The 72,089-nt window shown below is 34.4% G+C and overlaps 3 protein-coding genes and 1 long non-coding RNA gene across 4 annotated transcripts; 3 read left to right on the plus strand and 1 right to left on the minus strand.

Annotated features, from left to right (window-relative positions):
* Positions 1-13,748: 13,748 nt before the first annotated feature.
* On the plus strand, positions 13,749-21,622 carry LOC108489338 (ATP-dependent RNA helicase DEAH11, chloroplastic-like). Its single transcript, XM_017793811.2, has 3 exons — positions 13,749-14,984; positions 16,387-19,528; positions 20,156-21,622. The coding sequence occupies exons 1-3, from the start codon at positions 14,058-14,060 to the stop codon at positions 21,367-21,369; spliced, it is 5,283 nt and encodes a 1,760-aa protein (XP_017649300.1). The 5' UTR covers positions 13,749-14,057; the 3' UTR covers positions 21,370-21,622.
* A 16,190-nt stretch (positions 21,623-37,812) lies between these two features.
* LOC108488574 (probable glucan 1,3-beta-glucosidase A) lies at positions 37,813-40,943 on the plus strand. Its single transcript, XM_017792862.2, has 10 exons — positions 37,813-38,408; positions 38,503-38,618; positions 38,715-38,834; positions 38,944-39,129; positions 39,221-39,379; positions 39,472-39,641; positions 39,729-39,881; positions 39,969-40,321; positions 40,436-40,615; positions 40,705-40,943. The coding sequence occupies exons 1-10, from the start codon at positions 38,333-38,335 to the stop codon at positions 40,788-40,790; spliced, it is 1,599 nt and encodes a 532-aa protein (XP_017648351.1). The 5' UTR covers positions 37,813-38,332; the 3' UTR covers positions 40,791-40,943.
* Positions 40,944-54,859: 13,916 nt separating this feature from the next.
* LOC128282593 (uncharacterized) lies at positions 54,860-55,565 on the plus strand. The gene is made up of 2 exons (XR_008272918.1): positions 54,860-54,999; positions 55,175-55,565. It is a non-coding gene; the product is annotated as an uncharacterized LOC128282593 (long non-coding RNA).
* Positions 55,566-57,072: 1,507 nt separating this feature from the next.
* Positions 57,073-58,114, minus strand: LOC108488306 (protein MIZU-KUSSEI 1-like). Its single transcript, XM_017792590.2, has one exon. It carries the CDS (start codon positions 57,961-57,963, stop codon positions 57,268-57,270), a length of 696 nt encoding a protein of 231 aa, XP_017648079.1. The 5' UTR covers positions 57,964-58,114; the 3' UTR covers positions 57,073-57,267.
* Positions 58,115-72,089: the final 13,975 nt, after the last annotated feature.

Raw genomic sequence — 72,089 nt, forward strand, 5'->3', positions numbered from 1 at the left:
TATTTTATCATCCTAACTCGATTTGAAATTTTCTCAAATTGAATCAAGTAAGGTGGAATTTGAATCGAATTGAATTGAATATATTTGTTCGAGTTAAATTAAAAAAAATGACTTTGGTGTTTTCTTATTTTTATGTAATATTTTTTGAAAATATTTTTCTTTAAAGTTTTTAAACATGATCATACAAAGAAAAATTGAAGTAAACTAGTGAACAAATAGAAAAAATTAATGAAGATGAATGGAGGATTTTGATTTTTGAGGGTAAAAAGGAGAAATAAAAGATTTTTGGGGGGATTTTGATTTTTAAGGGTAAAGGGGGAGGGAAAGTAAATATTTTTAGGGGTAAAGGGGGAATAAAAAATTTGGGGGATTTTGATTTTGGGGTAAAAAGAGGGAGGGAAAGTAAAACATTTTGAAGAGAAAAAGGGGTAAAGTGTTAGTGGGGTAGACCAAGGGGGTTGGGGTGGGGGTAGTTAGGTATTCAGTTTATTCAAGTTTTTCAAATTCAAAAATTCAACTCGACTCGAATTTGAAATTTGAAAAAAAAATTGATTTGACTCAAATAATTCAAAATTCAAAGTTTTTTTGAGTCAATTTGAATTTTGCTCACCCTAACTGAGCTCTCCCTAATATCATACCATTACTAAACCAACTCAATAAGTGTTAATCCAATGACCTTTTCATAAATGTGTTACCCTTAAAGAATAACCTTAATCTCTTTACGATAAATCTACTCTTCCAATATGATCCTATTTCCTCTCATGGTAACCATTACACCTTCCTTCATGAAAAGTCAATTACTATCAAATAGTAATCAAGTCATTCATCATAAAGACGAACGACCCATGACCACGTTTACTTTTCATCTATCGTATAATGCCAATGAAAGGATACCATTTACCCATGTCTTGGGCTATGAATTCCACTATTGTGAATGCTGCTACATACTGCAAAAGTCATATATCCAACGCACCAGCTTTTGGTTCATTATCTATTCAAACTTAGTTTTTACTTACGTCAAAGTGTACGAGCCACACATACATAGTCTATTGTCCATTCAAGATTAAGGTATGTCACACTATGAACATTAGAAGTGAATAAATTCATAAGTTTATTCAAGATCTATTCTACTTGGGTTCTATTCAATGTACTATCAATCTAGTCAGTCACATCTATGCCTATCTTCCAAGAGTCATTTGCTCTGATGCTCAAGATAAAACATCTCTTAAATTGGACTAGATAGATGACATATTAGTCTTTCAATCGGTTTGCTCATTTCTAGTTAAACTAAGGATATGTTTAGGTTCGTCTACTAATATAAGTGGTCTTTTCGTGTTATGATTCGATCACATAATATCGCTTAATATTAGTTAAATATTAGACAACCAATGAGCTAATATCTGCTTCTATTTTCCTTTACATACAAAAATCACGTGAGGATAATATATAAAAGGTATTAATGTAATTCATGAATAATTTTATTAACAATTTGTTCGAAAAAATACAAGTGTACAAATGAGTATACTACACTTAGGGCACAAAATCCAATAGAAAGATGTATGAAAGCATTTAGGTGTTTGCTTAAAAGCATAAAAATCGTACCAAAGTATTACGTTGCCAAAACAGGGGCAATGTCGTGACCATGAATTCCCAACATCGCGACATAGGTCAATAGTGAGTGGGGTTATGGCATTAAGATGCTAAAGGTGGCAACATAACTCAATGAGTTGACGATGTTGTGACGTGGAAAGTATGATGTTGCAGCATCAGCCCAAAATTTTGAAAACTTCACAATTTGGTCCTAATTCAACCTCGAGTTAGCAAAATGGCTTTTGTAAGCTCGTGTGTGACCCAGAATAAATTATGTAGCATAGTATAAATGTAAATTACACTTAGTTGCATGTGTAAATGGTTTTATGGTATATATATATATTTGTCTGAAGTTGCTCCGGTAATGAATGTGGCAACCTGTAGCTCGAACCCGACGATCGGGTCAAGTAAAGGGTGTTACAACTTTCCTATCATTGATCAAACTTTTCAAAAAGCTCAAAAAGCTACAAATTTCATTTACAATCATGCTTTAGTGCTTACTTTTTTATGAGAAAATAATACTCAAATGGTAGAGATTTGTGTCATCTTGTTGTTACACAATTTTCCATTCACTTCCTAAGTATCAATGTTTGATAAAATATAAGAAAGAGTTTAGGCGAATGGTTCCGATGGCCAGATAAATTGTAACAACCCGATTTAGGGTCTAGTCAGAACAGTGGTCTCAGGACCACAAATCTGAAGTTAGAAAATTTATTTTATTACAATTATGAGGTTGTAACATGATTATAATAGTGCATGAAAAATTTGGTGAGCCAATTTTAACGTTTGTGAGCCCGATTGCTAAAAAGGACTAAATCGCATAAAATTTAAAAGTTGCTTTTAGTACCCAAATGTGTTAAATAGCTAGAGAACTAAAATTATGGGATTTTAAAGAGTAATTGGACCCCTAGAAGCAAGGTGGCCGGCCATAGGAAGCAAAATTGGTCAAATAGTCAAAGTTTATGTGAATGATGTCATGAGTTGGTGATAAAATAATGCCTAAAAAGCTTATCTATTATTTTCTTCTTCTCCATGTCTTCTCCCCACCAAAAATATCAGCAAAAGAGGGGTTTTTGAAGCTTTGAAATTTCAGCAACATATTACCTCAACAAGTAAGTGATTCCCATGTCTCTAGTTAATAATTTTTGCACTTTTGAGACACTTGAAGCATAAGCATTCAAATGAGGGGTCTATTTTGCAAAGTGATTGAGAGTTTAGGGCTTTTCCATGAAATGATTTGTGATGTTTGCTAAGTTTTTATGGAAGAATATCAGTCCTAGTTGTGACATAAACAACTTTTGTGAAAGGTATTAGCATGAAAACACCAAAAGGGACTATTTTATGTAAGTTGCAAAATAGGTGATATGAGTGTGAAATAGTGATATTTTGGGATTGCTATAGCAGTAAAAAGAGTTTAACTAGGATTTAAATATAAAGAAATTCGATAAAAATCGATTTTCGAGCATAGGGGTAAAATGGTCATTTTGTTAAAGTTTAGGGGCAAAATGGTCATTTTTCCAAAGAAGTGAATTTATGATTGCCTAATTGTAATTAGTGACTAAATGAGTGCATTTTGTTATTATAGATCAAGATTTACCAAAACTGAACTTAGACCAGGGCAAAGCCAAGCAATCCGACTAAACAGACTAGTCAAGCATAATTTGTAAATCAAGGTAATTTGTATGTAAATAATACGACTACATTGTTAATGTATGTATTCGAATTGTCATTGAATTGATATAGTATGAATTGCTAGATTTTGAACTAAGATTGTATATTAATGATTGAGATAGTGGAATGGTCTAGTTGAGACCCTAGGAAACAAACCGGATATTCATGCCATAACGTTCAAATTTCTTATGTGCCAGTGTAAGACATGTCTGGGACATGCATCGGCCACATTATGAGTGCCAGTATAAGACCATGTCTGGGACATGGCATCGGCACAGAGATGAGTGCCAGTGTAAGACAAGTCTGGGACATGCATCGGCCTTGACGATGATAGCCAGTGTAATACGTGTCTGGGACACACATCGGCTAAGAGTTGTGCTAGTGTAAGACATGTCTGGAACATGCATCAGCACTATATATGAGAGCTAGTATAAGACCACGTATGGGACATGGCATCGGCCTCGATGATGATAGCTAGTGTAAGACGATGTCTGGGACATGGCATCAGCCTCGATGATGATAGCTAGTGTAAGACGATGTCTGGGACATGGCACCAGCAACTTATCCCATGTTCGAGGCTTATAGAATATCTGGTAGTTTTCTGAAAGGTTTAACTTTAAAGGTTATGAAAGTGACTTAACAAGGAAAGTATAATAATGTTCTAAGTGATATAGGTACCTATTTGGTATGCATGAGTAATGAGTTCAAATTAGAAAATGTGATTTTAGTAGACGGTAATGAGTAAGTCAAGTTTATGCTTACCTTTGAGCTATGAGTATGATGACTAATGGTAAAATTGTTGTTGTATATTTATTTATATGCAACTTACTAAGCTTTATGCTTACTCTCTTTTCTTTCCCTTTTTCTTTCAGTGCCGCTTAATTAGCTCAAGGATTCTTTGAAGTCGGAGATATCGATCACACTATCAATCGAAGCACTTTGTATAGTACAAATATTCTTTTGAGTATGGCATGTATAGGGCTAGACTAGGATGTTAATTTAAATGAGAAATTGGTTATGTATTTTGGCCTAAGTCAAAGCCCTTCATTTTGTATCAAGCCTAGAATAATGGCTATTTTTCATTTTCATAAATGCATATAATGTTCTTTCTATGGATGAATTGGTGTCTATTATGGAGAAATTTGTGTATTGAAATGATCTTGTGTAGGTTGGGTAAATTGGGTGACAAAATGGCTTGGAAACAGCCTCTTTTTTGTCCACATAGGCATGACACACGGGCGTGTGTCTAGGCCATGTGTGACACACGGCTCACTCCCATAGGCGTGTGTTTTGGTCGTGCTTCCCCTGCACTTAAACTTTTTAGTCAGTGTTGTACACGGGTAGGTCACACGGGCGTGTGCCATGGTCATGTTCTTAAGTCAGATTTTCACACGGGCTGAGAGCACGGGTGTGTCCCAAGCCACATAGGCATGTGTGGCCACATGGTCTTTACCCACACGGGTGTATGGAGCCTTAAAGCACAAAGTTTTCCATGTTCTTCTTAAGTTCTCGGTTTGGTCCCGAACCATCTTGAATGTACGTTTTGGGCCTTGTAAGCCCATTTAAGGGACATATTGCTTATGAAACGAAAATTTTTAACTTGATCAAGATTTTTATGACTTGATTTCCTAAGATTGATTAAGTTTAAGTTAGGTAGCACCTCGAACCCTATTCCGTCGTTGGATACGGGCGAGGGGTGTTACATAAATCACCTAAAAGCACGATTAGTTGCCCAAGGATTTGCACAAGTTCTCGATCTCAATTATGAGGAAACTTTCTTTCCAGTTACTAATATCGTCTCGATTCAACTCCTAATATCTCTAGATGCGTTGAATCACTGGATTATTCATCAGCTTGATATCAAGAATTCTTTTCTTTATGGTGATTTGATATAGAGCAACCACCTGATTTTGTTGCTTAGAGGGAGTCTAGGTTAGTCTGTCGATTGAGAAAATTTCTTTATGGTCTAAAAAAGTTTGTCTACTAACAGAAGTTGTCTTTCCGTATTATGATTTAACCACATAATATTGCTTAGTATTAGTTAAATATTAGACTACCAGTGAGCTAATATTTGCTTCCATTTTGCTTTGCATGCAAAAGCCATTGGGGATAATATGCAAAGGGTATTAATGTTATCCATGAATAATTTTATTAAACCAATCTATTTGAAAAAAATTACAAGTATACATAGATGAAAATACTATACTTAGGGCACCAGATCCAATATTAAGTGTGTTTAGGAAATCTCTAGTAACTTCAAATTTACAAGACTCACATTCTAAATAAGAGAGCTTAGAAAAACCAGTAACCATTCTTTTGAGTTTATAGAGACTAGGATGGCCTAAGTGATAGTGAAGAAGATCAACAAAGTTATTGGAATACAAAACGATTGGAGCAACACAAGAGAGGTAATATAATCCATGTAACTCACGCCCTTCATCAATCATCTTCCCATACTTCGATCCTACTCAAGCACATAATGGGAATAAAAAATGGCTTTATAATTTAATTGGTAAGAAAGTTTACTATTGAAGATTAAATTGTATGGACATTCTGGAGCATATAATACTGGTTTTAATGGAATGGATAGAAGAGGATAGATTTCTCCAACTCCTTTAATAACAATTTGAGTACCATTGGCTAATGTGACTGTAGAAGAAGTAAGCAGGGAAGAAAGGGTAGAGAAAATGTGTTTATTACTAGACATGTGATCTAAAGCACCTGAGTCAAATATCCAAGGGCCATTCGAGGAAGACTTTGTAAGGCAAGCAAAGGAATTATTGGGTTGTGCAACCGAAGCTTTGAAGGAAGAAGAATATTATGGTTTCAATGTTTAGTACTATAGGTACTCATCATAATTGACTCCCATCAAATTAACAGACTTGGCTCTCTATGTAGATGGTAAAGGGAGTAAACCATTTCCTTAAGACTGATTAATGTGAGCAAAAGGTCGATAATTTTGATTTTGATAAGAAGGTCGTCCTTGGAGAACCCAACAAGTATCGCGTATGTGAGCTCCTTTGTCACAATGCGTATAATGAATTTTAGAAATTTTCCCTCTTCCATTTCGATTATCTTTTAATGGATTTGAATTTTGGATGGCAAGCACATATGGCTTAGTCTCGATTTTGTTAGAGGTGCGAAAGAGGTGAGTAAACACATCATCAAGTGTAACACCCTAAACCTGGCCTAGATGTTATGGCCGAATCCGGAGATGTCACAAAGAATGGGTTTTCTGAAAATGGAGTTGTCTCGTCAAATCATTAACATTTCATATTTTACATGCATTTATTCTTTACTGAAAACACCAATTAGTTACTTCACTTGCCAAAAACTTATTACAGCGGAAGCCTTAAAACTATTATAGTTTGAAAATGCAGTCAAGTTTTTAAAAAAACCTTGTTTGCGTAAAATCGTCATTTTTTTTATAGAAAAACATTTTGTTGAAGTATGCAAATTATCGAGTAGCGAAACCAAAACCCACAGTTAAAAGTCCATACAGTCCAGAAAGTCCTATGAATTATAAAATTTAAGTTGAAAACCAAATCTTAAATAAAACCATAAATAAGCAAGTTTTAACAGTTTACGGACGAGTGGTCACCGCTGAGTCTCTGTCGCACCGATCCACCTAAGTCTGTGGATTACCTGGACAAAACAGACAAACAAATGTAAGTTTTCGTAAACTCAGTGTGTAACCTAGCAGAATTAAGCATGCAAACATACAGAAAACTCATAAACAATCAAATACGGATTCGGGCTCATGCCCATTTCAGATACAGTTATCAGAATCAGATATACAGATTAGAATATACAGAATCCTACCCCCATCCTCTACACACCAACTCTATCTATCCCAACACACCATGTGGGGTTAAAAATACTCATCCATCCCTACACACCATATCGTGCCAATACGACACAAGTCAGATAATGTGAAGCCAAGCTGTCAGAGTATAGGCGATGATCGCCATATAAAACACTTCCTTTTCACATACAAATCCCATCTCCAATAACAGATACAGAAATTATATTCAGATATAACAGATTAAACATGCTCAACATTCTTATATACAAATAACAGACATACATATAGCAATTTTGTCAGGCATACATTTAGTATCCTACCCAGATCAGTCTATCAGAATATCATAGCATACAAAATATGGTTTAATTAGCCCTTACCGACCCTACAGTAGGCCCACAGTCAATCGGAGCGACCCGTCCGACCCTAGGGAAAATTTCAAAAATATGGCCCACATGCCCGTATAGGCCCACACGCCCAAATTGGCCTCACCCGTGTCGCCCACATGGCCTGGCCCAAAACCCACACGCCCTTGTGGCATGTCTATGTGGCCCATACGCCCAACTTGGCCTAGCCCATGTGGCTCACACGGCTACACTCACACCACCAAAAGGTCGTGTCTTGCACATGGCCATGCCTTCGTCAACCACACGGTCGTGTCTTGCACACGGCCAACCACATAGGTGACCACACGCCCGTATGGTGTCGACAGAACAGTTTTTTGACTTCTTTCGAAACTCATTTTTTCGCATTTCGGGTACACACCTGGTACGTTTTCACAGTAAAAGCAACACCGAGCCTTCCAAAACTTAAGAAATAGTAATCCAATTACCACTTAGTAACCAATTTATAAGACAACACAAAATTCCAAAATAACGCACGTTATCGCTAATAAGAACAGATACTAACACGGTTTAGATCGCCTGAATGAATCTTACAGTTCAACGCTCTCTCCCACACCAAAATAATCGTAGAAAAGAATCAGATTACACGATTACACCAGCGCCATCACAAAAGGAACATCCACCTTATAGAAAACGAAACCTAACAGACGCAACCCTTCTTACCTTAACCAAGCGAGGAGCAACGAGGTTCCAAAAGCAACGACAAAAGTTAAAGAGTGATGAAAGAATTGAAAAACAAAAAGGAACAGAATTGAAGAGAAGGGAAAATGAATGTTAAAAAAAGATAGAGAGATTTTAGGGAAAGAAAATAAAAATAAAATAAAATAAACAGATATGACCACAAGTCCCTAAATTTTCTCCACTAACTCACTAACTCAATCTCCTCAGACTTTCAGTTCCACCGAAACTTTATCACATAACTAAGCAAAAATATCATCCTCGCTCATGCAGGGATTCGAACATAGGACCTCTAACACACCAACTCCCTTACCACTCAAACCAGTAGGTCATTATGATATAGATTAATAGATAATTTAATATAAACCCACTTAACAAGGGTAAGGCTAGAATTAGAAAAATAACAAAAAACTGCCAAGGTGAGAATTGAACCCAAGACCTCACACATATACCCAGAACACTTAACCACTAAAGTAGATATACAGTTGTGTCAAATATTTACAGAAATAGGGATAACCTAAAAGAAATTTCAACCTTAAAATTTACCTGATCAAAATAGATGAGGATACTGCTGAGGCATCGAGTCCTCAAGTTCCCATGTGGCCTCCTCAATACCATGATTCCACCACAAAACCTTCACTAAATGAATAGACTTCCTCCTCAGAACCTTAATATCACGATCTAGGATCTAAATCGGTTCCTCCTCAAAAGTTAAATCTAGCCTAACCTCGATCTCCTCAACAGAGACAACGTGAGATTGGTCAGACTAATATCACCTCAACATCAAGACGTAAAACACATCGTGGATACAGTCCAACTCTAGAGGTAGCTCCATCTGATAAGCAATCGGTCCCACACGCTTCAGAATTTGATACGGCCTAATGAACCTAAGGCTCAACTTGCCCTTGCGACCGAATCTCAAAACTTTCTTTCACGGAGAAACCTTAAGAAACAGGAAGTCCCCCACAGAGTACTCAATATCTCTCTTCTTCAGATCCGCATAAGACTTCTGTCTACTAGAAACCGCCTTTAGACGATCCCAAATCAGTTTAACCTTATCTTCAGTTTTAGAAACCAAGTCAGGACCTAAAACACGACGCTCACCCAACTCAGTCCAACATAGTGGAGTACGAGACTTACGACTATACAAAGTCTCGTAAGATGCCATTTGAATGCGAGCCTAGAAACTATTATTGTAGGCGAACTCAGCTAGCGGCAGATAATCTCCCAACTACCTCGAAAATCAATAACACAATTCCGAAGCATATCTTCCAGTATCTGAACCACCATCTCAGATTGACCATCAGTCTGAGGATGGAACGCAGTACTGAAGTCCAATCTCAAACCCAGTGCCTCGTGCAATTTCTTCTAGAATCGAGAAGTGAAGCAAGGATCTCTATCAGAAATAATCAAAATTGGAACCCCATGCATTCTAACTATCTTGGAGATATAGAGCTTAATTAACTTCTGCAGAGAATAATCTGTCTGAACCAGAATAAAATGAACAGACTTGGTTAATCGATCTACGATGACCCAAACATAATCCTTCTTAATGGGTGTCAAGGGCAACCCACTAACAAAGTCCATCGTCACTCGTTTCCAGTTCCATAAAGGAATCTTAACGGACTGTAGCAAACCCGAAGGCAACTGATGCTCAGCTTTAACTTGCTGACACGTCAGACAACGAGCAACGAAATCTGTAACCTCACGCTTCAAACCCAGCCACCAGTACAACTCATTAAGTTCACGATATATCTTATTACCACCGGGATGCATAGCATAAGGGCTACTATGTGTCTCCCTTAGAATCGACTGTCTCAAATCAGAATCATTCGGCACACAGAACTGACCTCGAAAGCATAGAACACCATCATTATTAAGCACAAAATCCGAAGTACTACCACTCTCAATCTGACGAAATCACAAACCCAGAAACTCATCCCCTGACTATTTATCTTGAATCTGATCAATCCATGTTAGCTTAACTTGCAACTCGGCTAATAGACTCCTATCATCAAACAAACTGAGACGAGCGAACATCGTTCTACGACTTAGAGCATCAGCCACCTCTTTAGCCTTACCAAGATGATACTCTATCATGTAGTCATCATCTTTGAGTAGCTCAATCCATCAACGCTGCCTAAGATTCAATTCCTTCTGAGTAAGAAGGTACTTGAGGCTCTTGTGATCAGTGTAGATAATACACCTCTCACCATACAAATAGTGCCTCTAGATTTTCAACGCAAAAACCATAACAACTAACTCGAGATCATGCGTCGGATAATTCCTTTCATGTGCCTTAAGCTAAAGGGATGCATAAGCCACAACTTTTCTATCTTGCATCAATACACATCCCAAATTGACGTGCGATGCATCATTGTACACCACAAACTCTTTTCCAGATTTAGGCTGCATCATTCTCGAAGCCCAATTGCTGCGCATCAGTCCAGACAAAAAGAACACCCTTGCGCAACAGCTTAGTCAAAGGAGCTGCAATCAGAGAGAATCCCTTGACAAACCGCCGATAATAACCTGCCAGACCCAGAAAACTAAGGATTTCATATACATTCCTAGGTTGTTTCCAATCAAGCACAGCCTCAATCTTCTTAGGATCAACTCGAATCCCCTCAGTAGAAACCACGTGCCCTAGAAAAGTTACCTCAACTTAGCGTAGAGCTATTTTTCACGGAGAATCTGGAGCACTACTCTAAGATGCTCATCATGTTCATTCTCCGTCTTAGAGTACACCAGTATATCGTCGATGAAGACCACGACAAACTGATCAAAATATGGCTGAAAGACTCAGTTTATTAGATCCATGAAGGCAGCCGGAGCCAAAAGGCATAACTAAAAACTCTTAATGCCCATAACGAGTCGTAAATGCAGTCTTATGAACATCCACCTCCTTAACTCTCAATGATGATACCCAGAACGAAGATCAATATTCGTGCCAATATTGTGTCAATACGACACAAGTCAGATAATGTGCAGCCAAGCTGCCAGAGTATAGGCAATGATTGCCACACAGAACACTTCTTTCTCATTTACAAATTCCATCCCCAATAACAGATGCAAAAATCAGATTCAGATATAACAGATTAAACATGTTCAATATGCTTATATACAGATAATAGACATACATATAGTAGTTCAGTCAAGCATACATTTAGCATCCTACTCAGATCAGTCTATCAGAATATAATAGCATACAAAATAAGGTTTAATTAGCCCTTACCGACCCTATAGTCGATTGGAGCAACCCATGCGACCCTAGGGAAAATTTCAGAAATATGGCCCACATGTCTGTGTGGGCCCACACGCCCAAATTGGCCTCACCCGTATGGCCCACACGACCTGGCCCAAAACCCATACGCCTGTATGGGCCCACACGCCCAACTTGGCCTAGCCTGTGTGGCCCACGCGGCCACACTCACACCACCACACAATCGTGTCTTACACATGGCATACATTTATCGACCACATGGTCGTGTCTCGTACACGGCCAACCACACGGGTGACCACACGCCCGTGTGGCTTCAACAGAACAGTTTTTCAACTTTTGCCGAAACTCATTATTCTGCGTTTTGGTACACACCTGGTACATTTTCGCAGTAAAAGCAACCCCTAGCCCTCTGAAACTTAAGAAACAGTAATCCAATAACCACTTAGTACCCAATTTACGAGACAACACAAAATCTTGAAATAAGGTATGAAACTTACTAGTGACAAGAACAAATACTAACACGGTTTAGATCGCCTGAACAAATCTTACCACGTCCTCTCCTACACCAAAATAATCACAGAAAATAATTAGATCACATGATTACACCAATGCCTTCAAAAAGAAAACACCCACATTATAGGAAAACGAAACCCAACAGACGTAACCTTTCTTACCTTAACCGAGTGAGGAGCACCGAGGTTCCAAAAGAAATGACAAGAGTTAAAGAATGATGATAGAATTGAAAAACAAAAGGGAATAGAATTGTAGAGAACGAAAAATGAACGTCATGAAAAAGATGAAGAGATTTTGGAGAAAAAAATAAAAATAAAATAAAATAAGCAGATATGACCACAAGTCCCCAGATTTTCTTCCACTACCCCACTAACTTAACCTTCTCAGACTTTCAGTTCCACCAAAACTCTATCACATAACTGAGCAAAAATATCATCCTCGTTCGCACAAGGATTCAAACACAGGACCTCCAACACACCAACTCCCTTACCACTCGAACCAGCAAACTTATTTTGATATGGATTAACAAACAATGTAATATAAACCCACTTAACAAGGGTAAGGCTAGAATTAGAAAAATAACAAAAATTTCCAAGGTGAAAATTGAACTCAAGACCTCTCACACAAACCCAGAACACTTAACCACTGAAATAGATACATAGTTGTGTCAAATATTTACATAAACAGGGATAAATTAATCAGGGCGTTACATTAAGTGTAGGAATCACTAGAGTGGAAATAATTTGATCCCGAACTTGAGCCAAATAAGCTCTAAGTTCAATAAAGGCTAACACTATAAAAAACTTGTCCCATTATTATACTGATCAGAAACTTTTCAGAGATAAGCATGAGACAATTAAATTCATTTTTCGAGGTCTCCACTTGTCCCAAATAACTAACCATATCCTGTTGATTTTGCTATAGATGAACCAGATCTGTCTCCACTTTGTATATACGTTGAACACCATTAGTATATAACCTTTTAGCCTTATTCCACACTTTATAATAGGTTTATACGACTAAAATAAAGTGAACAATTTCAACTCGAGAGAATGCCATAATAAACTGCATAATTGTACATCAATCTTAATCCACGCCTCTTTATCTTTCTCATCAATATTTTAGGCCTCTATCTCTAGATGATCTTTATACCCTTGGTCTATAAACCATAATTCAACCAATGTGACCCAAGAAATATAATTATCATTTCCTTGAAGTTTGATAGTAGTAATGGCTAGAATTGAAGAAAAGATTGATTTCATAGAACTTGAAGGATCTATAGTAGAAAACGAAGAGAGAAAAATCAAACATTAACGAAAATGAGCAATGATAGCACCAGTGAAGTTGGCCAAGGCCGGGTGACACTCCAAAAAGACTCGCAGCAACAAATGGTAGTTGGATGAGGCCCTACACACTCTTACATGTCGGCGTGTGGGAGAGAAGCAAAAAAGGTGTAGTGGCATGTATGGCTCACACGTGTAGATTCTAGTGATAGGGTCTTGATTGAAGGGTTGGCTAAGACTAGGTATTTTAATGGTAGCAGCGATGAGATTTAAGTGATTTTAATACTATGTTAATTTGAGAAAGAAAGAGAAAACAAGAAAAGAAAATAAGAGAGTAACTACTATTGTGAAAGTAAAAAAAAAAGAGAAAAAATCATATTGTATTTTTCATCATTTACCCTCAAACCTAGAAAAATATATATATAAATGAAATTATACAAGAAAAATAATCTCTTAATTTCCTAAATTTCAACTTATTATAATTCTTAATAATATCTAAAATTTTTATCAATTTTAGTAATATATTTATTACATATATTTTCCATAACATATGACACGAATCTAATATAGTATTAATACATCGAAATTAACTCGTAAAATAATACTTCCTTGACCAATACGACTACTATGTTTAACAGGAATCCTAACTCCCTCAAATTTCATTTTCTAGAAATTGAAATGTCTTAAACCCTAATTTTTAAATATATAGAGAGAGAGAAATTTAAAAAGAACACTGCTTTTTCTATTTTCCTCTTCTTTTTTTTGTCTTCTACATGCTTGCTCGCTCACTCAGTGACTCACTTTCTTCTTCTCTGCTTCAACTTCCATAAAAACTGAAATAATAAAATAAAAACAGCTGAAATTTCTAGATTTTGTTCTGTTTTCTCTATGCCATGAAGAACTTCTCTTCATCCTCCAACCACCGTCACCCGCCGCCGCCGGGTGGCCATAAACCGTACCCCCACCGCCAGCACCAACAATCTAGCTACCAAAACAATTTCCGTTGTGTACCCAATTTTCAGGCTGTCAACAAAAAATACTACCGCCGCCGTTTTCCGCCGCCAGCATCCACCACCGATGGTTCCGTCAACTCCAACGCCCTTCACTGCCCAAACTTCATAATTCAACTCGTCCATGACTTCTCCTCCTCTCCTTCCAAACCGGACGACCTCCAAACTCTTATTTCCCAACTCGACCCATCCCCCCAAAACTCTCACATTTACACCACTGGTAAAATCGCCGCTTCCCTAATTTTCCAAGAATGGAGCAAAACCCTCTCTTCAATTATCCATTTATGGCGTTCCCGCCTTGATGGGTCCATCCATTATACTCCCAAGCTTATTTCCAACGTCATCGTGCCTTCTGACACGGTGGAGCTCAATCAAAACCTTAAAACCCTTTTCTCGAGCCATATAACGGGATTGATGGAAGGGGCACTGGTTAGGAAGTGGCAGGAAAAAATCAATGAAAAATCCGATGAGATCGCTGACTTGGTTGGACAAATGGGTAAGAGGAAATATTCGCTGGGAATGTTTTATGAGTTGGATGACAAGAAGAAAGCTTTAAAGGCGGAAAGGTCTACGATTTCGAAGCGGTTGAAGGAGTTTAAGGGAGGGATGAGCAGCTTGTTGAGGTGCTTGGAAACTTGGGAAATTGGGAATGAGGAAGGGGATGAAGGTGTGAAGGTTTACAGGGTTGAAGGAGAGCTTGATTGGAAGCTAATCCATCAACTGATTTTGAGGGAATGTAGAAGGTTGGAAGATGGTTTGCCTATTTATGCTTATAGGCAAGAAATTCTTACTAGAATACATGGTCAACAGGTAATCATTTATTTCTCCTCCATTTTTCTGTTTTGGTAGATAGGTTTGGATTATCATCATATATATTGTAAAACCTTAGTGATGCAATTTAAGAATGTGAAAGCTGGTTTGGAGATAAAAAGTCCATCATCATATATGCACGAGATGTGTTCTTTCAAAGGATTATCACCTTATAATTTGACAGTGTAATTAGAGTTCAAAGACTTGAAAAAGCATGTGAAACTCAACAAACGATTATTTTCTTAACATTGTCTGTATATTATTTTGTGTTCATTTATGTCATGTGTTAATTAATTGAAAATAGAGAAGGTTATACCTAAAGATGTTAACTTATGATTCAGCGTTGACTTCCATATTTATAGTTAGATGAACATGTAACACTATAAATTCTCTTCTGGACTTTTAAGATTTCTGCTACCGTATTGGATAATATCCTTGTGTTTAGTGAAATTAGTGAGGAATTCAATACTAATTAGATGACATATAGGATAGTCTATGGACAGTTGCACGAGCAGGCAGTTCAAGTGCTGGGATTAGGATTTGAGATGGTATTTAGAGCTAGGAAGTGGATACAAAAATATTGAGATATCATAAAGGTTGAAAACACTGGGTAAGAGCCACTAATGAGCCAGTAGGAATCAGCAGCTAAATTGGCAGTGAGGCTTAACAAATTCATGGTGTCATCAATCTCTCACGTGCACACACACACAAAAAGAGTCATTTAACTTCCCATGCGGTAGTAGAAAATAACTGCAAGATTTTTAGGATATTCTCTTTGCTCATTTGTATTCATTTTTTCCCTATCTTTCTTGGTGCTTAATTCTAATTATAATGTAGTTTAAGTGCAACAAAGTGTAAAACCTTTGTAAGTAAGTTTATATTCTTGCCATGTGAAATTCAACATAGGGTTATTTTCTTTACATTGACTGTATATTTTGACCATTCTCTGGAACTTTTAAATTTCTGCTACTGTTTGGATTCTAAACTTGTATTTGATGAAATTATTTAGGAACTCAATACTAATTACATGACACATAGGGTAGTTTCCAGAGAATTGCATGAGCTTCGGTTCAATTGCTGGAATTAGGATTTCGGATGGTATTTGGAGATGGAAAATGGATGCAAAATATTTAAATACTAAGAAGGTTGAAAACTTATCATAGGATGAAATGAGCAAGTAGGAAGCAGCCGCTAAAATTGCGGCCACATTTAAAAAATCCTAGGTGTTATAAAAAAAAGATTCATTTATCTCCCCATGCAATATGAGATAATAACTGCCAGATTTTTAGGATATTCTCATTAGATTTCTATTTATTTTGTTCCTATGTTTTTTTGTTGTTTATATCTTATTATAATGTAGATATTTTCCTTTGATTTTCTCGAACAACTATTCAATGCCCAGGTAATGGTGTTGATTGGAGAGACTGGTTCAGGAAAGAGCACCCAGCTGGTTCAGTTTCTTTCTGATTCAGGAATTGCTGCAAATGAGTCAATTGTATGTACTCAGCCACGAAAGATTGCTGCCATCTCATTAGCAAAAAGAGTTAGAGAAGAAAGCATTGGGTGCTACAGTGATAACTCAGTCATTTGTTATCCAACATTTTCATCCTCTCAGCAGTTTGATTCAAAGGTGATATATATGACTGACCACTGTTTACTGCAGCATTATATGAAGGATAAGAATTTGTCCGGCATTTCTTGCATCATCGTTGATGAGGCCCATGAAAGAAGTTTGAACACTGATCTTCTTTTGGCATTGGTTAAAGATTTACTTGGCCGAAGATTTGATTTAAGGCTTGTAATAATGTCTGCAACAGCTAATGCCAATCAACTGTCAGACTACTTTTTTGGGTGTGGAATCTTTCATTTGGAGGGTAGAAACTTTCCTGTTGATATTAAGTATGTTCCTTGTGCAACTGAGGGAACTTCTGGTTCTGGTATGGTTGCGACATACGTTTCTGATGTCTTGAGGATGGCTGCTGAGATTCACAAAACAGAGAAAGAAGGGAATATTCTCGCCTTTTTGACTTCCCAGATGGAAGTAGAATGGGCTTGCGATCATTTTGAAGCTCCAAATGCCATTGTTTTACCATTGCATGGAAAGCTATCCTTTGAAGAGCAGTGTCATGTTTTCCAGAACTACCCTGGGAAGAGAAAAATTGTTTTTGCAACAAATATTGCAGAGACATCACTTACAATTCCTGGGGTCAAGTATGTGATTGATTCTGGTATGGTCAAGGAGAGTAAATTTGAACCCGGCACTGGGATGAATGTTCTAGAAGTGTGCTGGATCAGCCAGAGTTCTGCTAATCAACGGGCTGGTCGTGCTGGGAGGACTGAACCAGGAAGATGCTACAGACTATACACAGAAAATGATTTTGAGTTGATGACTTCTAATCAGGAGCCTGAGATTCGTAGAGTTCATCTTGGTATTGCAGTTTTGAGGATCCTTGCTTTGGGAATCAAGAATATTCAGACTTTTGATTTTGTTGATGCACCTAGTTCTAAAGCCATTGATTCAGCAACTAGGAATCTTATTCAGTTGGGAGCCATTGTGGAAAAGAATGGTGTTTTTGAATTAACTGATGAAGGACAGTACTTGGTAAAATTGGGGATTGAGCCTCGTCTTGGTAAATTGATTATCAGTTGCTTTCATTGTGGCCTGCGTAGGGAAGGCCTTGTTCTTGCTGCTGTTATGGCAAATGCCAGTAGCATATTTTGCAGGGTGGGAAATGATGATGATAAAGTCAAAGCTGATTGTCTTAAGGTGCAATTTTGCCACCAAAATGGTGATCTCTTTACTCTGCTCTCTGTGTACAAGGAATGGGAAGCTCTCCCTTTTGACAGGAAAAATAAATGGTGCTGGGAAAACAGCATAAATGCTAAATCAATGCGCAGATGCCAAGATACCGTAACTGAATTAGAAATTTGCCTAAAAAAGGAACTTGCTGTTATTATTCCAAGTTACTTAATATGGGATCCTCATAAGTCTACTGAGCGTGATAAAACATTAAAGGCGATTATACTTTCCTCCCTGGCTGAAAATGTAGCCATGTATTGTGGACATGATCAACTTGGTTATGAAGTGGCATTAACCGGACAATATGTTCAGCTGCATCCTTCATGTTCGTTGCTGATATTTGGTCAGAAGCCAAGTTGGGTTGTTTTCAGTGAACTCTTATCTGTAACTAAGCAGTATTTGGTCTGTGTAACCACTTTCGATTATGAATCTTTGGCCACTCTGGACCCACCTCCCTTGTTTGATGCCTCTCAGATGGAAAGCCGGAAGTTGCAAGTGAAGGCATTGACTGGATTTGGTAGTACTCTATTAAAAAAATTCTGTGGGAAATCCAATCATAATATTCGATCTCTTTCATCACGGATTAAGACTATTTGTAAGGATGAACGGATTGGAGTTGAAGTTAATGTTGACCAGAATGAGATTTTGCTGTTTGCCTCATCAGTGGACATGCAGAAGGTTCTGGATTTTGTAACTGATGTGCTGGAATGTGAAAAGAAATGGTTGCACAATGAATGTATGGAGAAACCTTTGTTTCATGGGCGGAGTGCCTCACCATCTATGGCACTTTTTGGAGCAGGAGCTGAGATTAAGCATCTTGAAGTTGATAAAAGATATTTGGCTGTGGACGTTTTCCATTCCAATCTTAATGCCATCGATGATAAGGAGCTGTTGATGTTCTTCGAGAAACATTCGAATGGTGGTATTTGTTCTGCCCATAAATCCCAAGCCAATGGACAGGAAATTGACGACAAGGAAAAATGGGGCAAGATAATATTCCTGACTCCTGATGCAGCCAGAAAAGCTTCTGAGCTGGATGGGGTTGACTTTTCCGGCTCTGCATTGAAGGTTCTTCCTTCACAGACATCCTTTGGGGGTGATCATAAGATGTTCTCTTTCCCTCCTGTCAAAGCAAAACTTTCGTGGCCTCGTAGGCTCAGTAAAGGGATTGGAATAGTTAAATGTGACCGGCTTGATGTTCAGAACATTTTGTATGATTTCTCAAGTCGTCTGGTAATAGCAGGAAAATATGTTAATTGTGAAGTTAGCAGGAAATGTGATGATTCTGTTCTTATATATGGAATTGATAAAGAGCTTTCTGAAGCTGAAGTTAGGGATATACTGCATTCAGCAACAGAACGGGAAATCCATGATTTTTTTCTCGTGAGAGGAGATGCTGTCGAAAATCCAACATGTGGTGCTTGTGAAGAGGCACTCTGGAGGGAAATATCCCCCTTTATGCCTAAAGGAAATCCTTATACAAACTGTTGTTGGGTTCAGGTTTTTGAGCCTGAACCAAAGGAGACTTTCATGAAAGCATTGATCACATTTGATGGAAGATTACATTTGGAGGCTGCAAAAGCTTTAGAACAGCTAGAGGGTAAAGTTTTACCTGGATGTCTTTCATGGCAGAAGATAAGATGCCAGCAACTGTTTCATAGTTCTATATCCTGCTCCTCCTTTGTCTATGCCGTTATAAAGAAGCAGCTCGATTCTTTGCTAGCGAGCTTCAGACATGTAAAAGGTACTTGAACTAGCATAGCACTATTCTTAGTTTTCTGTTTCCATTGCTACATCCTTTGTGCATGTTCATACAGTCTTGCATGCTTTGTTACTCCAACTCCCCATTTTTAAGTATCTGTGTCCGAAACTCTTTTTAATATGTAGATATAACCTCCAAGGATCCTCCAAATACATGCAGAAAATGTAAAGATCTGGCCATACTCACATCTCTAGCACTTGTGCCCGAGTCTGGGTTAACATAGTATGAATGCCTCTGCTTGTAAATGAATTGCTTGTTTTGCATCTAATTTCCTATTATATCAGTTGTTTTTCCTTCCATTTCTTTCCAGTTATATCAATTGTGCTTTGGGTTATTTTCAAACCTGTAACACTTGATTGACATCACCTTTTAGGATAGGATGTTAATGCAGTTATGCTGGTTCTAAACTATTTTAAACTGCACTTAGTTTTGCACCAGCTGGGTAATAGAAAAAACTGATTACGAGGATAACTTTAGCATGTAAAATATAAAAAAAATATCCTCAAAAAAATGATGATAAAGTTATTTCTCCAAGCTGTTTTATTGATATTGAAAATGGTTACGGAATTTAGATGTTTTCTTCTGAAATTGCCAATACATCATTTACAGGTGCAGATTGCTTCCTGGAGACAAATGAAAATGGTTCCTGTCGGGTGAGAATATCTGCCAATGCCACCAAAACCGTGGCAGAGTTGCGACGGCCGTTGGAAGAGCTAATGAATGGTAGGACCGTGAAACATGCCAGCCTCACTCCTTCCATACTGCAGCACCTCATCTCTAGAGATGGCATCAATCTAATGAGATCTTTGCAACGAGAGACAAGAACTTACATACTTTTTAACCGGCATAGTTTGAATATAAGAATCTTTGGCTCGCGAGATGATGCTGCAGTAGCCCAGCAAAAATTGATGCAATCCCTTTTGTCCTACCACGAAAGCAAGCAGCTTGAGGTCCGACTTCGTGGTCGGGGCCTGCCTCCTGATATGATGAAGGAAGTGGTTAAGAAATTTGGGCCAGACCTTCATGGGCTCAAAGAGAAGATACCTGGGGCTGAATTTACACTTAACACCCGACATCATATTATTTCGATTTGCGGTAACAAAGAGATGAAGCAAAAGGTAGAAGAAATCGTGCTCCAGATTGCAGAGGCAGGCAGAGATTTAGCTGTGAGATCTGATAGTGAAGTCAGCTGCCCCATTTGCTTATGTGAAGTAGAAGATGGCTACCGGCTCGAAGGATGTTCACATTTCTTTTGTCGTTCATGTTTGCTGAAGCAATGCGAGTCCGCCATTAAAAACTTGGATAGTTTTCCATTATGCTGTGCTCAGCAAGGTTGTAAAGCTCCCATTTTGCTTACTGATTTAAAGTCTCTGTTGTCAACTGAGAAGTTAGAGGAACTCTTTAGAGCTTCATTGGGTGCATTTGTTGTGTCCAGTGGGGGTGCCTATCGGTTTTGCCCTTCTCCTGATTGCCCCTCTGTTTATCGTGTTGCTGGTCCTGAGACTTTCGGCGAGCCATTTGTCTGTGGAGCATGTTATGCCGAGACCTGTACTAGGTGTCATCTGGAATATCATCCGTATCTGTCATGTGAGAAGTACCGAGAGTTCAAGGAAGATCCCGATTTGTCTTTGAAAGAGTGGTGCAAAGGAAAAGAGCAGGTGAAAACTTGCCCTGTATGTGGATATACAATCGAGAAGATCGATGGGTGTAACCATGTCGAATGTAAGTGCGGGAGGCATGTTTGCTGGGTTTGTTTAGAGTTCTTTAGTAGCAGTGATGATTGTTATGGCCATTTGAGAGCTGTTCACATGGCCATCATCTAGTTTTATATTATTTCTTACATTTTGACAATAATTCATGCAAGTAGAGCGTCATGAATGTGTGTGTGTATATATATAGGGTTTTATGCATATGCATCTTTGAATTTCTTAACAGGTCCGAGGTGGTCGCTGATATCAGCTCTTGTGAATGATTTTAAACAACATCTCTGGTTAGAGATGCTATTTAAACATTGCATTGTACAGTTCTTAAACAGATGGAAAAGCTATCGAATAGAAATTATCTGGTTATCCAGAATTTATGCTCATTTTTTTCTGATGACTGATGGAGCTAGGAACTGTTTCGGTCACATTCTTTTACGCCTTCAAATCAATGGAACCGACCAAACGTTCCTATTAAACTTGTGGTCTTTTTTCACTTGAAGGAAATGCTAATTTAGGGTTTATTTGTTTCATTAAAAATAATTTTTGAAAAATGATTTCTAAAAATAAATTGGTTTTTGAAAAAAAACTATTATTTTGTTATGTTTGGTTAATTTTGTATACAATATTTTTATTGTTTTGTAAAATTTTTAAAATCATTTTTAAAAATTACTCTCACTAAAACAAACACACTATTAAATTGAAAAGTCTTTTTTTTTGTATTAAATTGAAAAGAGGCTTTTTTCATTTTTAATCTAGAAAACTAAGCTTGGTCTTAATTAGACCAATAAACATTAATTCAAAAATGCTCTGTTTTAATAGAACTCATACATAGTATAGCATGTATTAGTTTTAATAGATATTTAACAGTTAATTGTTGTGAGAATAACCACACAATTTCAAAGAATCACAAGGCCTTAACAATTGACATGCACTGATAAATGGCATGGCATTATACACCAGAGCCTGTACAAAAATGAACTATACCAAACACACTAATTTATACTATTAATTGCCTTGCTAAGTATACAAATAATAGAATTAGTGCCACAAAATAGATTTGACATTGAAAACAAACACTATAGTCCTAGACCAATTCAGTCATGAAAAACTCAAACCCCAAAAGAACAAGCAAATTTCGAATACAATAACCATGCTAAGAACATACAGTCTCGATCAATGACAACTTTTGCAAGTCTATTTGCTTCACTGAACACATTGATGAAGCCTAAAAATCTTTCATCTGCTAAGCAAGAGGTAAGAGCAAATCAACAATTACCACCAAGAAAAAATCTTCATAAAAAGTAAGCAGAGATCAAGGCCAACATCCAACAAGAAACACAATACTAACACATTGAACAAGTGCATATGCTTCTTTCATTTCCTTATTCCATTAATAGAATCCTGATGGACTAAATTTTTTCCAATTTTGTAAACAGGAGAATCCAACTCAAGATATATATAGATAATACATGCAACAATATAAACCTGTAAAAACTTGACAGCAAAATATTAAAAAGGCCTCTCATGAAGCTGCTTACAACACATTTCCATGCATGCTATGTCCCTGCTCCTTTTATTGCCCATCCATGGATGATTCAAAATGCACTGTCCGATGAAAAAAAAAAAAACAAAAAAATATTTGCCAACTCATGTCCATCAATTATGTCACTATTATTGGATAATTTTTTTTCTTCTTTTCTACATTTCAAGCAAGTAGAAACAAAGCTTCTTTTTTGTGTTCGGAGCTAGGGATTACGTTAAGAGAATCCTCTTAGTGCATATTAGCTGGCTTTTGGCACGCGGGAGTCCTCTTGGTTCCTTGCTGTTTCTTCTTGATTTTGGGGGGTGGCTTGATTTTCTTCATTTTCTTGTTGATTTTGTGTTATGTCTCTTCACAAGCTTTGGATTGGAGGAAACTTTTTTATTCGTCTTCTGAGCAAAGCTTGGAGTTTTTTCCACCAAAAGTCCATGGTGGTTCTATTACTGTCAAACCTCCGACTAAGGTGTTTGATGAAGGGATTCGAAGGTGGTAGCACTCGTTAGTGGCTCAATTTCTTGGGCGGCCTCCCAATTTTGGTTCTTTACAGAAGTTGGTTGATATGCTTTGGAGTAAACAAAGGGCTGTTGAAGTCAAGACGGTAGGTGAAAATTTGTTTATTTTTCAATTTTCTTCTTCAATTGCTCGAGATTGGATTCTAGATCACAGCTTTGTAACAACGTCTTGCTTATGTGAAGGTGTGTGTTGAAATTTCTGTTGATTTTGAACTCCCTCATTTTATTAATGTTGAATTGTGTGATTGTTCATTTGTTTCTATTGGAGTTAAAGTACTATGGTTGCTGATGCGTTGTTTACCGTGTCGATCTTTCATTCATTTTGGTAAGCACTATTTTAAGAAGAATGAGGTGAAAGTTTGGAAGGCTAAGCAAGATGGTGCAGGCACAGGTCAAATTTCTATTCCTGAAAAATCTAGTGCAGTTCGAAACAAGAGTGCTTCTAATGGTGGTCCAGCTTTGACTTCAACTTCTGAAGTCTTCTCTAAGGATAAAGCCATGGTTTTGGATCTTTCCCCTACTTTTAAACTGAAGTATGTGTGTCTTACAAGGTCTAGTAATAAATTTGAGGTTTTAAGTGTTGAGCTTGAGAATTCTAATGATACCGTTGCTAGTGATATTGATGCTGAGCAAGATGTTGTTGATGATGATAATGAAACTGAACAGCTTGAGTTTTCTCCTTGGAAGCCTAAGTTGGCCTTGTTGGCAGTAGCTCCTCTTGTGAGATCTTTGATGGCTACAAAGCAAGAGAACATTGACAAATGTAAGAAGAAGATAAATAATCCTTCTGCTAAAGGGCGAGAAAAAGGAGGTGGTAAGGGAGGTTCACATTGTCCTTGTGTTCCATGATTATTCTCTTTTGGAATATTAAGGGGTTTAATAATCTGCTAAAGTAAAAACTTGTAGTTGGTAGGTTAGTTAGATTGAAGATTGATGTTTTTTAGAAACTATAGTTAAGTGTAATAATGCTTCGATTATTTTAGAGAAGTATTTTTAGGCGTGAACTTTGTTTGCAATTATGATCATGCTGTTAATGGTAGAATTTGACTTATTTGGAAGAGTGTTTGTATTATGGATATGTTGTATGTCTTTGGTCAATGTATTACATATAGTGTGCAAGTGCAACATTAGAAAGTCTTCTTTTCAACTGTTTATGTTTGTAATGATGGTATTTCTCGTCGAAAGCTATGTTCTCACTTGTGTTCTATGAGTGACCAAGTTGGTGATACTCTATTGTTGTTGGGTGGTGACTTTAATGTCACGCTTTCGCCTGAGGAGAGTTCTTCTTTTGATAGTTCTCAGTATTTTACTGTTGATATAAAGGATTTCCAAACTTTGGTGAGGGAGATTGAAGTCTTTAATCATACTTATTTTGGTCCTAATTTCACTTAGTCTAATCATCAATTGGATAGGTTGATTGCGAAGAAGCTTAATAGAGTTCTTGTTAATGTAGCTTGGTTACAATTTCTGCCTCATTCATGGGTTGAGATTGTTGCTCCTGGTTGCTCGTATCATTGTCCTTCTATTGTCTAGTTGGAGCGGCCTGTGCAATCTTTGCCAAAGCCTTGTCGATTCTTTAATTTTTGGGCTAAGCATGATAGGTTTTTACAGCTTGTTGCTGAATCTTGGCAACTTATTGTGGTAGGTGATCCTATGTTAAAGTTATTTACCAAGCTTAAGAGACTTAAGTCTACTTAAAGAAGCTCAACACTGAAGCTTTTGGTAATATTTATGCTCGAGTTAAGGCTAAGGCTAAGGAGCTGGAGAGCTTGCAGCTTGCTTTGTTGCAGGATTATCTAGTTAGAAATGGCCATATTGATCAGACGAGAGCTAATATTTTGGTTTTGCAAGAGGCCGAAGCATATTTTTATCAAAAAAAGCTTGGGTGCAGTGGATTAGGGAGGGGGATCAAAGCACTAAATTTTTTCATAGTACTGTTGCAGTTAAGAGGAATAAGCACACTGTTACTTCTCTTTTTGATGCAGCTGGTAATCGATTGGAATCTTTTGATCAAATTTTTCAGAGATTTTGGGGTTTTATCAAAATCTTCTTAATGCAGTTGATTTCAATTTTGTTGAGTGCCTAAATTCTTTGCTTCAAGAGTTACTGCCTAAACTGCCTAACGATGCTCATTATGTGTTGACTAGCCCTATTACTAATGAAAAGATAAAGGCAGCTATTTTTGGGCAAGGGAATGAGAAAGCCCCTATTTCTGATAGTTTTACAACTTTCTTCTTCAAATCTGCATGAGCTATAGTGAGGCCTGATTTTCTCGAGGCTGTTCAGTATTTATTTGCATCCTCCACTCTCTTGACTGTCTTTAATGCTACTTCAATTTCTTTGGTTCTCAAGTGTGATAATCTTAGCTATGTAAAGGATTTTTGGCCTATTTCTTGTTGCAGTGCAATTTATAAGTGCATAACCAAGGTTTTGGTTAATAGAATAACTCTTTTTCTGCCTACTTTGATTTCTAATAGTCAGGGTGTCTTTGTTAGAAGGCGTAGTATCACTGATAATGCCATGTTGGCTTATAAGCTAATGCGAGGGTATGGTAGAAGACATATTTCTCCTAGATATGCCTTGAAAGTTGATCTTCAAAAGGCGTTTGATTCTTTGCACTGGGGCTTTTTACTTTCAGTACTTAGAGCTCAATGGTTCTGTAACACCCCTCACCCATATTCGACGTCGGGATAGGGCTCGAGGCATTACCGGGATTTCACGTTCATAAACATATTAAATCAAGTCACTAAGTTGCGCTCTAATTTAAAACTTTTCAAATATGTATATCATTTCCCTTAAACAGGCTTTCGAGACCTAAGACATGCCTAGAGGCGGTGCGGGACAAAACCGAGAACGTTTGATAAACTTTGGGCACCTTGGAAAATTTCTTTTAACTTGAAGTGTCACACGCCCGTGTGACTTGGGACATGCCCGTGCAATCACCCCGTGTCTAAGACTTGAGCATTCTATTAAATTCACACGGCCAAGACACATGCCCGTGTGTCTAGCCCGTGTTTATTTAACAGACTTACCATTTTAGATGCAGGGGACACATGACCATGCCACACACCCACGGGTATGGCCCGTGTGTCACACACGGTCCAGGCACACACCCGTGTACCCAACCGTGTAGACCCTATCAGGCTATTTTCCAAGCCTATGGTCACCCCCTTTTTAACACTTATACTTAATGAATAATAAAAAAAAAGTAAAACATAATTATGCTCGCATAAATTATCTTTGCAAAAACTCATTGCATGGAAACCTCATATCATTGGTTTCGTACATGCTAGGTTATTTCCCATCTTGTATTTATGTGTTGTCATACCACTTTAATACATTCAAGATTGGCTCGTTCTTATGACTCATTGCCAATTGGAGTTCAACCATCACACATGATTACAAACTTGCATGGAAATTTTGTAGGTCATAGCCTACTTCAAAATAAGTCGATCTCTATGGCCATAAACAAAAAAATAGATTTATCTTTACAAGCCTTCATTTGGCAAATCAAATGACACCTATAACAAAATACTCAAAAGACCTATACATGCCATTGAACAATTTAGAAATGTCTTTATACCAAAGCTGGTCTATTTGATAGTATGCTGACTCTCCAACAGTCTTCTAATCTTTACAAGTCCTCGAGCTTTGTGAGAGACAGGAAAAAAAGAGGGGTAAGCATTTTCATGCTTAGTAAGCTCGAATAACCAGAAAGTAAACTTACCAAGTAATTAGCATGCAATCAAATTGGGTAATAAATTCAATGAGCATAGGATGGCTTCCCTATCACTTACACTCAATCAACGAGTTAGTCACATAACAATGCACTATGAAAGGTATCTTAGATAAGCTCATCACTCAACATCTCATTTGTATATATAAGTCACATTAATCTCGTTGAGTTTCTAGGAAATCTCGATGGAATATCCATTTACTGTCAATTCGTACAATGATCGTTTCAGATATGCACTCCCGCGAACCTCACATCTTATGGCGGGATAACCAGTCCAGGCTAAATCACCCATTTTATGAACTCATAAAGTGGTGTCGGGATTACCAGTCCAGGCTAAATCCCTTATAATGAAAAAAAGCTTTATTGAGCTCGAATCTGAATTACCAGTCCAGGCTAAATTCAGATCCTCTTCGGATTACCCGTCCGGGCTAAATCCATAATGCACACATATTCTTTGGAAGGCTCGACCATTCAAAGAAACACCCATCCGAGCTAGATCCTTTCATAAATGAGATCAACAGATAACCCGTCCGGGCTAAATCCTTACTGCAACACATGCAGGACCTCATTACACATGTCAATCATGGTTTATCCATCGAATTCCTTTTTTTAACCTTAACTGAGACATTTATCACAATTCATACTTAAACATACATTTCATAGAATTTCGTGCTATTAATAAATGCAATCATCATGCATTCATAATTCATATAATTAGGCACATTGAGTGTTTACTTTAAGTTATCTGAACTTACCGGTATTTGTTTCGGTGTCGTGTTTCGGTAATTCCGAAACCTTTCGTTTTCCTCAATCGACCTCCGAAATTTGTTCCTCGGGGTCTATAACAATAGAAATAGATCATTAACACTCCACATTATACATTTCAAGTCTAAATTCCACCCTCGGTCCGAATGACCGTTTTACCCCTAACCTTTCACATTTTTTTATGATTTAGTCCCTAGGCTCGTATAATGAAATGCATGCAATTTCTACCTTACTCAAGCCTAGCCGAACACATTTCCCTCTTATGGTAGCCCACATTTTCCATTATTTTCACATTTCTACCACACATTTTACAACTTTTGCAAAAAGGTCCCTTTAGGGGTTTTTCATGAAAATCACCTAGGAAAAGTTGTTTAACACATCTCAAACTTTCATATTCCTCCATAAAACATCAAAATACAAGTAACTCATGCATGGGTAAATTTTTAAACATGAACCCTAGCACGAAATATGGGTAGAAATAGAGAGAGTAAGCTACCGGGATCTCAAAATTACAAAGAACATTAAAAACGGGGCTTGGGAGCACTTACTAATGAGCTTGAAAAGCTTGGAAACCCTAGCTATGGTGGCTTAGGAATTTCAGCTAGAAAAGGGAGAAGAATAGCTGATTTTTGCCCACTTTTTCCCATTTTATTTCATTAATATGCCAAATAACCAAAATACCCTTAAGTCATTTCTTTGAAATTTCATCCATGCAAGCCTATTTTTGTCCAAAAATTTAAAAATTGGGAAAATTGCTCCCCAAGACCTTCTATTTTATAATCTAAAGCAATTTCATGCAAATTGCTTCTAGAATCCAAGTTTTGCAATTTATTCAACTTAGTCCCTAATTTTTCCAATTGGGCACTTACTCAAAGAATTCATTCATGAAACTTTAACACATGCATATTCTCATATTCTAAGCCTTGTAATAATCATAAAATAAATATTTTTATGTCGAATTTGTGGTCCTAAAACTACTATTCTGACTAGGCCCTATTTTGGGATGTTACAAGTTCCTTAAAAAGTTCTTGAAGTGGATTGAAGTTTGTTTAACTACTCATCGATTCTCTATCTCCATTAATGAAAGCCTTGTGGGGTTCTTTCAATGGAGGAAAGGTATTAGGTAGGGAGATCCTATTTCTTTCCTTACTTCTTTATGCTTGTTATCCAGGTTATCGAATGTTACTATCATAAATGCTCTCTTCAAGTATCATCCTAAGTGCCTTCGAGTGTGGTTGACTCATCTAATGTTTGTCAATGATCTTCTTATTTTTTCTAAAGGTATTGTTAATTTGATGGCTAATGTTTATTGTGTTCTTCAACATTTTTACTAACTTTCTCGATTACAACTCAATGCCTCCAAAACTGAATTGTTCATTATTGAGGTACCTTGGTGTTCCTCTTGTTTTTCGAAAGCTATATCGGTCTGACTGTGCTGCTTTAACCAATAAGATTCTGGACAAGATTCAAGGGTGGTCTACTAAACACCTGAATTATGCTGGTAAACTACAACTCATTAAGGCTGTGATCTTTAGTGTGCAAGCCTATTGGAGTCGTTAATTTCTAAGGCCTAAAAGTGTTCTTAAGAAGGTTTATCAATACCATTCTAGCTTCTTTTAGAAAGAAAAGGTCGGCTCGGGTCAAGGGGCTCGTGTTTGTTGGAAGGCAATTTGTTTACATAAATCTGAGAGGGCTTCAGACTAAAAAATATGGTAGAATAGAATCAAGTTTGTATTTTGCAGCTTATCCTGCCTTGCTTACAAAAGAGGGGTCTCTTTGGATTGCTTGGGTTAGTGAATATGTGTTAAAGGGTAGGAGTTTTTTGGATGTGACTCCTACTTCAATGAGTAGCTGGAATTAGCAAAGGATGTTTAAGTTGAAGCCTTTGGTTGCTGTCACTTCTCAATAGTTTGCTGATGTTAAAATGAATACTTCTCGATTGTGGGAGGCAATTAGAACTCGTGGTGTGAAGGTGGAATGGCACCTTTTTCTATGGTTCCATTTACATATTCCCAAGCATTCTCTTATTGCTTGGATGGTCATTCTTAATAGAGTCCCAACCTGGGATTGCTTGCTTGCTTTTGGGATTTCGGTTTATACTTATTGCTTTTTTTGTATAGATGCTGCAAAGAGACGTGATCACATTTTCTTTTAGTGCAGTTTTTCAAGGAAGATGTGTCAGTCAGTTTTGCATCTTTGCTCCATTCATAAGGCTGTGGGAACTTAGAGGCAAGTATGATATGAAGACAGAAGAACAAGAGGTATTTTGGTGCATCTTTCTTGACTGAAGATGTTGTCTTGGTACAGATTAAAGAGATTGTGCGGGCTCGCTTAGGAGAAAGACTAATAAATAAAACTAATCCTATTAATGCTTCACTTTATGCTTCTTGCATTATCATTGGTTAATTTGTTTGTATAACTTAAAGTTATTTTACAGTGTTTTTAATCTTATGTAGCAGTTTAATTGCATTCTTGGATTAATGAATTTCATCATTCATCCAACAAAAAAATTTATATCACCATTACCTTAACAAATAAACTTGTGATGATATACCTTGACTTGATTATTAAAAGGATATTGGTTGTAGGCAATTAGGTAATAGAATAAGTATAAATTTAAGATAAAAGCAAAAGAGTGAATCATATTCAATATTTGATAGAGATATATCATATTGAAAGAACGGGAATACACTATAATGACTACAAGTCATCATCGCATTCCAAGAAAAAAATATATTAGAAATCACACAACTTTCTTGCCACAAGTGACCCGAAATATTAAATTGTCAAAAGAACAAACAATTGCATCTTAAGAACACTACCCAAAAATACATCTCAACTTAACTCAACCTATTATCAAATAAAGTCATAGAAAACTCTTCAAAATACCTTACAATAATCCTCGTCATTTTATCACCTAATTATCACAAAAAAAAATAACAATAGTTAAATTAATAAACAAATGTAGTCTTGTATTATTATTTAAGTTGTTAATTAAATTAATGATATTGAAAATATCATAAAATTAAAACAAGTCATATAAGTAATTTCATTTATTTTAAAATAAAATGATATAATTACTCCCTGAGTTTTGAACTTTGATGCACACAGTTTTAAAATTTTAAATTTTCTAACGCAACCAAATTTTGACTAGTGTTGTATTGTTCTCATGCAAGTTTGCCGACTTAGGATCCCGTGCGATGTACCGGTTCGATTTTATGTAATAATTAAAATATATTATATTTATTTCTTAAAATAATTGTCATTTTAAAAATAATATGATTGAGAAAGTAAAACAAAGTAATTTAAATCTTTAATTTTTAGAATTTTTGTCAAATATTGACCCATTATTAATATTTTTGTTATCATTTTTAGTAATGTTTTTATTAAAGCTTTTTATGTTTTTTTAAGGTTATACATAGGAGAGAATCGGAGAAAGAGAGTTATAATATTTCCTAATTTAGAAATTTATTTTTTGACTTCACGTTACTTAATTTAATTTTTGTAATTATAAAATCCATAAATTCTTAAATATGTTATTTATTTATGTAATTAGTTTAAAAATGATAATTTAATTTTAAACTTTGTTTTGAAGAGGTTTTTTTAAAAGAATTTAATTCTATTTTATTAAAATATAATTTATTTATACTAATACATTATATAGTTAAATATTTTTTTATTTCTCAAAGTATCTACCAAAGTAAGCCCAACAACTAATTATTCGCATTCTATAGGCTCATTCAAGGAGTAGATCTTGACATATAGTTAAGTAGTTTTCTTACCCATGTAATATATAGATTAATTATATATATATATATATATATATATATATATATAAATCAATTAAAACATATTAAACTATTTTGTAACTTTTTACAAAATTAATTAATGATTTATGGAAAAGTAAACTAAACTTTTATACAATATTACATTTTTCTAATTTGTTTACAATATATAAATTTTATTAATGAATCTAACATTAATTCCAAAATTATCAGTTGATTGGAGATGTAGGCATCCTTCAGCATTGGTTTTTATTGTGTGGAAAGGCAAATAATCATTCAATTATTATTTTGCAAATAAAAGCAACAAATAATAGAGCCTAAGCAGATATGTAGGAACATTGAAATTTTGAAACAATAGAGTATAAAACATATCAATGCACTATCATTTTGACAAATTAGATGCGGATTCACATAAAAGAAATATGTATAGGTCAAAGAAGAGTCTCATACATCTAAGGAAGGAGCAAAACAATAGAAGCTCTCAAGCCCGACGAAAGGCCGAAGGCGGCCACTGCAAATGTTTTTGAGAAACCAACCATTTGAATTTATCATCATTTCCAAGCAAAGCAATAACTATTTGCAAAGAAAAAAAAACGATATTGACCGAATGATAGTTTTGGGAATTGGTGGGAGGAAAAGGATGAATAGAAGGGTTTATAAAGAGGACTGAGGTTAGGGTTTAGTCATTTCTATGAGTAATTTATTTTCCTAACTCTAGTTGAGAGGGAACACAATAGATATCCATATAAGAGCAGCCATTAGAGCCATTATAGTTGGCATTGAAGTTAAATGGGACGTGACGGAGGTGGTAGAAGTGGGAGGGGTCAGTGTGTTGGTGCTTGTTGGCAACATGCTCAGGATCGACATTAGTGCTGGCATTGAAGCGGCAATGACATAGGGATTGGAGGATAATGAAACAAGAACAAGGAGTTGGCGGTTGAGGAGATGGCATGATGCAAATGTCCAGGATTGAATTTTAAGAGCCTGAACAATCAACTCGAAATTCATGATTATTTCTTGCAACCTAAGTAACTTCTTGTAAGAGTAGCCTATAGACCAAATTTTTTGAGTTCAAAACTGAAATTTTCAAATAAGAATTAGATAATAAATCAATCAAAATTAAATAATTTAAGAATTAAAGAAAAGAAACAAAAGATGATAGATGGAATGATGAAAAGAAGAAAGAAGATGAATGATGTTGATGGCAAAGAGTTGGATAGATAGTCTAGCCTCCTTTGATGAACAAGCACCAACAAAGAACTATAATGACTTTTAATTAATCCTCCTAGTTGACTTGAATTAGACAAGTTGAAGCTATGATAAACCTCCTCAATCTTGAAGAATTGAAGCAAAAATTCTATCAAGAAAGAAAAAAGAAACTAGACTTATAAGAAAAATCTCCTTGGGATTATTTTATTAATAAAAATCAAGCAAAATACCTTATATGGTGGCTATTGAAAATATATCATATAGAGAGAGAGAGAGACCTAAGCTACTTGAAAAACAAGGAAACAACTCTTCCTTTGTCTCCAAGCAATTGACCCAATCATAGGCCCTGTTTAGTAATTGACTGATAATTTGACGAATTGATTCTATTAGTTGATTTGACTAACAGATTCTATTAATTGTTTATTTAAAAGTGTTTGTTAAAACTTAACTAATAATTGAAAGTTGATATGTGTAAAATGACAAAAAATGGCATGACACATTTTATTGTTAAGTATTTATTTGTAATTATAATACTTTAGTCTTTATTAGGTAAAATTATGGAAATTAATTTGTGAATATTTTTAAAATTTAAATAAATAAATTTATTAAGTTCCTTATTTGCAAATCTATTAAGTTGTATAAGAAATCATTTTATACAAGTAAATTGAAAATAAATTAAGAGTACATAAATTAATTAGTGAATATTTTTTAGAATGAAGGCTATTGATATATTGGCATCGCTATTAGGTTTGAGACCATGTGGCAAAAAGAATCATTTTTGAGCAAGCATGGCCAGATATGTCATTCCACATATCTCATTCTCAATCAGTGGTGAAAAAAGTTGTCCATCCCTGCGTTTTTTATTTTGGAGGTTTTAGCTCAATAAGCTATTGCAAACCTCTATTCACCAAACATTACAATTAAAGGGTTTGACTACTCAATCTTCCATTTGTGCCCAAACCAACTAAAAAAGGCCCCAAACTCTGTTTACCAAACACCATCATAATCTTACTCTTAAGTTAAATTAGACTAAAATACTTAAAAATTCGTAATAAATAAATCTCTAATATATAAAACTTCATAAATACATTATTGGACTTATATATAATCAAAATTAAGCATTGATATTGAATCTAATATGATTTAAATTAAGGCCCGAAACTTGTAATTCCCGTAATAAACTTATCTAGAAATTTTTGTTTGTGTAGTCTTCACTAAAACGACTATATCTTAAGCTCCCAAAGTCTAAATAAAATGATTCAAAGTTCGTTTAGAAGCTAAGAGACAACAACTCTTTTATCAGTATGAAGATATCTCAACCCAAAAATACTTGGATCCCATCCAAAAATTTTCCACAAATCAGTTGATATTCTAGAGTTGAAAATTAGTAGGTTTGATGAAATTAATTTGATAAATATCAACCCATTCATCCACGCATCACGACAATTAACAGTGTTGTTAGTGATTAATAAAATTTTCAATGGTGGTGACTAATTTGCATAATTATTTTAATTGTAGTGACTAAATTAAAAAAAAAAAGAATAGAATGATTAAAATAGAACAAACCCTACTTTGGAGTGACCATGGGGTATCCTAAATTTTTTTTTTCCTTTTGATATAATATAAAGGCTGAATTTAAAAAAATGTTGACTTTAAAAAAATATTTAGAGTTTTGGGCCAACTTTTTAAATATTTAGGAAAATAAGCTAATTTTGAAGAGAGAAACAGAAAACGCGCCTTGTAGGAAGCATTTTCTGTTGAAAGCACACTCTGTAAGATGTGTTTTCATTGATGCGTCTCATAGGGTGCGTTTTCAGTGATGCATCCTACAGGGCGCGTTTTCTGACTTTTTGACACATGGTTAAATGTTAGTGGTTTTGTCTAAGAGTTTTGGGTTTAATTTTTCTCCTACACACATTTTTTTTATTTCATTTGTTTCAAGCTTTATTGTTTTTATCCTTGAACCCCAAGTTTGATTACTCTTTTAAGCATATATGTATTTTTTATTTCATATTGTTTCAAGCTTTTGTTTATTTTAATTAATAAATATATTGTTTTCAAGTTTTTTTAATTTTTAATTTATCTTTTAATTAATAACTCTTTTATTTATAAAAATCAAATAACTATTTGTCAAATATCATTATTTTTAGTAAATATTATTTTTGTGTGTAATATTTATTTTTCAGTTTATATCATGAGTGTAGTAAATTTTAATATTATATATTTTTGTATGTGTATTTGAAATATTTCACATATAAAAAATATTTGAAATATCATACTCACATCCATAATGTAGATGAAAAACAATAATATTTAAAATATTTTACATATAAAAATAATAATAATATTTAAAATAATTATTTAATTTTATAATATTAGAAATCACAATACCTTACAATACCTATAATATAGATCGAACAATTCTACGTCATATGGCAGATGGGGTATGCCCCAGTGTTTCCTCTTTTTAGTTCCTTGAATTTTGGGCCCTTTCAAATCCCCCCACAAAAGGTGTGCGTTGAATGAATATAATAATAATATAATGTTGGATCGTTTCGATATGATGAGGGGTTGCTTGTGTTTATCATTTTCTTTGATACCTCTGTCAAAACCTCCTTTCTTTGGATTTTTTCCTTTTCCAGAACTGCACCCTATGAATGAAATTTGAAAAGATGTTACAGTGACATGTGAAAAAATGAAACACTATTCTATTAAAACAAAATTATTCAGCAAATTTGGAATCAATTTCCATCCTTAAATTTCGTTTTATTTAAAGAAATGCAGTGTAACTTTAGAGTTTTTATTTTTATTTTTATGTATTTTACATCACTCTAATTGAGTAATTAAAATATTAATATTATAACAATCAAGTTCTTCAATTAACTTAACTATCAATTTAGAAATTAAACGCTAATTCAAATATAATGTAGAACTTATTTAAAACATCTTATAAAACTATAATATATATATATATATATATATATATATATATATATGTATCATTTAGATTTTTAAAAGATATGTTTAACAAACAAACAATATCAATTTAGGAGAGCTATTTCTTATTTTCCTTAACCTTTTAGTTCCAAGTTGTTCCTATAATAAATGTATACATATTTATAATTTGACTCACATATTTTAAATGTATTTAATGTTGAATTTAAACTAACATTTAATGCTTAAGCTAATAGTTAGACTAATAGACATATCACTTGTGCATTCAAAACTCTAACTAAATTATTTTGAAGTTTGAGGATGAATAGTTTGTATATGTATGGTGCAAATAACCTAAAAATGATATAGTTTTAAGGTTTTTAGTAGGTGTCATTTTCGGCCGTAGGTTTATAGATCAAGGCTGCAACACTTATCCGGCCCTGACTTTACAGTCTCATTAATTGGGCCATTGATGGGTTTGGGTTTTAAGCCTCAAAGCTATATAAAGACACAGTCTTACTATCATTTTTTGAAACTAAAATTTAATTCATATAATAATATAATAATGGCCAGTATTTAGTAAATTAATAATGTATTTTCAACAAGCGCTTAAAAGAATTGCCACGTTTTTTTAAATATTATTTTTTCTATTTTTAGTATATTTATAAGGTATTTGTCAATTCTTTGACTTTACTTGTAGAGTTTAAAAACTACAATCGAAATTTACTAAATATTTTTCTATATAATAATAAGGATAATCATCTATACAAATTGCCAGTGGAATAAAAAATTTCACAAGCGAGTCTAAGTTATGCTATTTATTTTTAGGGTATAATAAAATAATTAAAAAAAAAATACTTGACATCATTTTAAATTTACTTGTGAAGTTTTTTTTACTCCATTGATTGTTTACAGAATAATTACCCTAATAATAATCTATACTAACATTTATAGTTTTGAGTGAGTTAACCACGAGGTGTGGTGTTCCTTAATCATGTGGTTGGGTTTAATTTTTGCTTATGAGAATTGAACATATATATTTCGTAGTCAATAGTTTATCTCTTCGGAGAGTTCCCACAACAAAGAGATTAGTCACTATTGTCGATGATGGACATCTAAACTTCAATCAAGAAAGCAATTTTGACCAAGTGTCACTGTCAATTACATCCTAACTCAATTGTGAATTTATTAAAAACACTTTACTTCTACGGAAAGGTATCAATCTTGAAGGTAATTTTTTCTTTTTATGTTTTTGTATAAAATCTATATATTTAAACTTAAAGTATCATAAATTTTAACTTTTTAATTCTATCATCTCAATTAAAGACATATTTAATATTTTTACCAAATTATTAAATAATTTCTTATATTTACCACTTTGGTTCTTACAAAATTCAAAATTTTGACGTTTTCGTTTCTTTTCTTTCTTTCATCCTAATTAAGACGGTAATTATCTGACTAATTGCTTTTTTTTTATCACAAATGAGGGTTTTAAAAGATAAATTAGAGTGCGAAAATGAACTAATTGTGATAAATGTTAATTTCAATTTTAAGAAATTACTACAAAGTTGAAGCAATTATGAAGACAATGAGTGTTTTATTGAGGGGCTTAGAATAACTATACCATAATGAATATATATATATTTATATGAAAATAATTTTATCATTAAATAAATTTAAAAAATTTACGCTCTTAATTTCCTTTTATTGATCAAATTTCAACCATGCTACAAGTCAGAGGCAGTCAACTTTCAAAGTTACACCAATTTGTAATTTAGTCTTTCTAGTTTTATTTATAGAAATTTAGTTGTTTTATCTTTCATATTCAAAATTTAAAATTTAATATTGTTAAATTTATTAATGTGTCATTTAAAATAAAAATTTACTTAATAGTCATATAATATAATGACTCTGAATTTAATAAAAATAATTATAATAGTATTATCAATTGAACCTAGACTAAATTTTAAAAGTAAAAAAATATAATGACTAAATTTTAAATTTATAAAAGCAAATTTTAACCTAATCAACAAACTGCCAAACTATATTAACGGCAATACAGACGCTGAAATATTTAGGCTACGTAAAGGCATGATTTTTTACTGTAGTTTTCAACTTGGAAGTCGTTTTTCAGCTCCAAACTGTGCTTAATAAGCAACCCTGTTAACCTTTTTTTCCTGCTCTACTCTAAAATCCATATACAAAAGATCGAAACCAAGTCTTTAAGCAAAGGGCTTCCTTTCTATCCTTTTTGGATTCTTTCTTTTTCTATACACTAAAGCTTTTCAGATTCCCTCTTTGTTTATTCCTTAATAGAGAAAATGTTCTTTTCTTCTTCTGTTCAATATTTTCAATAGAACTCTTCTTTCTTAAAGGAAAGATTGAGTTTTTTTAATGACTATATTAATACAAAACCCAACTTCAAATAATTAAATATTATGATTGTTTACAAGGTTGAATTTGGTATAATTTGATTGATAAGGAAGGGATTACTAAAGATTCTCTTTTCCGAATGGATTTTTCATTTTCCCCTTTTTTTTCTTGGAAAACACTTGTTATTTTTGTTTCTTGTTTGATGCAATTTTGAAAGGCTGCATTCTTCATGGAACTTGTTATTAGCAAATGGGTATTTGCATTTTCACTCTTCTCTTGGCTAATCTTTTCTGTATCATTTTCAGGTAATAAGCTTCATTAAAAAGTTCCTCTTTTTTTTTTTTTACCCTTTTAATTTTCCTTTGGTTTCTTGAAAAATTTTATTTTCAATTTATGAAGTGGAAGGGTTGGATGAAGATTCTAAAGTAAGAGGGGTGAACTTAGGAGGGTGGTTGGTTTTAGAAGGTTGGATTAAGCCTTCACTTTTTGAAGGAATTCCTAATCCAGACATGCTTGTGAGTAATTTTTTTTTTCTTTTCAATGTTTTTTTAAAAAAAATTCCCCCAATAAATAAAATTTGATCCTATGTTTCATGGATATTGAAAATTCAGGATGGAACACAAGTTACTTTCAAGTCAGTGAAATTGCAGAAATATGTTTGTGCTGAAAATGGAGGTGGAAGCGACATCTCTGTTAATAGAGAAGCTGCTTCTTCATGGGAAACTTTTACTGTAAGCACCCAAAAATAAATAATGATTTATAAAAATAAACTTCTGGTTTTTGGATCAATTGGTTGAATAAATGTTTAGATGGATGATTAACAACTTGCATGTAATGCAGTTATGGAGAGTTTCTGAATTTGAATTTCAATTCCGCACCGTACAAGGCCAATTTCTATCATGTTACGGTAATGGATGCGTGGTATCCGCGACTGCAAAATCGGCATCCTCGACCGAAACATTTCAGATCGAAAGAAATAATGACGATCATGTTCATATTAAAACAAAAAGTGGAGCCTATCTGCAGGTATGATACTGAATCCTTCAGGTTTGTGTTCATCTATGGCCTTCGAGATATCTTGGTGTTCATTTGGCTGGTTCGATTTTTTTTATATTAGGCTACCATAGATAATCAGCTCGTAGCAGATTATCCAGGAAATCCAGGATGGGATGATAATGCAGCCACATTCGAAATGTCGATTGTAGCAAATAACTTGCACGGAGATTATCAGCTCGGTAACGGATACGGGCATAACAAGGCGAAGGAGGTTCTCGAGGTACTGCAAAGGTGTAGACACTGCTGCTTCTATTGATTTCTTTGTTGTTCTTGAGCCAACTCTTTCTTTTTTTCTTTTTGATGAAAATGCAGAGACATAGAAGTATTTTTATCGATGCAGGAGATTTTGAGTTTCTACATAGAAATGGGATAAATACCGTACGAATTCCGGTCGGCTGGTGGATTGCTTATGATCCAAATCCTCCCGCTCCGTTCATCGGAGGAACGTTAAAAGCTCTTGACAATGCATTCTCATGGGCGCAGTAAGTCCTTTATTTCACTTCTTTTCATCTGAATACTGCTATTTAAATCTTAATTATACTTACAAGTATGTTCAAATTTCGATGTAGTGCTTATAAAATAAAGTGCATAATAGACCTTCATGCTGCACCTGGCTCCCAAAATGGAATGGAACATAGTGCTAGTCGAGATGGCACAATAGGCTGGACTACATCGGAATCGGTTTCGCAGTCATTGCACGTCATAGATTTTCTAGCTTCCAGGTAACTCCCAACAAGTTATCTGTTGGTGTCTGTGGCTTTGTGGCTTCGTAAAGTTTAATTCCATTGAATAATCTTTGTTTGTTGCAGGTACGCAAATCATCCAGCCTTACTTGGAATCGAACTATTAAACGAACCATCCGCAACATCAGTTCTATTGGACATATTAGTTCCATATTACAAACAAGGCTACGAAATCGTGCGGAAACACTCCCCGTCAGCTTACGTGATCGTTTGCCAAAGAATTGGCAATGCAAATCCAATAGAACTTTATCAAGCTGATATAGGCTCCCACAACTTAGTGGTGGACTTGCATTACTACAACCTCTTCGACTCGTTTTTCATCAACTTGAGCCCTATCGAGAATATCCGGTTCATATACGAGAGCAGGGAGCCTCAGATACATGCTTTGAATGATGCGAAGGGTCCACTTGTTTTTATCGGTAACTAATGTTCTATCGACTTATGATCATGTTCTATGATTGGATGCGCTTCTATTCCTTGTTATCAGTAGGCATTTCGCCACGCTTTTTTGATGTGATTTCATTTCAATTTAGGGGAGTGGGTGAATGAGTGGAATGTTACAAATGGGACACAAGCAGAATATCAAGACTTCGGAAGGACTCAATTAGAGGTGTATGATGCAGCTTCCTTTGGTTGGTCATATTGGACTCTTAAAAATGATAGGGAGCACTGGGATTTTGAATGGAACATTAAGAACAATTATCTCCAATTAAGTAAACACTCTGAACCTATCTTCAATTAAGTACTGAATCTGGCACTCGTCCATTTCTGAACTGCATGTCATATACATTGATTCATGCAGGTAATTCAAGGAAGAACAATATTGTCAACAGACTAATATGGCTTTTACTTGCATTGGTATGGTTCCATCGATGTCGAATATTGTGACAGACAGCATCGTTAGAGACCCAGATAGGACGAAAACAATCGCATGCCGCTTTTTCTTTTACATAATTTTCCTCTATTTTATACTCTTTGCTACACCACGAACCATTACATTCATTGCTTCTGCAAACCAACTATTTCATTCATTTTGGCAAATTAGGAAACGTAATAACACAGAGCAGAGATTATCCGTGAAAAAATGTGTTCAATCCTGTCAAAATGTTATTCCGACTAAAACGTGAGTGTCTGACTATATGTTAGATATGGGTGGTGCTCATAAACAGGGGTGCACTTAGAAGGGCTTGCAGAGGCAGGGCTCTCTAAAATGAAAAATTTTCATTTAAGTCCTTTAAAAGTTTTAAAACTTTAAACTAGTAAAGATAAAATTGCACTTTGACTTCCCCTAAAAATGATAAAAATTTAATTTAATCCTTTAAAAATTACAAAAATATAGACTATTAAAAAAATAAAATTATATTTTTATTATCGTAAAAATTATAATTTAATTTATTCATCAATACTATGAGAAAAATGAAGAGTTAAATCAAGTGGTACATCATTCAACTAAAGCCTTCAAAAGTCGAAGCGTTTATCCCAACATCCCATGCATGTTTTAAATTTTTCACTTCAAATTTGGACTTACATAGATCCCATGTCTCTTATGGCAGACAAGTTTTGGACTGTACTTCTCCTCCTTGCCTAACCATATTATTTTTTTCTCATTTTCATCACTAAAATATCCCACATTCTCAATTCAATAACTAACATTTAATGTATTAGGAATTAATAATTTATCAAAGTCGAGACAAGAAAATACACCAACACCATATAAATAAGGAAGCGTTTAAAGGAATCCTTTTGAGAACTCTTCTCTCTAACAGGTTACAGTCGGCCAACGGTTTATGTAACAAGATTTTCCATCAACCATGCTCTTATACCTACTATGAATCATACTTTGAATTTAGTACTCGGTGAAGGCATAACTTTATACAAACCACAATGAGAAATGATTGTATAAAATATAGATATTATTCATTTCTAATAGATTAATGTCTTTTTATAGATTAATATTATATCAGTAATTTTAAAATTTTTATTTGAATTTAAATTTTATAAAATAAAAATATAAAACTATAAAATAAAAATATTAATGTGATATTAAATTATTGAAAATAGATACAGTTGTTTCTTATCTTTTCAAACCACAACACCTTGTGGACTTCTCATACCTTGAATCGCGCCAAGCGATGAAGTGATATTCTGACAGCAATCCCTCAACAGATGTCCCACTATGGCAACAATTGACTGTCATAAAACCAATGATTGCAACCTTTCCCAGTTCCATAACCCTCCATGTCGACAAACTCTTAAACACCAATATATCTACAACCCTATCAAACTCAAACTACAAACCACCACGGACCTGACTCCAGCTCAACAAAAAACTCCGAATAGGCTTCTCGGGGCACCACAGAGCCACCGAATGAAGACAACCATATAGAGGCTAACCAATTGGCCCCCAACCAGACCGAATCGGCCAAACACACCTGTCGCAATGTCCCAAGAGCCGATTTTCCACTATGATGTCGAGGATGAAGCGTTCGATGAAACCTACAATAGCATGCAACAATATGACATATTTGATGACATTTACCACCACAGCAACTTATACCGAAATGTTATCACCTAACCGCCAAACAACTAGCCTCAACACATTGTCACCCCAGAAGGCATTATGGGAATCACAAATGGGCGCTACCAATGCAAACTGTTGCATCACTTGCGCCGAAACAATGCTGCCACAACTACTAGAAGAAGTGGAGGCAATGCCCAGCAAAAGACCATGCACTTCGGCTTCTAGATTTGAAACTCGAACAATAGTTCCTCTTTCCAATCTGACAATTTTGTGATATGGAGCGGGCTAATGGTAACGCCTGAGCCATGAATTCCAAGACTTGGAACACAGGCATCCGCATCAACGAACCTAAGGACACCCTCCATCACCCGTCCCTATCCACCATCAAACTCGATAGACAAAGGAAAAGCAACGACGCTCACTCTAGCCACGAAATTTGGTTCCTCCAGTTCAAAAGGAAATATGACAAACAATGATGACTTCGACGACCTTTCAATACGCAAAACTGTCTATATCCGAATGCAAGTACTCACTGTCAATGAATTTGGTCAGCACTGTGAACCTAGAGGCATCAACTTCGCGCAACCTGCTCGTGCATAGCTTAAGAATTGTCAATCATATTGAGTATTGTAGCGACATTACTACGAACATGAAACTTCCCCCACCCATCCCAACTGCAAATGGGCTTCGGTAGGCTTGCCCGCAAAAGTTTGCTATAAAGGAATGACCATCTTGTGTTGGAATATCAAGGGTTCGGTCAAACTCGAATATTCCCAAGCTGTCAGAAGGTGACCCGATATATGGTGTTAAACTTTATTTTCTGTTTGAAACCCATAGTACGGTGTAAATATGTAATAAACTAAAAATATATATGTAATAAACTAACAAGCTAATTAGAATTTGACTTTGTGGAAAGCTGTTGCATCTATTTGTATCTAAATAAAAGGAAAACACTTGATCTTTGCCTATGTTGATGATTCTTGTATCAACTCGACAACTTGGCCTTACTTAACTTGCCTTTTACAGTCTCATACCATGAATTAATTTTTTTTCCTCAAATACAAACTCTCATACTGCCACAGGCCATATCAAAACTTTGAGATTATGTAGGATACAAATCTAATGTTGTGCAGTCATCGAAGCAGCTTGGAATACCTAACTACTTGTTATGAGTACTCTAATGGTTACTGTTATTAACTCAGTTAGTTAAAGTAGTTATCTTGTTAATATAGTTGTTGTTGTTAGTTCTGGTACGGTTACATTGCTATGTTAAATAGCAATAGCGTTCTGTTTTTATACACATTTTCTAAAATCTAAGAAAAGTTTCTTCTTGTTGTTGTTTTTTTATCTAATATGGTACCAAGAGCTAGTGTTTTCATGGTATAACGAGTATCTTGTTTTTTGGTTTAATGGCTACGAAGAAAGTTTCAACAGTTGATACTTCTCGTTATTCATCAAACACTGTGGAGGTAGTTCGTTCCCAATATACTAGTGGTTTGATTTTGCAGAAGGTTGAATACTTTTCCGAACATGATACGATAAAACTTGGTGAGAGCAATTTTTTTTTATGGAAAATCAAGTTTTATTGGTTTTTTAAGGATGTGATCTTAAAAGATATGTGTTAGGCACTGTTAATGTTCCTAGACAATTTCTAACTGGCAATTAGGGGCAGCTGGTTTCCAATCTAGTTTTTCTTGTTCACAAGAAACAGGACAAGTTTCTCACTTCTTGGTTGTTATTTACAGTTACAGATGAGGTCTTGGTGTATCTCACAACAGCCAAGACTAGCTTTGAAATCTGGTTAACTATTAAAAGAAAGTTTAGTGCTAAGTCAAATGTTAAAATTTCAAGTATGTGCCATGCTTTATATTCTTTAAAGAAAGTAAATCTTATTGTAAAAGAATACCTATTCAAAGTATTTAAAATATTAAAGGTAATCGAAGTGTGGAGGACTATTTCAAGGAAATAGAGATTGCCATGATCTGTGCGGATGTGGAGGAAGATAGAGAGGAGAGAATAGCCAGATTTTTAGCCGGTCTCAACCGCGATATTGCCAACGTAGTGGAGCTTCAACATTATGTTGAAGTAGTTGACATAGTGCACGTTTCCATAAAGGTGGAGAAACAACTAAAGAAGAAAGGCTCCATCCGCACCTATACCAATACCAATACCATTGCAAAATGGGGACAAGACACGGGTAAAAAATATCTACCAAACCATACGAAGGACCAAGCTGTGGCCAAGCCTAACAAGCCTATCGGTGAAACTAGAAAGGGCAAGGAAGTAGCCTTTCCAAACTGATCGAGGGATATCAAATGCTTCAAATGTTTGGGGAGGGGGCACATCGCCAGCAAATGCCTTAATCGAAGTAACATGGTTGTTAGATCCAATGGTGAAATTGAGTCGGAAGAAGAAGAAGATGAAGAATCTGACGCATCCACCGACGAGGAGGAAGAACTTAAGTATGTTGTTGATTGTGAAATTCTCGTTATTAAACGAAGTCTAAGCCTTCAAAGCATTGAGAATGAACAACAAAGAGAGAATATCTTCCATACACGTTGCCATGTCCAAGACAATGTGTGTAGTTTAATCGTGGATGGTGGAAGTTGCACGAATGTAGCTAGTTCTTGATAGTGGAAAAACTCAGTTTGCCAATAACTAAGCATCCTTATCCTTACAAACTTCAATGGCTCAATAACGGTGGGGAATTGAAGGTGACCAAACAAGTCTTAGTATCCTTTTCCATCAGCAAGTACAATGACAAGGTTTTTTATGACGTGGTGCCTATACATGCCGGACATCTATTGTTAGGGCATCCGTGGCAATTTGATCGCAAGTTTATCCATGATGTCTATATAAATCACTACACCTTCAAACACCTCAGGTAAAATGTGACTTTGGTGCCATTGACGCCAAGACAAGTTTATGAGGACCAATTGAAGTTATGAGATTCCATTGAGAAATTTAGAGAGAGTGGACAAAAGAAAAAAGTGAAAAAGATAGTGAAAAGAAAAGTGAGAAAAAGAAAGGTAAACAAGTGAACAAACTGAGAGAAAAGAGCAATGAGTGTGAAAACAAAACGAGTGAGGGAAAAACGTTCAGCAAAATAAATGTTTATGCAAAAGAGAGTGATATTCAAAAGTCCTATTTGTTGGAGCAATCGATTCTTGTACTTATGTACAAAGAAGCCCTTTTGAACACTAACGACTTGGATCAAAATCTCCCTTCTTCGATTGTTTCTCTTTCTCAGGAATTTGATAATGTGTTTCTAGATGAAGTTCTTAGTGGGTTGCCACTCATTCATCAAACACTGGGGAGCTAGTTCGTTCCCAAGATACTGGTGGTCTGATTTTGTAGAAGGTTGAGTACTTTTCCGAACATGATATGATAAAACTTGGTGAGAGCAATTTTCTTTTATGGAAACATTAAGTTTTATTGATTTTTGAAGGATGTGATCTTAAAAGATATGTGTTAGGCACTGTTAATGTTCCTACACAATTTTTAACTGGCAATTAGGGGCAGCTGGTTGCCAATCCAGTTTTTCTTGTTTACAAGAAACAGGACAAGTTTCTCGCTTCTTGGTTGTTATTTACAGTTACAGATGAGGTCTTGGTGTATCTCACAACAGCCAAGACTAGCTTTGCAATCTAGTTAACTATTAAAAGAAAGTTTGGTGCTAAGTCAAATGTTAAAATTTCAAGTATGTGCCATGCTCTATTTTCTTTAAAGAAAGTAAATCTTATTTTAAAAGAATACCTGTTCAAAGTAAAAAGTATGAGTGATAGCTTGATTGCAACTAGTAGTATAGTGACTGATCAAGAACAACTGAACATTATTTTGTAGGGCTTTCGATGGAATATGAGTCTATTCATGTGTTAGTGTCAACGACTCAGGTGTCACTTGATTTGCTGACAGAAATACTTCTTGATTGCGAGGTAAGGTAGTTGGCCTTACTCACTAAAGTCCCTCTACAAACCAATTTGGCATCTCACCAAAAACGAGATGATCGATCAAAACAAGCTGCAGATTCTAAGAGCTATTACCATGAGTTTAAGCATTAACACAAAGGGCATGGAAGAGGTTGGTCTCGAGGTAGACTTCATGGTGATGGTCGTAATTAGTCTCGTTCTCGGCCATAATGTTAGTTATGTGGCAAAGTTGGTCATGTGGTACAAACCTACTATTACCGGTTTAATGAGAATTTTTTTGGTATCGATTAAGGCTCCTCTGTGTCAGTCAACTATCACCATTTCAATGGGTAAGCACCTCATTGCTCCACTCTCTCTAATTGTTGTGGCCCGTCTGTTTCATCTCCATAACCTTTTTTTCAGTCCACTTAAAACAACCTTCGAGATTCTTTTTCTGTCAACACCGATCAGATCTGGTACCTTGACTCAGGAGCAACTAATCACATTACCTCTGACATGGCCAATCTCACCAATACATCGATCTATATAGGTACAAGTAAGGTGTCTATAGGAAATGATAAATCAGTGTCTGTAGCTAATTTAGGGTTTTTTACTCTATTGGCTGATTTCTAGGATTTTGCAACTCAAGAATGTACTTCATGTTCTAATTGTCTGTGAGAATTTATTATTAATAGGACAATTTGCAAAAGACAATGGAGTTTATATTTAGTTTTATCATTTTCTTTATTTTGTGAAGGATATTCAGACAGGGAGAATACTACTAGTAGGCCACATGCATGATGGACTCTATAGATTTGATATTTCTTAAGCAGCTTCCAGGTCAATTACTAATATAGCTGTTAGGATACGAGGTTCAGCACCACAACTAGCCTATACTATTCAAGAAAGACCTCCTATTGAGTTGTGGCATAAACATCATGTAATAACACATTTGGTCGAGTTTAGCGTGATTGTACTATTGTTTTTAGTAATAATGAATTGTCTCACGTGTGTTCAGCTTGTCAATTAGGCAAAGCTCACAAGTTGCCTTTTGACTCTTCCAAAACAATATACTCTTTACTTTTTGAGTTAGTTGTGTCAGATGTTTGGGGACCAGTACACAACTGATCATATGGTTTTCTTTACTATGTTTCTTTCGTTGACATGTATAACAGACATACTCGGCTATATTTTTTAAAGAATAAATCTGAAGTCTTAAGCTGTTTTCTTCACTTTTAGAAGTTTGTTCAAGTTCAGTTTGGTTGTTCAATCAAAATGCTTCAAAGCGACTGGGGCGCGGAGTATCGTTCTCTCTCAAAGGAACTCTCTCGATTAGGAATTTAACACAGGGTCACATGTCAACATACCTCTGAACAGAATGGAGTAGATGAGAGGAAACATAGACATGTTGTTAACATGGCACTGACTCTTTTGGCTCAGACATCCATGCCTCTAGAATATTGGTCATATGCCTTTTCTCATGCAGTTCATTTGGTAAACAGGTTACCTACCACTGTTCTACAAGGATGTGCCCCTTATGAGAAGCTTTACAAAGTCAAAGTTGTTTACTCACACCTTCAAGTGTTTGGATGTGCTTGTTTCCCTTATTTATGGCCTTTCAATCAACATAAATTTCAGTTTCGATCTAAAAAATGTGTTTTTCTTGGTTACAAATAAAAAAGGCTACAAGTGTCTTGATGAAGCAGGTCGTGTATTTGTTTCTCGACATGTTGTCTTTGATGAGTATAATATTCCCTTTCAGTGGAATTTTTCTTCACAGTTTCGATCGGGTTCCAAAGTGCATTTGTATCAGCAGTTTCTTATTCCTGTAGTTGTGACTCCTACACCTTGGCATTGTAATCGTGCCTCTACTCCCTCATCAGTTTTACCACAGGTCTCTTCTATAGCAAGTCCTTCTTCAGCAACAAGGGCTGTGGTGTCTAAATCTCTTACTGAGGGACAAATTCAAATTGAAGATCCATCAGCAGTTGCTTGTGTCAGTGGTACTGACCCTCCTCCATTTGAACCATTAGTTGTAGGTTATGACAAGTCTGTTTCACCTTTACACACCGCTTTGAATTTGCATCCTATACAAACTCAGTCGAAAAATAGAATCTATAAGCCTCTGTGTTTTCGAAAGTTCTCACTGAGAATGAGTCCGTATCTATGCAGAGGCATCCAAAGTACTGCTTGGACAAAGGCTGCAAAGAAAGAATATGATGCTTTGATCACTAATCAGACTTAGAAGCTAATGCTTTTACCTGAGGGACATAAAGCAGTAGGTTTTAAGTGGATTTTTAAAGTTAAAAGGAATGCTGATGGCTCGGTGGCTAGATTCAAAGGCAGGTTAGTGGTTCAGAGTTACCTTCAAGAAGTGATTTCCAAGAGACTTTTAGTCCTGTGGTTAAACCAACAACAATTAGGGTGGTTCTTGCCCTAGTTGTCCCGATGGGGCGGTCTCTCAAACAAGTGGACATAAACAATACTTTTCTAAACGGTGATCTGCATGAAGAAATTTACATGGTGAAACCACCAGGCTTTCAGCAACAAGGGAGTAATGGACAACAGCAGGTATGCAAGCTAAAACAGGCATTAAACGGTTTCAAGCAATCACCTTGAGCCTGGTTCCACAAACTAAATTAGTTCCTTATAGCTACTAAGTTTGAGGTGTCAAAGGCTGATAATTCTCTCTTTATTCATCGTGAGAGGTCTCAGCTACTTTATGTTATGGTGTATGTGGATGACATCATTGTCACTGGGAATGACTATTATGCGATAAATCGATTTATTAAGGAACTCGATAATTAATTTTATTTGAACGACTTAAGACAGCTAAGCTATTTTCTAGGCATTAAAGTTACTTACACTTTAAATGGTCTTTTCCTCAATCAGAAAAAAATATATATTCTTGATCTTCTTCGAGGAGCATCCATGAACAAGTCGAATGGATCTCCCACGCCAATGGTGACTACATGTAGTTTGTCTACTCAAGCCCTATTGAAGATGAATCTCTTTACAAGAGTATAGTAAATGCTCTATAATACGTTGTGATCACAAGGTCAGATATTGCCTTCTCAGAGAATAAAGTGTGTCAATTCATGCACAGATCATTGGATTCTTATTTTAAAGCTGTAAAAAGGATTTTGCATTATTTGCAGGACACCTTGGATCACAGGTTATGTTTCACTCGAGCTTTGAAGCTTTTACTTGAAGGCTACTCAGATGCGAGTTAGGGTTCAGATGTTGATGATTGAAGGTATACTTCAGGATATTGTGTATTCCTTAGAGGGAACCCGGTTTCCTAGAGTTCAAGGAAAAAACAAAAAGTCTCGAGGTCCACAGCTGAGGCTGAGTACAGAAGCCTTGCACATGTCATAGCAGAAATAATTTGGATCCAGTCTATGTTATCTGAATTATATGTCTCAATTAATAACAAAGCCATAGTATGGTTGATAGTTCAGTAGCTGTTGCAGTTGCAAGGAATCCTGTTTTGCATTCCAAATTTAAGAATGTGGAGTTGGATCTATTTTTTGTTAAAGAAAGAGTTGTAGATGGTTCACTTCAGGTTGGTCATGTTCCAAGTCAAGATCAAATTGCAGACATCTTTAGATTGTTCACCAAGTTCAAAAGTAAACTTAAAGTCCTTACCAACAATCATGAAGTTATAAGGAGGGAAAGAAGTCACCAAGCACGAGAATGTTGTGAGTACTCCAATGGTTACTATTTTTGACTCAGTTAGTTAAAGTAGTTATCTTGTTAATATAGTTGTTGCTGTTATTTCTAATACAATTACATTGCTATGTAAAATAGTCATAGCATTCTATTTTATACACACTATTTGAAATCTAAGGAAAGTTTCTTCTTCTTCTTGTTTTGTTATATAACACTACTCAACTTCCAAACATTCGCTTTGAAATCATGTGCGATACAAATCCAATGTTGTGTAGTCATCGAAGCAGCTTGGAATACCTATTCGACTTTTAATTCATGCAAATTCCAAGTATTTTTTTTAAAAATTTTGTACTTTCATTATAAAATAAATAAATTGAACATGATTTAAGACATATCCTGATTTTTAGTTATTTTGATATTAAATTTATGTAATTTTGTCAATTTTGAGCAATTTTGTGCAATGGAAGCAAAATCAACCTTAAAGTCACATTGGGAGGATTAAATTGTTGGAGCATATCAGAAGTATTAGCTGATGAATAAACAGCCATGCACACCCCAAATTGACATATTCAGACTCTCTAAAAAATTAGTTTGATCCAATTAAAAATTGGGGCGATAAATTTGGACAGCCTGGTGCTAAAGAAAGGGCCCAAAGTGACCAATTGAGGAAGGAAGAAGCACAAGCCTAAGAAGCAGCCTAAAATTGTCCATACCTTGCCCAAATAGCTCCCAAATCTAATTAAAAATAATTGCAAAACAACCCCTCACCTTTTCGCAAAACTGTTCCAACCCCTCCACTTTTCAAGCCTTCACTTTATGGTACCAAACTAATTTTAGTAAAACCATCCAACCCTCTCTTCCTACACATGGGAGGAGAAAATCAAGGCTCTCCCATGCTATTTTTAGCCATCCCAAACTTGTATAAATAATCACCCTCCCTGCTTTTCATTCATCACTCACTGATTCACCTCTCATCTCTTCTCCCCTTTGCTCTCTCAAACTTTCCCTTCCCCTATTTCTGATTTTTCCCTCTTGAAAAAGAGTATTGCAAGTCCTTAGAGCAGCAGCAATTAGCATCTTGAAGCCTTTGGTCGACCAAAAAAAGTAGAAAGAGGAGAGGGATGCACACTAGCTTGACTTCGGAAAACACTGGATTTGTCTTCTAGTCTCTTTCTCTTATTTCTTTTTTTTTCTTTTTTTTTTTTGTTTTGAGATTATGAGCATGAATGCTAATTTTTTTGATGTTTCCGATTTTAATTAAAATTACTTAAATTGCATTTGTATTAGATTGATTGCATTCTGCTTACTTAAATTATTGAAGTTGTGTTTGTGATGTTATAGATCTTGGTAATTTATTCATTTAAATAAAATCATGCTTATGTTACTCTTGCATTATAATTGTACGATTGCAATTGAATTAATTATTTAATCAAATTAAAATTATAATTAATTGACCTAATATCTAAAAGGTGCATGTTTAATCTTCTTAAGTATAAAATTAAATTAAATGAGTAATAGTATTAACCATTATTATTGCCCTGCATAACCTAAAGATTGTTGTGATTAAACTTGTTTCAAAGATAGAAATATATTGTTACTTCACTGCCTTATGTCTGCATTTATGAAAATTAGTTAATTAATTTAACATAGACATATGCTAGAAATGTTAATTAATTTTAGTAAGTATTTCTACGTCGGTTAACAAAGAACCAAGTTGTCATGGAATTATCCGTAACATCATGAATGTTGTTTTAATAATTCTAAATCAATATGTCATATTAATTAAACTTGTTAAAGTCTTGCCTTTATTTTGTGTTTTCAACTTACTTAAATTTAATTCTTAGTTAATTTAGGAAATAGCTCACTTCCTTCAAAATATTTTTTTCCACTACCAATTTGTTTAAGTTTATATTTCATAAATATTTATTTGTACAGTTCTTGTGGAGATGATAACTCAATATACTTGTTACTTTATTACTTATTACGATTATGTGCACTTGCATATTTTTTTCATTCCAGTTATATGCCCTATCTTTCATTAAAGCAACCAAATTAGTGACTTGCCAAATCAATAGAATTATTCGAGACTTTTGGTGGGTTATAATAATAATAATCAAAAACTTCATGTGTAAGTGGGATCAACTTTGCCAACCCAAACCCTAAGAGTCTTAGGCATAAAGAAAACTAAACTCATGAATGATGCACTCTTTTACAAGCAAGCATGACGTATACTCATACAACCCCACTCCTTATCTCAGTCCATGTTACTCACGAAATATTGAACTTCCCAAGATTTTCTCTCAATGCAAGAACCCCTTACAAATTCCTAGACTTGGAAAAACATCTTGAAAGGAAGAGGCATATGCATCCAAGGAATGGACATTCAAATTTGAAACGTGGAAAGGATCTCAATCATTGGGAACAGTATGACACTACATAAACAACCACTAACGAGCTCAATCGACACATTAGCCTCAGAATTATGGGACATACACTTTCATTAATGGGACACACTTCGCATATGAAAGCAGATTGGCAATTATTGAAATCAGGAACTCAAGTCCCGTCGATTCACAATAGCCCTAGGACAGGACAAGTATGTTTGGAAATTTAACTTCTCTAGTCAATTCTCTTTTAAGGTTGCATAGCGCTTCCTACTAAGCCAATGTTAGATGAGAACCACCAATAATACATAGTACATCAATTAAAGGGTTCTTTGAAAAATCCAGGTTCCCCCAAGGATTCTAGTGTTTTTGGGAAAGATATGCCATAATAGTCTCCCTCTACGAAAGACCCTCAACAATCGTCGAATAACCATAGTATCTCACTACCCCATTATGTGAACATAATGACGAATCCTTAGATCATCTACTCAGGAGATGCCCATTCTCCAAAGCCGTCTAGTTTGGCACTAAATGGTCCACACAAACGGGTCCACACATTTGGATCTCTAACATCCAGGAATGGGTAAGCCACTGGGTGCATGATTACCACCAATCTGATCTTGACCAAATATCCATTTACTAATCGTTGGATCTTAGTCTTGTGGCACAATTGGAAACACAAAAACAAAGTATGTTTTTCCAAACAAAATCCCAACCCAATATCAATTATCATGAGCATCCAGACATGCCACGAACATTTCCATATCCTACAGTGCAAGAACACACCCAAAGACCAAACCACATACACCCATGGCAAAGCTACACAACACCAGGTAGGCCATATCATTCGTCAGGATTACCCACCCTTCTCGGTTGCCATCGCATTTACTCATAACAGGACTACAACAGCATTTGGAGAAGCGGTGACAGTCACAGGATACTCCTCCTCCCCCTTCTATTAGTCACATCCTACACAAGCCACTCCAAAATTCACAACGAACTTCTCTTTGCCAAAACAATCCTAATGAAAATCAAACAACTCGACATTACAAATTATCAGCTATATCACTAGAATAGGAAGAGGAGGCATATATGCCGTAGCCAAATAAAAAGTAATTGGAAACTTGAACCTATACAATAAGAGATCCAGGCATTCCAGCAAGGTACTTGCTTAACAGAGATGACAACTAGGCATACATTACATCAGCAACCCCACTCTCTTTCCCTCAAAGCAACAATATCAAAGGCATATAGGGGGTGGACCTAAAATCTTGTAATAGTTATCACGTTCTCTTGATATTTTCTTGTTTACCAAAGAAAAATAATAATAATAATAATAATAATAATAATAATAATAATAATAATAATAGTAAGGAAGCATTTGAGAAATAAAGGCACATGCAAACCGATAGTCCATTGGAGACAACTAGACCAGTTCTAGTACCTTATATTGCACTTTTGTCCATTAATTCTTTTGTTTTTTATGAAGAAAGTGGTGATGATAAATTAGCAGGGTCTAGTTCTAAATTCCATTCTTTACTTTATAAAAGTTTATAAGTTAGTGTTTTATTCTAACTTGTTAGATTTAATTTTGATAAATACATTTTTTGGTATATGAATTTAGATATAATACTCAAATTAGTATTTAAGGTTTTATTTTTTCAAATTGATACATGAATTCTACTTCAGTTAGATCTATTTTTGAAAAACCATTAAAATTGGATGGTATAGATCGATTAGACTGATTCATGTGGCACACATGCCTCATTATCAGCTAATTGTACATGCCATGTCAATAAAAAATTTTAAAATATATAAATTTAAAAATAAAAAATATATATTAAAAATCCAATTTTATGAAAATAAAAATATTTTTGAAATTTTATGAAAATATTTAAACTTTTTATAAATATTCAAAAATTGAACAATTAGACAAATTATTTTAAAATTTATAAAATTACTAAAAATATGTATTCAAAACATTTGAAAAAGTATTTAAAACTAAAAAATAATCAAGATGATATATAAAAATTAAAAAGTCATAAAATGGAAAAAAAACTTAGAAATTTTCAATAATTTCAAAAATTAAATAAAATATATAAAATTTTAAAAGGATTTAATATTTTTAAAAAAATTTACCTTGTTTTATAAATTTTCTCTGAATTTTCTAAAATTTTATATTTTTCTTGATTTTTTATTTTTAGATATTATGAATATACATTTTATTTTAATAAAAATTAAAATAATTTTATTTTTTAATTGTATATATTTTCTTGATTTTTCAAAAAATATTTTTCTAAAATTTAAAATTATTTTATTTTTTATAAAGATAATTTTGATAATTTATGGTGTAAATTATATAAATAATGATCCGACCATTCATAAAAAATTATTAAATCACCCCAATTTAAAAATTAAAAATTGTCACTCTAACTTTTTTTTTAGTCCAAAACTGTTGAATCATAAAGGGCAAGATGGAAGTTTAAATATAAAATAAAAATACAAGTAATTTCCATGTCGTTTATTGGAAAAATAAAATAAAATCCATAACTCACCATTTTGGCTAAATTGAATTCCCTGCTTCATCTTCTTCCTAGAAAGGGCCAAAGCTGGTGAGGTTTTACAGTCTCTTTTCTTCAACAAATCCCACAATCCAAACAAGGAATAATTAGTTATCTGATATGGGATAATAATTGGATATATAGCATCGTTTTCATCCTCTTCTCCGACTCCCTCCCAAACCCAAAATCTTCAAACCTTAACCTTATCGAAACATTAATTTCTCAGGGTGGAAGATCTTGGCGCGTCAGAGTCTTTGGAGGTGGCCGATTTGGATGCTACAATGAGCCGCTTCATGCTTTCGTCGGACAAGGAATCCAAGCCGGAATTTCCCGATGCTACTTCTTCAGCTTCAACTTCTGCTTCTGATTCTCCGGATGAGAAGGTGATATTGGAGGATGCCATTAACCAGGTTGATCAGATTCTCTGTCAAGCAATTCAAAATCCTCGCGAGTGCCTTTTCATTACCATTAAATTTGAGAAATCAAATAAGGCAGCCATTGTTGTAAAGTGTTGATAGCTTTGAAGATAATATGGTATGAAATGGTGTAGTTTTAACTTTTGGATTTAATTTTTTTAAAATTTAATTATAAAATGACATGGAAATGATGTGGAAAAAGTAGATTGTTAAAAAGTATATATGACATTAAATTAATTGTGAACTCAACAATTTGTTAGTAATTTCATGGTTTTGGATTAAAATAAATAAAATAATTGAGTTATTATTTTGTAACTTTTTTAAATTTAGGTAACCTAATAAGAGAGTTTTAATAATTGAGTGATCATTTATATAGTTTACTCTAATTTATTTATATATATATATATATGATTTTTTATTTTTATTTTAATGTGTTTTTATCGGCATGACAAGTACAATTAGTTGGTGACATAACATATATGTCACGTGTTCATGTTATCCCATTTGAATGGTGTTACAAAAATTAACTTAATTGTGTGATGGAAACTAAATTCAATTACCTGATTGAAACCCTAAAAAAATCACTTAAAAATCAATTTGAACATTAAAGTCATATATAAGTACCAAAAATATATTTACCTTTTAATCTTCATACTTTACAAAAACTAAAAATTAACTAATTTATTGGTAAACACATAAACCCGAATTACTAATTGATACTAATTTATTGCATATATAAATATAAATTAGAAATTAGTGAGTTGTTGATTTTATTAAATTTTTGCATATAAATTTATAAGTTTTACACGTTAGCAATTTAAGGATACAACTTAACAATGTTAATTTCTCAATATTTTAAAAATATATAAAGTAAAAGAATAAAATTCATAATTAAACTATTACAAAATTACAGATATTAAAATTTTATTTTAAAAATTAATTATGAATAGGTTGGAGCGTATTTACGAATAATTTTAGAAATCTCAAATATTAACTTAACTTATTGTATTCACAGTTGGCTTTCAATCTTATGGATTTGATAGTGAAAATTTTTAATTAAATTCAGTAAAGAAAATAAAATGATTGTATCTTTCATTCTTTAGTGTGTGTAGTCTAAGCGATACCATCAGTTTGTTAACCTTGGTTACAGAGTGCATATGTGGATGAGATAATTTAACCAAAAAAAGAAAGGAGGAATAAGGAAGTGAGATAGTATCATTTTGAATTGTAATTTCTGGAAAAAGAAAGAAAGAGAAAGAATTGGCGAAAAAGAAAAAGTGAAAAGGTGAGAGCAATGCATAGATCCTCCTCCCATGTGCAGATTACAATATTTGCACACGCTCCGCCCTCATTCAATCATTCTTTATTAAGGAATCAAAACCAACTCACACCTAACATTTCAACTATGTCTTCCCTTCTTCATTTGACATTCGCTTTTAAAAGTACTATATATATATATATATATATAATACCCTAAACCCTTCTAATCTATATCTTTGTTAGTTGGTATGATGGAAGTGTGAACTGTTCAAATTCTTCATCTCAACCCATCTTTATTTTGCCTGCTTTATATTCATGGGAAATTGGACTGACATGGTATTTTAACTAAACCTTAAAGAAGACCAGTTTCATTATTGTTTGCCCAATGGTGGGATTATTTTGGATTATGAGACATATGCGGACGTTAACCCATTCAAATGTTTACATTCACATATCAATCACAGCAAAGGCAAAATTAGTGATCATTGTTACGCAAATCTGGCTCTTTAACCACGTTGTTAAAGCTATGCCAATTAGCACAGCTCAAAAAAAAAAAAAAAAGAGGGGGGTTTGGCTAAATAAAACCGGTTCAGCTCACCGATCCGGTGGTTACGATATAAAAAACTGCGACCGCTACTGCAATTTAATTCCGAGATGAGCGTGAGCGGAAAAAGAAGATACTGAGTTCTTGACCAACATTCCCTTCAGGATCAATCAAATGGAAAGATTCAGAATCAGTTGAACCACGAATTCTCTGAAAGTTAGCCCTCAAGTACATTAGTTCATCATCCTCATTGTCAACTTCTTTTCCGCTGATCGTTCCAGTGCCCACGACCACCGAACTCATTTTCCTTAAAGCATCCGTATCGGCTTTCGACGGCTGGCGTTTAACCGCATACCCCACTTTCCTTCCATTGCAGTACATAGTCCACAGCGGCATCGGAAAACCCGACTCGGTATCGGTGCAATCCAGCGTAATCCGAAGGACACCACCTCGCATTTCTCGAGCCAAAATTGGCGTAGGGACTGCAAATTCAAGGAGGAGAATTGGGTTGGTAGACTTGGAGTTTGCTTGGATACAAAACCGGACTTTTCCCCTCCGATAACTGAAGATGGTGCCCGTAATAACACTATAATTAGAACTGTAAAGATGCCTTGGATGATGGGTTTGGTGTTTACTTTCTGGGTCTTGGATGAGGGTGCGGTTGCAGGTGGGGATAAGGAGTGCGATAAGGGAACGGAGAAGCCGCCAGGAACGGACTTGTTTCTGGCAGTCAACTGAGGTAACGCCGGCATTTGCTAAGTGGGTTGTGGTGGAAGTGACTGTCGGGCAGGACATGTTAATTTGCCTTTATGTCAAAATATGGAAAGCTTGGCTTGTGGGTAGCTGGAAATGGTTCAGGCTTATATAGGAGATGACAATGCCTTTTTTTTTTTTTTTTTTTCTTTCCCTTTTTGTTCTCTCTTTAAATCTATTAGGAAAAATGTTGTATGACAGTTCTTAAATCAATCTTTAACCATTGATTTTAAAATGATAATTGGATAATTTATTTTTCTAATTTAATTAATAAAAATGTAGTGATAATGATCTTTCAGTTCATACAAATGATGTTGTAACAAATTAGATTTAATTTTTAAATTCGCTTAGATGTTAGACTTAAATTTAAAATATTACATTAGCCACTAAAACGGTGCAGTAAGCTATTAGAGTTTTTGAAAACGGTCTTTTTAAAAATTTGTTTAATTTATTTAAAAACTTAGTTAAGTACTTAATTTATTAAAGCTCAAGTTTTATTTATTACCTAGAAAAGGAAAAGATGTAATTACTTTTGTTTTTAGTAAAATCGGGTTTTATCGGATAATAATTACCTAATAACCTAATTTAAATTTATAAATGAATATTATGCAAAATAAAATTTAGAACTAAATCCTAAGTTCCATGGCATGGTTCTTAAAATAAATAATACAATTTTTTAAGGAAATAATGGATAATAATGAAACTTAAAAAATTTAAGAAAAATGAAACTAAGCCGAGTCCCTCCTGATGTCATGCCCGCATCCTTACCTTGAAGGTTATCTAAAAAGATGGAAATTAAATGGGGGAGAGCTATGACGCTCGGAGTGAGTTCATTTACAATAAAACAAATACAAACATTAGGATACATTAAATAGCATTGCACATAATTATAATAGATAGCAAGTCAGGTCAAAGTATGGACTTTCAATGCAACCATTACTTAAGCATTAGAACTTACAATCACTTGTTTCAAAATAATCAATTTTCAAAATTGCCCATGATAACCATATAGGATATACTCACATTTATATATATATATATATTCATATGCACATAAATCACATAACATAACTTTTAGCCATGTATGCACATGATATCAAAGATGCCATACAATTTCAGTTTTAAACAGGATTTATCCTACCTCACCACTACACACCACATTAATTGGGAGTTTCTCAAAACTCCAACCACCATCACACCAGATTGTGGAATAACCACCGTTAGTTTGCAGTTTTTACTACCAATGGTTGTGGACACACAACAAACTAATGCAGTTGGAATCTACTCCGGTTGTAGGTACACAGCAAAGTATTACAGATGAAACCTACCAATGACCGTGGAAGCACAACATACTCGCAAATAAAAGCTGTTAGAGGGTTGTGATTGCATGGTAAACCGATGCAGATGGAATCTACTCTGGCTGTGAATACATATCAAAAATTTAAATGCAAATATACTGCCATTACTTCCTCCGATCGTATCGACCCAACCCATGCAATGCAATATAACTGATTTAACACATTCATATATTGAAACATTTAATGTTCTAACACATGGAAATTAAGTAGTAAAATCATGCTTTTCATATATTCTATTTGACAATAATTTAGGGCACATCGTTCATATGATTACAACAAATATATATACGGTAACATATACCATTCGTAATTCATGCAAACATTCATAATCACAAATAAATACAATATTAATTTGATCATTCATGGATTCTAGCATACCTCAAATCACCAGGGACCTAATTGCATAATTTAATTCACAAAAAATAGTTTGAAACCTATTCAGGGACTAATCTGCTCAAAACATAAAATTTTGGGTCAAAACTATAATTTCTTGGTTCCAGGGGACAGACGATTGTGTGACTGAACTGTGTGGAAAGCCCTGGGCCGTATGAAAGGGGTACACGGTCTTGTGGTCTGTGATGGTTTTGATTTTGTCTCGATTTTCTCGTAAAAGAACACACACCTGACTTCCGAGGTCTCATACAATGATCCTCACGTTCGAATCTGACTCGAAATACCTACAATGGGTTTTTCGATCAACCAAACACAAGAATTAATATCAACTTTCATGATCTATCAAAACTATCAAGATTTTCGAGAAAATTCGTAAAAAAACTCATCCGACTAGATAGATCGACAAGAACAATGTTTACTTCAGAGCCTAGGGTTTTACGAAATCAAAAATATGAATGCTTATCGATCTTGGCACGTTAGAAAAAAATTAACGATATTATGCTAAATCAACATGAAGGATGGATTGAACGGGTCCCGGTCTCAAACTTGTGATCAAAATAAAATTGCCAACATGAGAGAAGGAAATTATTGCAAAAGAAAAGATGAAGAAAGAATGGGGAAGAAATTACTTTTAGGTTGAAAAAGAAAAACAAAAATTCTAATATGATTAGGAAGTAAGTTAAAAAGCTAGGTTAAGCAAATTTTAGGGACTGCTTTGGAAAATTACCCCTATTGCCGAAATTAAGAAAAAAACAAATGGGAGAAATAGAGTTGGATCAATAAACTCATTCTTAGTCATTTCCTACCAAATTTAATACTTATACTAGCTTGATTTTCATTTTTAGTTGCTGAAAAATTAAAAGGGAAAAGTGAAAATAGTGGGGCTTGAGTCTTGATTCTCTAGGCAAGATACTAAGTTGTCTACCACCTAGACTAAGGCTTCTTCCATGATGTTTTTAATAATTCTAACCATATAATTTTTGGGATGTTACAGTTTTCCCCTTCTTAAAGAAATTTCATCCTTAAAATTTACCTAGTTTGAATAAGTGAGGATAATGTTGACGAAACGTGTCTTCTATTTCCTACGTGGCTTCCTCAACTCCATAGTTTCACCACAAGACCTTAATAAGATGGATTTGTTTCCTTCTTAGAACCTTTACATCACATTCCAAAATTCCCACAGGTTCTGATTCGAAGGAAAATTTTGGTCGTACCTCGATCTTCTCAATTAGAACGATAAGGGAAGGATTAGAACGGTAATGTATTAACATGGAAACGCGTAATACATTGTGAATACGATCTAGTTCAGGAGGTAATTCGAGTTGATAAGCAACTGGACCGGTTCTCTTAAGGAATCGGTAAAATTCTATGAATCGTGGACATAGCTTACCCTTCCGTTCAAACCTTAATACCTTTCACCATAGAAATACCTTAAGAAATACTTGATTATCGACACTGTACTCAATGTCTTTCCTCTTTAAATCTACATATAACTTGTAATGACCCGAATTTTACAGTTATCAAAAAGTGCATTTTCGGGTCTTTGTTTCTGAAAAATGGAATAAATATTTACGAAGCTAAGTGAGTGGTTAATTAAAGTTTAATTAAGTGAATTAGCTTAAATTAAGGATAATTGGATAAAAGGATTAAATTGAATATAGTGTGAAAGTTTAATTATAGAATAAAGAAAATTGAAGGAACTAAATAAGTAAATAAGCCAAAGTGAATGCCAAGTGTGTGGCAAAAATAAAATATAAGTGTAATAAATATTATACATACATTTGTAATACATGTATGCATTTTCTTATTATTTAAGTAAATATTAATGTATTTATTATTATTAAAATGATATTATATGATGAATAAATTAAATAAAGACAAATGTGTGGATATGATTTAATACAAGTGTATAAATAAAAATACATACATTTGTAATATACGTATTTAATTATAAAAGATATTTATTAATTAAATAATTATATTATAAGATTTTTATGTAATAAATAAATTAAAACATGACAAATGTATGATGATGATATGTTACATGTGTAAGTATAAGTAATATTACATTTGTAATAAATATATTGATTATTAAATAGATATTGATTATTGTTATTATATTATATACATATAAAGTAAATGAAATAAAAGAATAAAGAAACAAAACAAAAGAAAAAGAAAGGGAGAAAGAACAGAGAGCAGTGACGAAACAAGGGAAGGAAAGAAAGAAAAAGGAAAAATTGGGATTTTGAGGTTTGAAGGTTTAATTGGTAAGTTAATTTAGCCTTTTTTACTTAATTTTGATGTTTTAGAAGCTTTGGAACACGGTTTTGATGAAATTAAGTTGATATATTGAAAGTTATTAGATTTCTAAATTTTGTTCATGTTGAATAAAATGATGAATTAGGGATTAAATTGATAGAAATTCAAGTTAGAAGTGAAATAAGGATTGAATTGTAAAGTAATTCATAAGTTTTTGCTTTAGGGACAAAATTGAAAGAATTTCAAAATTATGGTTTTATGGTGAAATTAGAGTATTGAAATTATTCTAAAATGAAAATTGAATGGTAGTGTATTGATAATATTTAATTAATTTCCGTAGCTAACGTTGTGCCGGAAAATCTCGACTAAGCGAGGAAAAGACAAAGTCGACGAGGGATAGCTCAGAAATTACGGTTTGTATTTCTATAAACTGAATCTAATAATTATTTGTTAAATTTATTATTTAGTATGAATAGTAATAATTACTATTATTATGGAATTGAATAGAATAAAAATTCATGAATTATATGTGATTATTGATATTGGATTGAATGTGTGATAAGTATGTGATTATTGAGAAATGAATTGAAATATTTATTGATTTTAAACATTGAAAAAATAACTGTTATTTAAAACAAGACTAAAAACCCTATTAACAGTATCGGGCTAGTTGGATATAGTTGGCATGCCATGGGATTGGAAGTGTTCAGGGATATTCTGACTTTGTGTCGATGAGACACTATTTGTGTCGATGAGACACTATTTGTGTCGACTCATCATTCTCGTTCGGATTCATTCAAGAGGTACTCCATACCGATCATTATCATATCTTGTTTGGATTTGTTCCGATGAGGTACTTTGTGTACCGTTACTGTTAGTATTACTGTTACTGTTACCGTTACTGACACAGTGTAATCCGGCTCTGACCGATAAAACTCTGTGTACTATCCCCGGTGTGTGGGTTGGATCCGTGTATCCGTCTAGGTTCGAATCATGTTAATAGGGGTAATGAAAAGTATTAAAGACTGACTGCTACTGAATAATTCACCGTTATTGAATAAACGACTGATACTGAATAAATGATTGTTACTGATTAACCGATCATTACTGTTGACTGACTGGTACTGAACAATAAAGATCAATTTGTTGTTACCAAAGAATATTGACTGTTATTGAAATGAAATAGTACAGAATATTGAATGAAAGGTGAATAATATTATTATTCAAATGAATTGTAAATAAAAGTACTAAAAAACTAATTGTTACTGAATATTGGACTGCTACTAAATGTCTGAAAGATACTGAATACTGGTTGTTACTGAATAAATATGAAAAATTGACGGATAATGAATAAACATTGAAACTGTATACATTTCATCGAAAGTGATTAACAATATCTTAGTATTATAAATCAAAAAAAATGATTGAACTATTAAGAGTAATAAATTGAATTCTCAAGGTTCACTGATATATGATTTATTATTGACTAAGTATCGGTTTATAGAAATACCACTGAGTCCATACTCAGCGTACGGTTTGTTTCCGTGCTTAGGTTAAATAAAGCTAGACCGTTGAATCAGCATCCGAGGCTGATCTCGAACTCAATAAGGTAAAGCATGTAAATTGACGATAATGGCATGTACCTAGGATGTCTTAAGTGTGTTATTTTGCATTGTGATTGTAATAGTGAAATAAGTAAATTGATATTTAATAATGACACATGATAAGTGTTTTAAGTCAAGTATTGAATTGCTTTAGTATTGGTATTTTGTATTAGTTGTGGTTTGAAATTTGCAGGGTTGGCTAGTAAAGTGTGAAAGGTTCAGGCCATCTGGGCCAAAGTGGGCTAAATGGGCCCGATAGGCCGTGGGCCCAAAATAAGCGAATGTGTTGATTTGATAATAAGTGATGAACTAGTCATATTGGTTACGTGGCTTGGAATTGATTCGGGCAAGATGGGTCATATAAATGTGATTTGGGCCTAATGGGCCATATGAATGAGATTGGGCCTAGTGGGCCATATGCATGTATGTAGACTTTTTGGGCTTTGTTAGGGGTTTTGGGCCTAGTATCTCATAACTGTTTAAACAGACATAAAACTTAATTAATTAATTAATCGTGACTGTGGACAAGTCATAGGGTTAAAGTGTCGCAATGGGTATATGCATGTCTAGGATTGGATCTAGGGAGAGCTTGGTTTTATTGACTCACCTCTTCCTTGGAATCCTACCTAGCGCATAGTATCTGTTCACTTTAACCAACGGGGACTTGTTAACAGGCCGAGATAGGTAATAAAGCCATAGTAAAGAGAAATTACCAAAATACCCCTAAGGGCGAAAAATAACTAAAATACCCCTATGTATTGAATGTAAGATTTATGGATGTTACATGTATACCTGCTGTATTTATATGAAATTATGTTTAGGTTGCATATGGGTTGGGAATTATGGAACGGAGGAAGTATATAAGGATCGCATGGTTGCTTGACGACCGTGGATCCACCGATGGCTATTAAGCCCAATATTTGATTAGTAGCTTGCTGCAATGAAGGTAATACCGTAACCGGGCTACTATTGATGTGTATCGGATTAGTGGGTAGATATTTCTATCCCCACATGATGTGTACCGGGGGACGGAGTTAGTGTGTAGCGATTGGATTATTGGGGTGGGTTGCACAGCATTGCATGTATGATATTATTGTGATGTGGGATTCGGCCCAACTGAGGCTAATATGGGCTAAAGCCCAAAGGTCACCGTTATTTAATTGGGCTCGGGCCCAAAATGACTGATGATTGCTTTATACTCATTGAGGGTTGTACACTCTGAGTTTACGAAACTCACCCCCCTCCTTTTAAATTTTTCAGGTGATCCTCAGTAGGCGGTTCGACGGATTGAGGGACTCGGAGGTGGCCAACTAGTAAAAAGTTTAGACTTAGTCTTTTATGTAATTTTTAATATTTTGATTTTAAATTATTTTTTTATTTGGGGTGTAATAAGACCTTTCCTCTGGTTATTATTCAAATTAGGATTATATTTATTATTATGCTTTATATTTGCTAAAAGTAGAATATGGTTTTTCCTAAACCATAATTATTTTTTTAAATACTACGTTTCCGCAACTCAATTTTTAAAAGACAAGTTTTCATAGATCATTTGTTTTAAATAAAGCTTCCGCAACTGAAAAGATATTTTACAAAGTAATTATTATAATACAATAAGGAATAGTTTTTTTAAAATACACCTCGCTTTGAAAGCAACAACTACAAACTGGGATTTTACTCAAGGTTTTTATTTTAAAGAAGGATTTTCAATGAAAACAAGGTTTTTGAAAAACCCTTCAATGTGACACACCAAATTCGGCCATAACGTCTAGGTCGGGTTTGGGGTGTTACATTTAGTGAAATTTGGTTCAAAAATTTTGGTGATTTGATAGTTAATTAAGGAATAGGGACTAAATCGTAAAAGATGTAAAAGTTAAATACTATTGATTTTATCAATTAAAATGCATGATCATTGAAGTTTTAAGGATCAAAAAGGTAATTATGCCCCTTCTAAATGTTGGTGGATGGTTTATGTTATGTTTTCAAATAAAATAATGTAAAAATTAAATGATTAAAAAGAATAAATAATAGGTAAAACATGGAAAATGTGTCATCTTCTTCATATTTTCTTTTGTTCAACAGAAACTACCATGGTTGAGAAACCAAGCTTCGTCTAAGATCAATTCCATTGCATGGTATATATTTTAACCAAGATATTTTTATGTTATTAACCTAGACATCAATAATTTATTAGTAATTTATATACAAAAGATTAAGAATTCAAAGGTATGAAATTTATAATTAGAGATAAATATTATTATGGAAAATAACTTTCGGATATAATCTCTTCATTATTATCATATCTATAAATCATTCGTATAAATACAAATATAGCATTCATTTTCTAAATTTCTTAACTTTTAACCATAAATACATACATGTCGTGTAACTTGTTTTAAACACGTCATAGTATATCATTTATATTATTTTTATAATTGTATTTATATGAAAACTACTAAATCTTTGTTGAAGCAAAATTTATGAATAGGATCAAATTAATGGGTTTTGGTTTAAGCTTTAGAGCTGGTTTCTCCACTCATGTCATTTCCCTTTTGTTTCTTCAACGTGTTTACCAGTCACAAAATGAGGAAAAGGCAATTCTTTGTTGAATTTTTCTTCCTTTTTTTTTCTTTCAACCATTAAAATCTTGTTGAATTTATTAGAAAAATATTAATCCTTTAGCTGAAAAAGTCAAGTTGTTTCCAAGAAGAATGTGATCTTTGGATTTGGATCCTACCCAAAAAGGATCTTTGGATTTAGTAACACTTCTTGAATTTCATGTTAGAATCAAATTATGGGTTGAGTTCTAATAGATGAAAAATATAACAATTTAATAAATCATGTTAACACAATTTATGAGGAGTGCTAAGGAAAAATGCTCACTGACGTCAGGCGTTATTGAAACTCATAATTTATTTTATTTATTGGAGTATTTGATCAAAATATCTTGGTTATTTGTTTGCATGTTTTTGAGTATTTTGTGCAGAAAATCTTGTGTTTATTATTCGAGAAGATATTGAATTAAGCAAGATTATTTTTCAAAGATTCTTATGTGATCTACTTACCTTATATATAAGATATAGGCTGACTTTATGATCCTTTTATTTATAAAAGTTAATTCTTTTTATTAGAATTTGGTAGATCATGAAGGATTGAAGCTCGCTTAGTGAAGTTGGATTTGTTCTTTAAATATGGAAGGCTTGTTTAACCTTAATACAATTTTTATTGTCAAGTCCGTTATTAGGAGTGCCTAGAGCAGTGCCCACTGTTGTCTAGAATTGCCTAACCTCATTGACCGCCTCCGGACGTACCACCGTCCAAAGTAGAAATCATGCACAAAAGATATGAAACGCGATATCCTCAAGTATGCAGGTCAAGATGTAATATAGTTACAACAGAGTAGGTAAGTACTCAAAGAATCGTACCCAAGGGAGGCGAGCGCTAAATTAATTTGTTTTCTTGTTCAAGTAACTAGTTGATATCCTAACAGGATTTTCTGATTCTTCTACTAGAATACTGAGTCGATAAGGACTACTTATCTCTCGACCTCACAGTCCAGACTGGTTTAGGGTTAAGGTGTTCACGGATAACTCAAACCAAATCTAGGTTAATTTCCTCCTTAATGACTTCCTAAGGTTGTCAGGTCTAGGGTTTTAGGTTCTTCTTCTCCTGAATAGCTGATCCGCTAAAAATCCCTTACAAAATAGTTAATTAATCATACCTCGACTCACTAATCCCCACAGGAGAATTAGTTCCTCATGGATCTCATAAATATTATAAAATTGATAAAGAGAATAAACATAAAGAGTAATTTAAAGAGAATAAAGTTTAGAAGAAGCCTGATTTGTACTAAAATTAAGCTCAAAATCCTCACAGAGTTTGATTGTACTTCACAAATCCAATATCTCTAGAAAGTAAATAACAAGAATGGAAATAAAATCAAAAACCTAAGAAAAGATAAAAACTAAAGACTGAATCTGAAGAGAAAATTATACAATATGAAAATGGGTCCCTCTGATAAGTGTTAAATGAGCCTATTTATAGACTTTAGGGTGGTCATCGTCCTTAACCCTAGTTAGTTGTCATCCTCGTGTTTAACAATTGATTGTGCAGACCAAAATGCCCTTGGCTCATAATTATTTTCTGTGCAAAGGTGATGTTGTGATACATTATGTCTTGTGTCACGACATCGAGGGCAATATACTCAACTTCAGGGTGTCTTCGGGGGTATGTCGCGACATCCTCAGGCTATGTCACAACTTTAAAGGCAGCCTTGGATTTCTTTTATTCTACTCCATGTATTGCAACATCTAATGCTCCGTGTTACAACCCAGCGACTAGTATTGAGTTATTGCAGCTTCAAATGGTCTCCTGCACACTCCCAAAGAGTATTAGCTCACCTTTAGGCCTCATTCAGCTTCTAAGGTCAATAAAAGACTCAAATTACACATTTTATTGAACTTAACTAAACTTTACAAAAATGTAATTAAAACTTAACTAAAATGCTTATGTTCAAGCTCCTAAAGTGTGAAAACTAGTTTAATCTGCTACAGCGAATTATGGCAGATCACTCATAAACTACTATATATAGAGTTTGTAATTTTTTTTTGTGACAAAATCATTAAGATATGATCTTTTCTGATCATTTGGATGTGTGTAAGCACGCCTATGATATCCAATCCTATTATAAGAAGTTATAAGAAGTTACCTTGAATATTGGTTTAGATTGGATCAAAAAAAGCAACCTCCCTATTTTGAAGAGATTATATTAGATCAGGTAACTTGGTATCATATCTTGAAGATTTGAAGATTGATCTTGGTCATGTTGAAGATATTAACCATACTGATTATCTTGCTATTTTTAATGAGAAGATTAATGGTAATTGATCTTTATGTTAACAAGCCTTAAACTCTTATACATTAAAAGGTTTGTATAGGTAAAAGGGGTTGGGAATTTTATGGGAATTTTAACACTTATTCTGCTATTTAGAACTTTTTTAGAATGGCTTTTGTAAGTAGTCAAGTGAGTTTTTTGGTTTTTATCCTATGTTTTTAAGGAGAAAACATAAAGTAAAGTTATCTAGACCTTAGGTGCAAAAATGAGATTGCTAATATGGTGAGTGTTAGTGCTTCTAACCTCTTGTTGTACGAGGTGCTAAAATTTCAAGCATTCATTGCTTTTCTATTTTGTTTTTCACCAATGCCCAAAGCATTTAACACTCTTTCTTTAGCACTACCTGATTTACTTCTAATTATCATTTCTATTTTTCCAATTGTATCGAACCCTTCTACTTAATGTAACTAGTGTTGTATCATGGTGTCGATAACTTTTTGTAATGGAAAGTTATTCAATATCATGCCTCTTACATTAGTTGGATCGAACTATACCTATTAGAAGGCACGTATGTGAGCCTTTGTAAGGTCAATTGATGAGAAGGCTTGCAAGGTTGCTTTGTTAGGTTGGGAGCCAACTATGAATGAAATAGATAGAGTTCGAATCGTCAAACCTAAAACCACTTGGACTGCAAAGGAAGACCAATCATCCAATTTTAACTTAAATGCCTCATATGTTATCCTCAACGGTGTTGATCCTCAAGAATTCAAGTGCATCTCTAAGTGTATTTCTTCTTACGAGGTTTGGACCATTCTTGAAAAAGTCAATGAAGGTACCAACACGATAAAACAATCAAAGTTGCAGATGCTTACCACTAAATTTGAGACTTTCAGAATGTAGGACAATGATAGTTGGTGAATTTTATGCCAAACTGTGTGAATTTTCAAATCAAGCTTTTATCATTGGTGATGAATATTCTAACTTGAAGTTGGAGAGGAAAGTTCTTAGATTTACCTAAACATTTTGCGATCAAATGCAGTTGAACAAGTCAAGGATATTAATGTAATGAAGATTGAAAAGCTCATAGGATATTTGAAAACATTCAAAATGAATCTTGATTAGTCAAGGAAAACCATATTAAAAGATAAAAATAGTATAGTATTTCCAGTTACAGCACCATTGGCAACTACTAGTAACACTACTACTGAAGAACATTGGTCGCCACCGGACATACCAACATTTTGAGTAGAAATTCTGCACAAAATATATGAAAAAGTGGTATCCGCAAGTATACGGGTTAAATTGTAATATAATTAGTAGATGAGTACTCCAAGGATCGTACCCAAAGGAGGCGAACACTAAACTAATTCTAACCTAAGCATAAATAGATCTAATTGGTATTTTAGATGAATTATATTATGATAAAATAAAAAGAAAAAGTTTTCAGGATTCTTAATAATAATATTAAAAGTAAAATGAACAGAAATAAAGAAATAATGAGAAATCAAATAGTAAAATTATCAAATCTGAGCATGGGCAATTAGCTTGCTTCGATAATCATAATCAACTGTCGCTTCAGGCTTTCTTGTTCAATCAGCTAGTCGATATCCCTGTAGAATCTTTCGATCTTCTACTAGAATAACAAGCCAGCAAGAACTACTTATCTCTTGACCCCACAGTCCAGACCGATTTAAGGTTAAGGCGTTCACGGATAGGCCATACCAATTTTGGGTTAATTCTCACCTTAATGACTTCCTAGGGTTGTCAACCCAAGGTTTAAGTTCTTTATTTCCTGAACAGTTGATCCGTTTAAGAGAACCCTATAAAATAGTTAATTAGTTATACCTCCACTCGCTAATCCCCCCCAGGAGAATTAGTTCCTCGTGGATCTTATAAATAATATAAACTTGATAGAAAGAATAGGCATGAACAATAATTCAAGAATATAAGGTTTACAAGAAGCTTAATTTGTATTTAGAATAGAATGTTGAATCTTCACAGACTTCGATCACATTTCACAAATCTGATTTCTTTCTCAAAGTAAAGAACAAAAATTAAAATAATCATAAAGCATAAGAAAAGATAAAAACTAAATACTAGAACTAGGAAGAAAATTATACAATATGAAAGTTGTCTATAACATGTGTTAATTGAGTCTACTTATAGACTTTAGAGTGGTCATCATCCTTAACCTTAGCTCAACTGTCATCCTCGTGCTCAATGTTTGATTGAACGAACCAAAACACCTCTCGCTCGTACTTATTTCCTGTACATAGGTGATGTCACGACACACAAGTCCTATGTGGCAACATCGAGGGCAGTATAATTCATCTTCAGGGTGTCTTCAGGGGTGTATCGCGACATCCTCAGGCTGTGTCGCAACACCAAAGGCAGTCTTGGTATTCTTCTATTCAACTCCCTATTTTGCGACATTCAACTCTCCATGTTGCAACACAGTGACCAGTACTAAGTTAGCACACCTTCTAATGGTCTCTTGCACACTCACAACATATATTAGCTTACCCTTAGGCCTCATTAAACCCCTAAGGTCAGTAAAAGACTCAAATTATACACTTAATTTAATTTAGATAGCTTTACAAAAAATTTAACTAAAACTTAACAAAAGTACTTCTATTCGAGCTCCTAATGTGCGAAAACTAGTTTAATCTACTGCACCGAATTACAGTAAATCAAACACCCCTACACTAAAGTCATTGCTTGTCTTCAAGCAAAGCAAAAAAAAATAGTAAATAAAAAGATGACCTTTGATCCGGTATGGTAAAAATGTTGGTTTTGGAGCACATGAATAAGCATTTCATATTTACACATAATCTTGACATGATCTATAGATGACTTACCACTTTTTGTATTAAACATCTAAGTTCAGTATATTACAAAGAATATAAGTACAAAGGGTCTCAAATGTAAGAATTCATCAATAAATTATACAAGTAATTTCATTATCCTAGCAAAATACAAACATTCGTAAATGCAATTATTCAGTATGATTTCAAACTGTGAATAAGTCTACCTGGATTACATAGGGCTTTTTGGCTTGTAGCGTTCTGAGCCTTAGGATAAATATGGAATTCAAGAATAGTAAGCATCAAATAGTTTCAAGCACAAATATAGTTTGGCACATCATATTGTCCCCTATTCTCCCCCTTAGTGACCTTTTCCCGCCCACCACCTTATTTCTCATTCTCTCACCTTCCTTATGTCTCATTCTAAAAAATCTCAGCATCATATTGTAACTATGGCTAGCTCACGAGTTTTTCTATTGTTGTGAATTTTTCACTTTTTTTCCTTTTTCACATCACCTCACTTACAAATGCTTTTATATTCCACATGCTTTTTCTACTCCTTTAATTTCCTTTTTTGAATTTTTTTTTACATTTTTAAGCTAACCTATAATCAACGTACTACATTGATCTTTCCTATCACTCTGTTTTTACAAAACCATTGTAATGTATCTACTTAACCCTCAATATGTATGGCCAGACATCTATAATCATACAATTTAGGACCAAAAAAATGGGTAAGCACAAGTTATCATTTTTAGATTTGGGTTTTGTATAAAGGATTATCAAGAAGTGTTTTCCGGCGTAAAATAGGTACTAAGGATAAATAAATAAGGTTAACCTTCTGAGTGTATACCAAACAACGCCTTAGGTCATCTATAAGTATCTCAATATTCACAAATTTAGTCAACCAAACAAT

Source organism: Gossypium arboreum, chromosome 10, assembly GCF_025698485.1.
Source record: "Gossypium arboreum isolate Shixiya-1 chromosome 10, ASM2569848v2, whole genome shotgun sequence".
Lineage (NCBI taxonomy): Eukaryota > Viridiplantae > Streptophyta > Magnoliopsida > Malvales > Malvaceae > Gossypium > Gossypium arboreum.

Coding starts and splice junctions, on each gene's coding strand:
- LOC108489338 (XM_017793811.2), top strand. CDS start 14,058: ATGAAGAACTTCTCTTCATCCTCCAACCACCGTCACCCGCCGCCGCCG. Junction 14,985..16,386: donor CTAGAATACATGGTCAACAG/GTAATCATTTAT, acceptor TTCAATGCCCAG/GTAATGGTGTTGATTGGAGA. Junction 19,529..20,155: donor GAGCTTCAGACATGTAAAAG/GTACTTGAACTA, acceptor CATCATTTACAG/GTGCAGATTGCTTCCTGGAG.
- LOC108488574 (XM_017792862.2), top strand. CDS start 38,333: ATGGAACTTGTTATTAGCAAATGGGTATTTGCATTTTCACTCTTCTCT. Junction 38,409..38,502: donor CTTTTCTGTATCATTTTCAG/GTAATAAGCTTC, acceptor CAATTTATGAAG/TGGAAGGGTTGGATGAAGAT. Junction 40,322..40,435: donor GGGTCCACTTGTTTTTATCG/GTAACTAATGTT, acceptor ATTTCAATTTAG/GGGAGTGGGTGAATGAGTGG.
- LOC108488306 (XM_017792590.2), bottom strand. CDS start 57,963: ATGTCCTGCCCGACAGTCACTTCCACCACAACCCACTTAGCAAATGCC.